Source organism: Pristiophorus japonicus, chromosome 14 (genome assembly GCF_044704955.1).
Source record: "Pristiophorus japonicus isolate sPriJap1 chromosome 14, sPriJap1.hap1, whole genome shotgun sequence".
NCBI lineage: Eukaryota > Metazoa > Chordata > Chondrichthyes > Pristiophoridae > Pristiophorus > Pristiophorus japonicus.
This window is the reverse complement of record NC_091990.1, coordinates 151,571,060-151,643,148: the sequence shown is the minus strand read 5'-3', so window position 1 is coordinate 151,643,148 and position 72,089 is coordinate 151,571,060. Positions and strand designations below refer to the sequence as shown.

The 72,089-nt window shown below is 44.8% G+C and overlaps 1 long non-coding RNA gene across 1 annotated transcript; it reads left to right on the top strand.

The window, feature by feature from the left end:
- Positions 1-25,315: 25,315 nt before the first annotated feature.
- Positions 25,316-64,086, top strand: LOC139279518 (uncharacterized). Its single transcript, XR_011596497.1, has 4 exons — positions 25,316-25,401; positions 44,516-44,612; positions 44,793-44,903; positions 63,901-64,086. It is a non-coding gene; the product is annotated as an uncharacterized lncRNA (long non-coding RNA).
- The last annotated feature ends 8,003 nt before the right edge of the window (positions 64,087-72,089 follow it).

Genomic DNA, 72,089 nt, shown 5'->3' with positions numbered 1-72,089 from the left:
GTAAGTGTATGTTTAATAAACTTAGGTGAAAAAAGCAAACCTATGACCATTGATTTTCCAAACGTATTCAGTTTTGTGAGTATTAAAACCACTCAAACTTCATGTTACAACTTGTTGATCATTTTTTGCACTTATCAACCACTGTAATTACTTCATTCAATTCATATTACAAGGCCTTCAGATATCTATTAAGAAAGCTTGATAAATACGAGACCAATTAGCTCATACTCTGAGCTCAAACTAAGTGACCCAGTCAAATTCTGTCTTCATTCAAGGTTGACAGAGTCCTTTGTGCAAGTGTTTAAACAAACCACCTGTTTTCAATCTAATTATTATTGGCTTGACAAAGGCTATTTACAAAGTTAAGTATATTTGTTTAAACTCTGCAGCTGCGTTAATAAGCATAGACTATTTACAACCAGAGAAATAAGATAAAATATTAATTTCCTGCTCTATGAATAGCCTCTAGATGAAATGTAGCATTATAGCAATGATTGTCATTGATTACATCAAAATAATTACATATTTCTATGCTAAGAAGTTTTTAATGGTAAACTTAATTGAATAAATAGACTATGAGGTACTTATATCTTTTCATGTTTGCAATCTGTTGGCAAAATACTTCTGCTTGGCAAGTAATAAAGGTAAGTCAATGTGAATGCACATCTCTGCATGGTTTTCCATATTTCAGGAGTTTAAGAAGCTACTTGTCAGTTACATTCATTACTTCATTGGCTGAAGTCAAATAAGTTCCAATTTCTGTGTCATCATCATAGGCAGTCCCTCGAAGCGAGGATGACTTGCTTCCATGCAAAAAGGAATGAGTTCACAGGTGTTTCAATGATGGACCTAATATTCCAGATCCCGAACTACATCTTGGAAGATGGAAGATGCCTGTGCTTGGATTTTTTTAACGTGTGGTGGCCGTTGCACACCAGCCACCACACGGGCTTGACAGAGCTAGGTCTTGGTCCAGTGGCAAGGATTACCCAAGACGACTGGCGACCAGCTCTGCTGCACAGACCGAGCGCACACACATATCGCAATGTGGGCTGGCTCGTGCTGCCCCCGAACTCTCGCCTCTTCTGGGCCCCAGACTCACGCCTCTCCTGGGTCCTGGTCACTTCCTTCTACAAACTCTTGCCACTCCTTCGTGCTTCCTGCTGTGCCTGCCCGTACTGCAGCCAGCGACTTGACTTCGCAGCCATCGCCCTCCTGCAGTGGTATGCCGCCACACGCTGCTCCCTCTGCTGGCCCCGGCCTGCTGATGGTCTTGCAGGCCGGGACCACGTCGATTTCCGGGCCGGGCCGCCGCATGCTGCTCCCTCCAATGCAGCCTTTCATCACAGTAAATCCTCTGCGTACGATGACATCAGTAGTACTGTGTTCAAGTGAAAATATTTGTTCCAAGAACATATCTGGCCGTAAATCTATAGAGCTGGAGAGACTAATTGGGTACCAATTGCATCTTCTCAGACATAAGTACCAAAAAACAAGTTCAGCTCCACTGTCGCGTAGTTTGGAGCCCAAAATAAGTTACAGGGATGCACATTAAAAGTTTTAATGCACTCTGTACTTTATTTCTAATCATTGACAGCTATAGCGCAACTTCACTGTTTTAATTAAAAACTTAAAAAGAAAAGCATGAATTGGACTGCATATATTACATTAATGATGCTTTCTCCTTCTGATGCAAGTACACAAATCAAGGCCAGAGTATTAATAATGCAGCCATATTCCATATTCAAAGAAAAAATTTGAACTGGTATAATTTTTCTTGTTGACTGGATGCGGTGACACTGGCCTTTATGGTCCATCCCTTATTTTCTTGGTATGTTAATGGGGGTCTTCTCCTTGAATCGCTGCAGAGCTTGTGATGGTGCTCTTACAATGGTGCGAGGTAGGGAACTTCAGGATTTTGACCCAGCAAAGATGAAGGAACAGTATTATAAATCTAAGTGGGGATGGTGTGTGATTTAGAGGGGAACTTGGAGCTAATGGTTTTCCCATGACATTGCTACTTTTTAAAATTTTGGATGGTCGAGGTCACAGAAGAGGGAGATGCTGTTGAAGAAACCTTGGTTAGTTTCTGCATGGCATCCTGTTGATCAAACTTACTGCAGCCAGAGTATGCCAGTGACAAAGTCAATGGATATTGCATCCAGTGAAAGGTGTGGCAATCAATCGAACTGTCCTGGATGGTGTTGAGCTTCTTGAGTGTTGTTGTGTGGACCCCACCCAGGTGAGTGGTGAGTATTCGATCACATTCCTGACTTGAGTCATGTAGACAATAGATAGGGTCAGGAGGTAAGCCACTCATCACAGAGTACTGCTCTTGCACCAACTGTATTGATATGGCTGGTCCAGTTAAGCCTCTGTCCAATGATACCCAAGATGTTGATAGTGAGGGACTTGCCAATGGTAATGTCAAGAGGAGATGGCTTAGCTTTCTCTTATTCAACATGACTTGGATGAAGAGTCCGAGTGTAATGTAGCCAAGTTTGTTGATGATACAAAGATGGGTGGGAAAGCAAATTGTGAGGACACAAAAAATCTGCAAAGGGATATAGACAGGCTAAGTGAGTGCGCAAACATTTGGCAGATGGAGTACAATGTGGGAAAATGTGAAGTTATCCACTTTGGCAGAAATAATAGAAAAGCAAATTATAATTTAAATGGAGAAAAATTGCAAAGTGCATGAAACACAAAAATTTAATATGCAGGTACAGCAAGTAATCAGGAAGACAAATGGAATGTTGGCCTTTATTGCAAGGGGGATAGAGTATAAAAGCAGAGAAGTCCTGCTACAACTGCACAGGGTATTGGTGAGGTCACACCTGGAGTACTGCATATAGTTTTTAAGGAAGGATATACTTGCGTTGGAGGCAGTTCAGAAAAGGTTCACTAGGTTGATTCCAGAGATAAGAGGATTGACTTATAAGAATAGGTTGAGCAGGTTGGGCCTATACACACTGAAGTTCAGAAGAATGAGAGATGATCTCATTTAACTTATAAGATAATGAGGGGGCTCGACAAGGTGGATGCAGAGAGGATATTTCCACTCATAGGGGAAACTAAAACTAGGGGATATAGTCTTAGAATAAGGGGCCACTCATTTAAAACTGAGATGAGGAGGAATTTCTTCTCTTAGGGTTGTAAATCTATGGAATTCTCTACCCCAGAGCTGTGGAGGATGGATCATTGAATATATTTAAGGCGGAGATAGGCAGATTTTTGAGCGATAAGAGAGTACAGGGTCATGGGGAGCGAGCAGGGAAGTGGAGCTGAGTCCATGACCAGATCAGCCATGATCTTATTGAATGGCAGAGCAAACTCGAGGGGCCAAATGGCCTATTCCTGCTCCTATTCCTTATGTTCTTATGTTCTTATGTTAACTTGGTAACTACCTGACACTTGTGTGGTGTAACTGTTAATTGCCACATGTCAGCCAAACCCGGGATGTTATTCAGGTCATGCTGTAGGCTAACATGAACGGTGACATTATTAGAGTAGTTATGAATGGTGCTGAATGCTGTGGAATTATAATGGAGAGAATGTAATTGATGAAGCAGCTGAAGATAGTTGGGCTGAGCATCCTCCCTGAGGATTTAACTTTTTTTTTAATTAGAATTTTCCCCAAATTGAGAAAAAATTTAATTTGGATGTACTATCCTTTATTAACAAAAGGTTGTTGGTGTGGATAGGAGATTTCCACGTTGCCTGTACTGCAAAATGTTTGGACCACCATTACAGTTGGTGATAGAAAAGCAAAATACTGTGGATGCGGAATCTGAAATAAAAACAGAAAATGCTGGAAATCTCAGTGGGTCAGGCAGCATCTGTGGAGAGAAAAACAGAGTTAACGTTTCAGGTCGATGATCCTTCGTCAGAACTGGCAAATGTTTGAAATGAACAGATTCTTAAGGAGCACTGAAAGGGGGAGGAGAGGAAAGAACAAAAGGGAAGGTCTGTGATAGAGTGGAAGATAGGAGAGATTAGAGAGACAAAAGGGATGATGGGCCAACTTGAGATGGTAATGGCAGAAGTTAGAAAAAGGTTATTCTAGATAGGGTGTGAATGACAGAATAATTACCAGCTGCCATTGGAGACAGCGCGAAGAAACTTGCATAGGATCAGGGGAGGGCGGGGTGGGGGGGCCGAGGGGGGGAGGGGGAGGGTGGCGGTTGAAAAAAAAGGAGGGAAGGGAGCCAAATATGGGCAGAGGTTATCCTTCTTGGGCAGTCCCTCGGAGTCGAGGATGACTTGCTTCCACACTAATATGAGTTTTCAAGTTACTGATGAGTCCGATGCGGGACCTACAGTCTCCGTCACAGGTGGGGCAGACGGTGGTTGGAGGGATGGGTGTGTGGGGTGCTTGGGTTGTTCTGTGCTCCTTCCGCTGTTTGTGCTTGGCTTCCGCGTGCTCCTGGCGAAGAGACTCGATGTTTCTCCTCCATTTTGAGCAGTCTTGGGCCAGGGATTCTCAGGTGTCGGTGGGGATGTGCACTTTTTCAAGGAGGCTTTGAGGGTGTCCTTGAAGTGTTTCCTCTGCCCACCTGGGGCTCGCTTGCCGTGTCGGAGCTCTGAGTAGAGCGCTTGTGATCCAGTGGAGACTCCACTTTACTTCTTAAATGTGAATTTCAAATGTAGACATAGATTAAGAAGCTACTCAGATTCTGGACTCTCAAAATGTACATCAACAATCTGAACTTATACAATTGTTCCTGGATTGTATAGAACCAAGCTGATTTAAGCATTCAAACTGCAAATTGTACTATAATTGAACTCTTCCCCACAGAGAACCTCTAGAGCAGAAATGAATAATGAGATGCCCCTCTCCACCCCAAGAAATAAAGGGTAATTGAGATTCTCATATCAACCATTCTCCCCCACTTTAGAAATCTCATACATTTCGAGAGCTTATCCTTTTCACCCTTGGTGTTATAGAACAATCTTGGGTTGTTTGTCTGGTGTTCTATTTGTTTCACTTTTTTTGTCTTGTCCAGGAGATTACATATTACATGGCTGTGGGGTGGGGGGGATGGGGGAGATGGGAGAGAGGGGAGTAAGAAATGTCTAGTTATGATGCTTCAACCATCATAGTGTGTGGGGTAGGTTTGAAGGATCAGTTAATGTTTTCCTGCCCATCCATGTTGTATGCTCGGACTGAGGTACTACAATGATCTAGCATTTTCGGGAAAATACTCCCCAATTTCAAGTTTAAAAAAAATGAACGTTGACCTCATCACATGGTGGTTGGTCTACTGCTTGGAGTTACCATTTCCTTCAGTTTGTCGATAAAAACATCGTGCCATGTTGCTGGTCTTGTACTCTTAGCATCCTGAGCAGCAGCAGCTGAGAAGAACAAACACTGGGATGAATCTTCCAGGAGTCGATAAATTCTCTGCCCATTTTCCATCGGATAGAAAATTAGATGTTCCTCCCCATCTTCTGAATTACAGTTATATAGGAAGAAAAAAACCTTCCATTTTCTGCCAAATATGAGCATGGATCCAATCAACTGTTGTGTCAAAAAGATCATCCATGACCCCTTTATACGTCAACCACAGATTAAATGTAGACTTGCTCAGATTACAAAAACCACACTGTCTGTAAGATAGGAAAGTAAAGGAAAATGAAGTCAAAATATACAATATTTATTTTATAATAAGCATTACTTTAATATACCTACACTAGAAAACCAATAATAGATACTTTATTGAATACCAAAATTTTGTAATACTTGGATCATGTGGTATACCATACCACAGCATACCATAGCATTCTGTGGTTAAAAACATATTTAAAAAAATGCGCTTGTGAAATTTATGGGTATGGCAAATTATTTTATATGTTTTTGTGTGAACCACTCGCTGCATTAGCAAGTAAATAAAAACAGGTCTGGCATTTTAAGAGAGAGACAAATGATTCCAGAAACATTTCAGAAACCAGATGTTAGCTTGCATTGCCAAGTTGGGGCCAGTGGACTTTCATGTTAAATGTGAATGAAAAACCATTATTTTCATCTGGATAAAGGTATGGGACAACAACATAAGAACATAAGAAATAGGAGAAGGATTAGGCCATACAGCCCCTCGAGCTTGCAGCACCATTTAATACAATCATGGCTGATCCGATCATGGACTCAGGTCCACTTCCCTGCCTGCTCCCCATAACCCCTTATCCCTTTATCGTTTAAGAAACTGTCTATTTCTGTCTTAAATTTATTCAGTGTTCAGCTTCCACAGCTCTCTGAGGCAATTAATTCCACAGATTTACAACCCTCTGAGAGAAGAAATTTCTCCTCATCTCAGTTTTAAATGGGCAGCCCCTTATTCTAAGATTATGCCCCCAAGTTCTAGTCTCCCCTAACAGTGGACACATCCTCTCTGGATCCACCTTGTTAAGCCCCCTCATAATCTTATACATTTTGATAAGATCACCTCTCATTTTTCTGAATTTCAATGAGTAGAGGCCCAACCTACTCAACCTTTCCTCATAAGTCAACCCTCTCATCCCCAGAATCAACCTAGTGAACCTTTTCTGAACTGCCTCCAATGCAAGTATATTCTTTCGTAAATATGACAACCAAAACTGCACGCAGCATTCCAAGTGTGGCCTCACCAATACCCTGTATAACTGTAGCAAGACTTCCCTGCTCCTATATTCTATCCCCTTTGCAATAAAGGCTAAGATTCCATTGGCCTTCCTGATCACTTGCTGTACCTGCATACTATCCTTTTGTATTTCATGCACAAGTACCCCCAGGTCCCACTCTGCAGGAGCACTTTGCAATCTTTCTCCATTTAAATAATAACTTGCTCTTTGATTTTTTTCTGCCAAAGTGCATGACCTCACACTTTCCAACATTATACTCCATCTGCCAATTTTTTTCCCACTCACTTAGCCTGTCTATGTCCTTTTACAGATTTTTTGTGTCCTCCTCAAACACTGCTTTTCCTCCCATCTTTGTATCATCAGCAAACTTGGCTACATTACACTCAGTCCTTTCTTCCAAGTCATTAATATAGATTGTAAATAGTTGGGGTCCCAGCACTGATCCCTGCGGCACCCCACTGGTTACTGATTTCCAAACAGAGAATGAACCATTTGTCCCGAGTCTGTTTTCTGTTAGTTAGCCAATCCTCTATCCGTGCTAATATATTACCCCAAATCCCATGAACTTTTATCTTGTGAAGTAAACTTTTATGTGGTACCTTGTCAAATGCCTTCTGGAAGTCCAAATACACCACATCCACTGGCTCCCCTTTATCCACCCTGTTCATTACATCCTCAAAGAATTCCAGAAAATTTGTCAGATATGACTTCCCCTTCATAAATCCATGCTGACTCTGCCTGACCAAATTTTGTTTTTCCAAATGTTCTGCTGCTGCTTCTTTAATAATGGACTCCAACATTTTCCCAACCACAGATGTTACCACTGATGAAACTTTTATTGCTGAAATCACAGGAACATTTAATAGCTAGTGATAAAGATTGAAAATTAGTTAAAAGTAAAATTTGAAACACATTAATATTAACTTTGAAAGTGTTAATATCAAATATAAATCTTTGTATGCAGTAATATATTTTCAAAAAGATAACATGCTACAACATAAATTAGTGCAAGATCTAATTTGTGTATGAGGGAATTAAATCATATTATAGGTTTCAATTAACCTATTTACATTTTTTTTTGATTTCTGACATTACTTGTTTTTCTTGAGCTTTGAGAATCACCAGATTGGTCACCTTCAAGATGGAGTGGCAGATGAGCCACTGGAAAATGTCCAGACATTCCCCTCAACTGTCTCTAAGAGATTTGAATGGCAGCATCCCAGCACCATAAGAAAGAGAACTCCTGGAGTTTCATATCACTAGAAGCAACATGCTCTGGAAACCAGGCACCATTGTATTGCAGAGAAATTGTTATGTCCTTCTGCACACAGTTGGACTCATTATAATCGGTCTCCACAAATGTATCTAGTCTCTAACATATGCACTCTCTGGATTGTGATGTGGAGGATCAAGAGGCTGTATTTCTCGGCTCTGGTGATGTGACACTTTTATCTGTTGATAAAGTTTGTATACAAGAGATTACTACACACTGTCTGATTGCACACTCGAGGATCTATTCACCACATGGGCTTTGTTGCATAAGTTTGGTTTCTTCCCTTTCCTAATGCATGGGAGGTTCTTCATACTGGATAGGCACACCTTTGTACTCAGACCATGATGACTTGCTGATGTGAGCACCTGAAGTTGAAATTCTGGCAAAATCATCTGCAGAGATATAAAAGTTTTACTTCGTTCATATTTTACTCTGTATAAACTGGAGGACTCTGAACATCAAAGATAATTGCGTTGGACTTATAAAAACGAATGATTATGGACCAAAGACATTAACATTTGCTTTGAAGAATTTGCCTGTATATTGTTGCAATGTTGCAGCTCGGAACAATGTATAATGATAATAGCTGAGGATGTAAGAAAAAGTTATAATTGCCTTTACATAGTACCTTTTATAAGGTTGAAATGTCTCAAAGGACTTCACACAATTAGTTATTTTTGAAGGGCAGTAACTGCTATTTCGGCAAATGTGGTAGCTATTCTGTACCAATAATGCCCCTTGAATAGCAATGAAACTAATCATCGGTTCATCAATTTTTTTGCAGTGTGAGATTGGTAATGTCCACCTGCACAGTCAGGAGGGACCTCGGTTTCATCCAAAAAGTATTTCTGAGACTGGAGAACTCCCTGCGGGTAAGTTTAACTTTTAGCGCTGGGTGATAAATGGGTGATAGTGAATCATCCGCCGATTTGACATCTCTCCACATTTGCTTTTCCACTAAAGTGAATGGAAAAGAAAATCGGGCGAGGTGTAAAACCAGCAGCCTATTGGCTATCACCTGTTTTTTGCCCAGTGATAGATCCCTCCTCAGTACCTCAGATGAGTGTTCGCCATGATTACAAATTCAAACCTTTGGTACCTGCTTAAACCCACAATATTTTGCCCCAGAGGCAGAGCACGGCTTTCTGAGCCAAACGGATACACTACATGAAGTATAGAATACGATTTAATTTTTTTTTTAAATGGCGCTCACCAGAATCATTTGGCAAATTCAGGCTTGGGCTGATAAGAGGCAAGTAACATTCGTGCTGCACAAGTGCAGGGCAATGACTATCTCCAACAAGTGAGAGTCTAACCACTGTCCCTTGATATTCAATGGCATTACTGTTATGTATGTAAACTTGTATATACCTTGTACAGCCACCAGAGGGCTCATCCCCTGGAGTCCCAAGGGATCCCACAATCCCTTTGGTGCACAGGTACTTAAGGAGGCCAACACAGGCTGGAGATGCACTCTGGATACCTGCAATCAAAGATTAAGGTCACACTTTACTTTGAGCTCACAGTATCCAGTCAGACTCCTTATTCATATATAACAACTGGCGACGAGATACAGATGACAAACCCAACGATGCAGAGAACAGTGGGCATCCTGGAGAAATTCTTGGAGGGAGATGATTGGGAAATCTTTGTGGAGCGACTCGACCAATACTTCGTGGCCAATAAGCTGGAAGGAGAAGCGAACGCTGCCAAACGAAGGGCGATTCTCCTCGCCGTCTGTATGGCCTCATGAAAAATTTGCTTGCTCCAGCGAAACCCACAGAGAAATCGGACGATGATTTGTGCACACTGGTCCGGGAGCATCTGAACCCGAAGGAAAGCGTTCTGATGGCGAGGTACCGGTTCTACAATTACAAAAGGTCTGAAGGCCAGGAAGTGGCAAGTTATGTCGCCGAGCTAAGACGCCTTGAGGACATTGCGAATTTGAAGGACATTAGGAGCACATGCTCAGAGATTTTTTTGTACTTGGCATTGGCCATGAAGTGATACTTCGCAAACTTTTGACTGGAGAGACCCCAAACTTGAGTAAGGCCATAGCGATAGCCCAAGCATTCATTGCTACCAATGACAATACTAAGCAAATCTCTCAGCACACGAGTGCTGCTACAAGTATTGTGAACAAGTGCTGTTGTTTTCAAATCGCAACGTACAGGGCAGGCCCCACTTGCCTGCAGCTGCATGTCAGCAGATGTCTCCGAGTCCACCATCAAGGGTGATGAATGCAAGGCCATTAACACCTTGTTGGCACTGCGGGGGTGATCATCATTTTCATTCATGCCGCTTCAAAGAGTACGTTTGCAAGGGCTGTAGAACAATTGGACACCTCCCATCAATGTGCAGGCGAGCTGCAAACCTTGTTAATCCTGCAAATGACCACGTTGCAGAGGAGGACAGATCCACGGCGGATCACGATGAACCAGAGCCCCAGACCGAGGAGGCAGAGGTATATGGGGTGCACACATTTACCACAAAGTATCCCTCGATAATGCGGAAAGTTTGAATTAAATGGACTCCCGGTGTCAATGGAGCTGGACACGGGCGCGAGCCAGTCAATTATGAGCAAAAAGACTTTTGAAAAATTGTGGTGAGCAAGGCCTTAAGGCCAGTCTTGACTCCTATTCGCACGAAACTGACAACTTACACAAAGGAACTGATGCTTGTAATCAGCAGTGCTACTGTAAAGATCTCCTACGATGGAGCAGTGCACAAGCTACCACTCTGGGTGGTACCGGGCGATGGTCCCATGCTGTTCGGCAGGAGCTGGCTTGGAAAGATACACTGGAACTGGGACGACGTCAGAGCTCTCTCGCCCACTGATGAAACTTCGTGTGCCCAGGCCTTAAACAAGTTCACTTCGCTGTTCGAACCAGGCATCGGGAAGTTCCAAGGAGCAAAAGTGCAGATCCACCTAATTCCGGGAGCGTGACCCATCATTCAGAAGACGAGAGCAGTACCGTACATGAAGAGAGAAAGGGTAGAGATCGAGCTGGACCGGTTGCAACGAGAAGGCATCATTTCGCCAATCGAATTCAACGAGTGGGCCAGTCCGATTGTTCCTGTCTTCAAGGGAGACGGCACCGTCAGAATCTGTGGTGATTACAAAGTAACGATCAATTGTTTCTCCCTGCAGGATCAATACCCACTACCAAAGACTGATGACATTTTTGCTACACTGGCAGGAGGAAAGACGTTCACGAAGCTGGATTTGACCTCGGCCTACATGACGCAGGAGCTGGAGGAATCATCGAAGGGCCTTACCTGCATCAACACGCACAAAGATCTCTTCATTTATAACAGATGCCCGTTTGGAATTCAATCAGTCACGGCGATGTTCCAGAGAAACATGGAAAGCTTACTGAAGTCGGTCCCACGCACGGTGGTCTTCCAGGCCGACATCTTGGTTCGAGATCGGGACACAGTCGAGCATCTGCAGAACCTGGAGGAGGTTCTTAGTCGACTCAAGTGTGTGGGGCTCAGGTTGAAACGCTTGAAGTGCATTTTCCTGGTGCCTGAAGTGGAGTTCCTGGGGAGAAAAATTGCGGCGGACGGCATCAGGCCCACCGATTCGAAGACGGAGGCAATCAATAACGCACCGAGACCATAGAACATGACGGAGCTGCGGTCGTTTCTAGGACTCCTGAACTACTTTGGTAACTTCTTACTGGGTCTCAGCACACTGTTAGAACCACTGCACGCCTTACTGCCTAAAGGAGATGAACGGGTATGAGTCAAAAGCCAAGAAAATGCCTTTGTAAAAGCGAGAAAATTATTACGCTCAAACAAATTGCTTGTGTTGTATGATCCATGTAAGCGTTTGGTACTAGTATGTGATGCGTCGTCGTATGGCGTCGGGTGTCTATTGCAGCAAGCTAATGAATCTGCGAAATTGCAACCAGTTGCCTATGCATCCAGGAGTCTGACTAAGGCTGAAAGAGCCTACAGCATGATTGAAAAAGAAGCATTAGTTTGTGTCTATGGGGTAATGAAAATGCATCTATATCTGCTTGGGCAGAAATTTTGAATTGGAAACGGACCATAAGCCACTAATATCCCTGTTTTCCGAGAGTAAGTGGATAAATACTAATGCATCGGCCCGCATCCAGAGATGGGCTCTCACGTTGTCCGCATACAACTACGCCATCCGCCACAGGCCAGGCACAGAAAACTGTGCCGATGCTCTCCGTAGACTGCCATTGCCCACCACGGGGATGGAAATGGCGCAGCCCGCAGATTTAGTCATGGTAATGGAAGCATTCGAGACTGAGCAATCACCCGTCACAGCCCGACTGATTAGAACCTGGACGAGCCAGGACCCCTTACTGTCCCTAGTAAAAAATTGTGTGCTTCACGGGAGCTGGTCCAGTGTCCCAGTGGAAATGCAGGAAGAGATAAAGCCATACCAGCGGCGCAAAGATGAAATGTCTATACAGGCAGACTGTCTTCTGTGAGGCAATCGGGTAGTGACCTCCACAGTACCCACCCAGGCATCGTAATGATTAAAGCGAGAGCCAGATCCCACGTATAGTGGCCCGGTATCGATGTGAACTTAGAGTCCTGCGTGCATAGATGTAACACATGCTCGCAGTAAAACAATGCACCCAGGGAGGCGCCACTTAGTTTATGGTCTTGGCCCTCCAAACCGTGGTCTAGGGTCCATGTTGACTATGCAGGCCTGTTTTTGGGTAAACATGAAACATAGCAACATTGAAACTAGGTGCCGGAGCAGGCCATTCGGCCCTTCGAGCCTGCACCACCATTCAATAAGATCATGGCTGATCATTCCTTCATTACCCCTTTCCTACTTTCTCTCCATACCCCGTGATCCCTTTAGCCATAAGGGCCATATCTAACTCCCTCTTGAATATATCCAATGAACTGGCATCAACAACTCTCTGCGGCAGGGAATTCCACAGGTTAACAACTCTCTGAGTGAAGAAGTTTCTCCTCATCTCAGTCCTAAATGGCCTATCCCTTATCCTAAGACTGTTTTCCCCTGGTTCTGGACTTCCCCAACATCGGGAACATTCTTCCCGCATCTAACCTGCCCAGTCCTGTCAGAATCTTATATGTTTCTATGAGATCCCCTCTCATCCTTCTAAACTCCAGCGTATAAAGGCACAGTTGATCCAGTCCCTCCTCTTATGTCAGTTCAGCCATCCCTGGAATCAGTCTGGTGAATCTTCGCTGCACTCCCTCAATAGCAAGAACGTCCTTCCTCAGATTAGGAGACCAAAATTCAACACAATATTCCAGGTGGGGCCTCACCAAGGCCCTATACAACTGCAGTCAGACTTCCCTGCTCCTATACTCAAATGCCCATGCTATGAAGGCCAACATACCATTTGCCTTCTTCACCGCCTGCTGTACCTGCATGCCAACTTTCAATGACTGATGAACCATGAAACCCAGGTCTCGCTGCACCTCCCCTTTTCCTAATCTGCCACCATTCAGATTATATTCTGCCATCGTGTTTTTGCTCCCACATTATACTGCATCTGCCATGTATTTGCCCACTCGCCTAACCTGTCCAAGTCACCCTGCCGCCTCTTAGCATCCTCCTCACAGCTCACACCGCCACCCAGTTTAGTGTCATCTGCAAACTTGGAGATATTACACTCAATTCCATCATCTAAATCATTAATATATATTGTAAAGAGCTGGGGTTCCAGCACTGAGCCCTGCGGCACTCCACTAGTCACTGCCTGCCATTCTGAAAAGGACCCGTTTATCCTGACTCTCTGCTTCCTTTCTGCCAGCAAGTTCTCTATCCACGTCAGTACATTACCCCCAATACCATGTGCTTTGATTTTGCACATCAATCTCTTGTGTGGGACCTTGTCAAAAGCCTTTTGAAAGTCCAAATACACCACATCCACTGGTTCTCCCTTGTCCACTCTACTCGTTACAACCTCAAAAAATTCCAGAAGACTTGTCAAGCATGATTTTCCTTTCTTAAATCCATGCTGACTTGGACCAATCCAATCACTGCTTTCCAAATGTGCTGCTATTTCATCCTTAATAATTGATTCCAACATTTTTCCTACTACTGATGTCAGGCTAACCGGTCTATAATTACCCGTTTTCTCTCTCCCTCCTTTTTTAAAAAGTGGTGTTACATTAGCAACCCTCCAGTCCCTAGGAACTGATCCAGAGTCGATAAACTGCTGGAAAATGATCACCAATGCATCCACTATTTCTAGGGCTACTTCCTTACGTACTCTGGGATGCAGACTATCAGGCCCTGCGGATTTATCAGCCTTCAATCCCATCAATTTCCCGAACACAATTTCCCGTCTAATAAGGATATCCTTCAGTTCCTCCTTCTGACTAGACCCTCGGTCCCCTAGTACATCCAGAAGGTAATTTGTGTCTTCCTTTGTGAAGACAGAACCAAAGTACTTCTGCCATTTCTTTGTTCCCCATTATAAATTCACCCAAATCCGACTGCAAGGGACCTACATTTGTCTTCACTAATCTTTTTCTCTTCACATATCTATAGAAGCTTTTAAAGTCAGTTTTTATGTTTCCGGCATGCTTCCTCGTACTCTGTTTTCCCCTTCTTAATTAAACCCTTTGTCCTCCTCTGCTGAATTCTAAATTTCTCCCAGTCCTCTGGTTTGCTGCTTTTTCTGGCTAATTTGTATGCCTCTTCCTTGGATTTAACACTATCCTTAATTTCCCTTGTTAGCCACGGTTGAGCCACCTTCCCCGTTTTATTTTTACTCCAGACAGGGATGTACAATTGTTGAAGTTTGTCCATATGATCTTTAAAGGTTTGCCATTGCCTATCCACTGTCAACCAATCATTTGCCAGTCTAATCTAGGAAATTCGCGCCTCATACCGTCAAAGTTACCTTTCCTTAAGTTCAGGACCCTAGTTTCTGAATTCACTTTGTCACTCTCCATCTTAATAAAGAATTCTACCATATTATGGTAACTCTTCCCCAAGGGGCCTCGCACAACAAGATTGCTAATTAGTCCCTTCTCATTACACATCACCCAGTCTAGGATGGCCAGCTCTCTGGTTGGTTCCTCGACATATTGGTCTCGAAAACCATCCCTAATACACGTCAGGAATTCCTCCTGCACAGCATTGCTACCAGTTAGTTTAGCCCAATCAATATGTAGATTAAAGCCGCCCATGATTACTGCTGTACCTTTACTGCACACATCCCTTATTTCTTGTTTGATGCTGTCCCCAACCTCACTACTACTATTTGGTGGCCTGTACACCACTCCCACTAGCGTTTACTGCCCTTTGGTATTCCGTAGCTCCACCCATACCGATTCCACATCATTCAAGCTAATGTCCTTCCTTACAATTGCTTTAATTTCCTCTTTAACCAGCAACGCCACCCCGCCTCCTTTTCCTTTCTGTCTATCCTTCCTAAATGCTGAATACTCTTGGATGTAGAGTTCCCAGCCTTGGTCACCCTGGAGCCATGACTCCGTGATGCCAATCACATCGTATCCGTTAACTGCTATCTGCGCAGTTAATTCATCCACCTTATTCTGCATTGAGGCACAGAGCCTTCAGGCTTGTCTTTTTAACACACTTTGACCCTTTAGAATTTTGCTGTAAAGTGCCCTTTTTTGTTTTTTGCCTTGGGTTTCTCTGCCCTCCGCTTTTATTTTTCTCCTTTCTATCTTTTGCTTCTGTCTCCATTTTGTTTCCCTCTGTCTCCCTGCATAGGTTCCCATTCCCCTGCCATATTAGTTTAACTCCTCTCAAACAGCACTAGCAAACACTCCCCCTAGGACATTGGTTCCGGTTTGTACTGGTCCCACCTCCCCCAGAACCGGTTCCAACGCCCCAGGAATTTGAATCCCTCCCTGTTGCACCACTGCTCAAGCCACGTATTCATCTGAGCTATCCTGCGATTCCTACTCTGACTAGCATGTGGCACTGGTAGCAATCCTGAAATTACTACTTTTGAGGTCCTACTTTTTAATTTAACTCCTAGCTCCCTAAATTCATCTCGTAGGACCTCATCCCGTTTTTTACCTATATCTTTGGTACCTATATGTAGCACGACAACTGGCTGTTCACCCTCCCTTTTTTGAATGTCCTGCACCCACTCCGAGACATCCTTGACCCTGGCATCAGGGAGGCAACGTACCATCCTGGAGTCTCGGTTGCGGCCGCAGAAACATCTATCTATTCCCCTTACAATTGAATCTCCTATCACTATCGCTCTCCCACTCTTTTCCCTGCCCTCCTGTGCAAAGAGCCATCCACGGTGCCATGGACTTGGCTGCTGCTGCTCTCCCCTGATGAGTCATCCCCTTCAACAGTACCCAAAGCGGTGTATCTGTTTTGCAGGGGGATGACCGCAGTGGACCCCTGTACTACCTTCCTTGCACTGCTCTTCCTGTTGATCTTCCATTCCCTATCTGGCTGTGTACCCTTTTCCTGCGGTAAGACCAACTCGCTAAACGTGCTATTCACGTCATTCTCAGCATCATGGATGCTCCAGAGTGAATCCACCCACAGCTCCAGTGCCGCAATGCGGTCTGTTAGGATCTGCAGGCGGATACACTTCCTGCACACGTAGTCGTCAGGGACAACGGAAGCATCCCTGACTTCCCACATAGTACAGGAGGAGCATAACACGTGTCCGAGCTGTCCTGCCATTGACTTAACCCTTAGATAAACTTAATTTGGCAACAACAGTGCTAAAGGTTACTTACTGATAAAGAAAAGAAAAAGAAAAGCTACTTACCAATCACTTACCCCCTTGGCTGTGATGTCACCTTTCGATTTCTTTCTACTTCTTTTTGCCTCCCTGTTGCAGCTGCACCAGCTGGGCCTTTATAGGTCTCTCGACGCTCTGCCGCTGGAACTCCCGCCTCTCCGACTCCCCGAGCTCCTGGTCTCACTGGCCTTTATAGGCCTCTCGACTCACTGCCGCCGGAACTCCCGCCTCTCCGACTCCCCGAGCTCCTGGTCTCACTGGCCTTTATAAGCCTCTCGACGCTCTGCCGCTGGAACTCCCGCCTCTCCGACTCCCTTAGCTCCTGGTCTCACTGGCCTTTATAGGCCTCTCGACTCACTGCCGCCGGAACTCCCGCCTCTCCGACTCCTTGTTCCTTGTGTTTGTAGATGCATACTCCAAATGGATTGAATGTGAGATAATGTCGGCAAGCACGTCCGCTGCACCACTGAAAACCTGCAGGCAATGTTTGCCATGCATGGACTACCTGATGTCCTTGTGAGCAACAAAAGGCCATGTTTTACCAGTGCCAAGTTCAAAGAGTTCATGACCCGTAACGGGATCAAACATGTTACATCTGCCCCGTTCAAACCAGAATCCAATGGTCAGGCTGCGAGAGCAGGGCTTGAAGAGGGTAACTGAAGGCTCACTGCAGACTCGCCTATCCCAAGTTCTGCTTAGCTACCGCATCAGACCCCACTCGCTCACTGGGATCCCACCCGCTGAACTGTTCATGAAAAGGGCACTTAAGACAAGGCTCTCATTCGTTCACCCTAATCTCCATGAACAGGTAGAGAGCAGGTGGCTTCAACAAAGTACATGTCATGGTAGTGCTAATGTGTCACGTGAAATTGAAGTCAATGATTCTGTATTTGTATTGAATAATGGACAAGGTCCCAAGTGGCTTCCCGGCACTATTGTGGCCAAATAAGGGAGCAGGGTGTTTCGGGTCAAACTTTCAAATGGACTCATTCACCGGAAACACTTGGACCAAATCAAACTCCCATTCACGGACTATCCTGAGCAACCAAATTTGGACACTACCTTCTTTGACCCCCCAACATACACACCAGTGGCAACCGACACCGAGGTTGGCCACGAAGCAGAACCCATCACCCGCAGCAGCCCAGCAGGACTCACCACACCAGGCAGCCCAGCAAGGCCAGCTGCACAGCAGCCCAGCGAGGACCCAACAAATGATTCAATAACCAGTGTTTGCACCGAGACGATCAACCAGGGAAAGAAAAGCCCCAGATTTACTCACCTTGTAAATAGTTACACTGTTGACTTTGCGGGGGAGTGTTGTTATGTATGTAAACTTGTATATACCTTGTACAGCCACCAGAGGGCTCATCCCCTGGGGTCCCAAGGGATCCCACAATCACTTGGGAGCACAGGTACTTAAGGAGGCCTCATAGGCTGGAGAGGCACTCTGGAGACCTGCAATAAAACACTAAGGTCACACTTTACATTGAGCTCACAATATTCAGTCAGACTCTTTATTCATATATAACAATTACCATCGCTGAATCCCCCACCGTTAAAGTCCTAGGAGTCACCATTGACTAGAAACAAAACTGGACCAGCTACATAAATTTACTGTGGCAACAAGAGCCGGTCAGAGGCTGGACATTCTGCTGAAAGTGTCTCACCTCCTGACTCCCCAAAGCCATTGCATCATCTACAAGGCCCAAGTCAGGAGTGTGATGGAATACTCTCCACATGCCTGGATGAGTGCTGCTCCAACAACACTCAAGAAGCTCAACACCATCCAGGACAAAGCAGCCCGCTTGATTGGCACCCCATCCACCACCATAAATATTCTCTCCCTCCAACACCGGCCTACCGTGGTTGCAATGTGTACCATCTTTCAGATACACTGCAGCAACTTGCTACGGCAACACCTCCCAAAACAGTGACCTCTACCACCTAGAAGGACAAGGGCAGCAGACGCATCGGAACATCATCACCTATAAGTTCCCCTCCAATTTACACACCATCCTAACTTGGAAATATATCGACATTCCTTCATTGTCACTGGGTCAAAATCCACGAACTCACTCCCTAACGGCACTGTGGCAATATCTTCAGCACAAGGACTGCAGCGGTTCAAGAAGGCGGCTCACCATCACCTTCACAAGGGCAATTAGAGATGGGCAATAAATGTTGGCCTTGCCAGTGAAGCCCACATCCAGGAACAAATTTTGAAAAAGGTTTACAAGGTGGAACATTTGGCTCACTCTTCTGTCATAGTCAAAAAATGTTCACCTTGTTTTGCACTGTAGCTCTTTATCTCTTAAAAGCACTTTATCTAGTTCTACTTCTCTGAGTCATTGATATACTTTTGACAGCCTTCAGGGATTCAAGAAACTTTGGACATGTTGTTGCAAATAGCAATTATTTTTTGGCCATGCACACGGAGCAGGCTCGAGGGGCCGTATGACCTACTCCTGCTCCTATTATTTCTTATCACCCATTTTTTGCCCAAGGAGAAAAGTTAAACATACCCCCGGGCAATGTTCCCTCTAATTTTCCCCCTTCATGGGCTGTAGGGGCAGTTGAAAATTCCTCACATGCACGGATTTTCTATTTAAAAGCTGCCTCACTGGTTGCACGGAATCTCAAGAGCACTGTACGGCTGTGCAGCTGAAAGGGAACATTGCTCCCGGGCAGTGTTCCATTGTCACAAATACCTTTTTGGTTGAAACCGAGATCCCGCCAAAAATAGATTTATTTCATTGCTGTTTGTGGGTCACTACAAGCATAGGGTCGCTTCCACGTTTGCCTAATTAACAGTTATTGTTTGTGTTCGCTACTTTCTGGTCCTCACTATCTAAGCAGCACAGAAAGAATCATTTACACAAATTTCTTACTTCTATTAATCAACGCAATCATTTGATTACATTGACTGAATGCCTTATTTTCACTCTGGCGAATGACTCAGCAGAGAACGTGAGGCAGATCATTTTGATCCAAACCCACTGAATATTTGTTCAAAGTACTTATTCCATTATTAGTCTGCAAGACCCAATCTTCTCTGAACCCAGCCTCAGAAATGCCACACTATTGGCGCACCAACTGAAAAGCCAGTGAACTGTAAAAGAAAAAAAATTGGAACTTACAAGCTATGAGATTTTCCCCAAAAACTAAATAACAGCATTTCTCTTGCGAATGTTTGAGTTACGTCAAATCTCAGGCCTTATCCTGGGAGATATTCCTTTTAAAGGTCAAAATTGATTACACTTCGCCAATCTTACTTGCATTCCCAATGGGCCTAAATCCATACCACAAAGCTAGAGTCAAGGTTTTTTACAACTATGTTGGTGCTAATGTGACTCAGATTCCACAAGAATGAAAACAAGTTGGGGGTTGAGCCACTTGAACCAAACAATGAGAGTTTTATATTTTGGGGGATATATTACAGCAGCATCACAAAGTAGAACAACCAAGTGAAACTTGGTTTAGATTAATCTATGCTGTTTGATCCAAGTTAATTCGAAACTATTGAATCATGAGCAAGAGAGTTGAATATATTAGAATCGTTATCTAGAAATTGTTATTACAGAACACAAGTCTAGCAATGTTTTGACTTGCTGCTTAGCTGAACTGCAGCATAATGTACATTTTCTGTTATTATCGACACAATAGGAGTCAGTCTCTATTACACTAGCCTGCTGCTCCTGTTGCCTTTGTCCTGCTGCTCTTTCCCAGCTTGTCGACAGTAAGTTTGTTTCCTCTCTTTCTATTTTGATTCTCCAAGTTCCACCTAGGATGCTACGACCAAAACTTCAATGAGAAAGAGTAACGAGTTAGTGGAATCAATGGGACCTGATATTTCTAATCGAGACAGACAGTCTTCTGTAACTACTCTAGCCAATTGGGCTTTTGAGAAGCCGCCACCTGTTGGAGTCACGGGGGGAGGAGGGGGGGGAACTGCGGTAGCGCTCCGTTTCTTTTAAAAGTTTGAAAAGTTAGCACCAGGCGCAAACAATTCTGAACTTCAGCTAAACTGGGCTTTAGCACCACTGGAAGGAAGGGGGTGGTAAATGAAGTGCTAGTGACCTCAGTGGAGCACTGCAGGGGCACTAATTACAGAGCGCTACCCAATTTCAGATGAGTTGTGTTCAGCAATCATCCTTCACAATGGTGATGCCAGCTCTTAAAGGTGAGGTAATACCCAGCCTCAGCATCGCTGCACCTGAGTCATAGCTCTGAGCAACCGAGAGAACTTTGAGGGATGGTTAGTGCAACTCCTGCCGCAAGAGAGAGGGCCACGTGGTTCAACAATGTGTAATTGGAGACAGTGGTGGGGGTAGTGGAGAGAAGGAGGGAATTGCTGTTCCCTGCATCTGGAAGGAAGCCATCGCTACAGGTGATCAGGGCAATGTGGCGAGAAGTGGCCAAGGTGACTTCGGCCAGCACTGTTATACACAGAACCATGACACAGTGCCGTAAGAAGTTCAACGACCTCACTCGGTGGTCAAGGTGAGTACATACTCCCACATCTCCTATATACCAGCCTCTGAACGTCTATCTGTACACACTGTGCAAACCACCACTTCCCCACCTCTCAACCACCAAACATGTGCAGCTACTCAGACTCACATCCTCATCTCACACCTTGCCTATATTCACAGCTATTCAACCATAGCAGGCATATCTGACACATACATAGCTGGACTCTTACTCACACACAAGATGGCACATAACAGGAGGGAGCAGCAGATGACTGGAGGGGGTGATCCTCAATTGCAGGAACTTCGTGACCTGGAGGAGCAATTGCTGCAGTTCATTGGAGACATCGACCCCGCTGGGGGCAACATCGCAATCTTTATCCCTTCTCCTTTTCTCATCCCACTTCCCCATCAAAGCAGAAAGCTTTATGACTTTTCATCTACTGAACCTTTCTGCCTTCCTTGCTCCATTCCTGCATCCTGGCCCTCATCTTAACGTGCCATTTGTGCTTTCAGATAATCAGCCAGCAGATGTGAAGCCTGTACCTGAGTCCCCCACCCCAGTACAGTCAGCAGGGAGAGGAGGAGGAGGAGGACCCAAGCACTGCATCAGTGCATCCCTCTCCCGCAGGCACCAGCTCACAGACTGGCACTGTGCGGTCATTAGAGGTTAGGTTAGCAGAGGGGTCTGCACTGGGTGATGCACTGGGGCCTAGCGGGCTGCAGCAAGGTCAAGGGGAAAGGGGACCTTGGGAGCCAGCTCCTCAGAGGGAGAGTTCACATGCGAGTTCTCTTGCACAGAACTCAGATGAGGATCTCGATGGGGAGGGGTTCATGCACTTGAAGATGATAGGTGCAATGGCAATCATGCCCGCTTCCAGCATTGCACAGAGCTCTGTGCCCACCATGGAGCCCACCATTTCCAGTCTGTAGATGATGGTGGACTCCCAAAGAGACCATACGGATCCAGACCTCATGATGCATGTCCTGGGCCACGTGGCAGCTTCCATTGCAGCATAGGTGGAAACAACGCAACATCTTGGTGCTGTGATTCACAGCACGGTTGGTGCCATCGAGTGTCAGACTGCTCTCATGCACTCTCAGCTGGATGTCACACTTGCTCTGACTGCTGCCATCGCCGCTGGGTCCACCACAGTCGACCAGGGATCTCACGGTGTCGCAACAGCCCACCAATCTGTGCTCCAGCAGATTGGTGGGGATGCTGAGATCCTGCCCCAGGGAAGTGGCAATGGGGCAGTGGAACAGGAACCCGCTGTCCTCTCTCAGGATGATAGCATTCCTGATCCCACCAACGCCACTCCGTCATTGCACTTGTTGCTGCCTGTCACACAGCCAGACCAGACTTTCACTGCCTAGCCTGTGGTGGTACAGTATACAGCCGAGCCTTCCAGACCCAGAGCTCGTCAAGGGTGTCCTGCAAGGCCATCTGTAGTCTCTGGCCCTGACACACAGCAGCTTTCCACCAGCAGTGCTGCAGCCAAAGGGGACACACTGCGGAGGAGTTGTAGAATAGTTAAACCAAAGAGGGGATATAAGGAAGGGTGATTCATAAATGTATTTGTTCTTTATGATACCGTTAATTGTTATTACATAAATTTTAATTGGAATGTTTCATCTTTGCTAGTGTCTCTCATTTCAGTTTTGGGACTTTGGTATGGAAGGGCAAATTGAGGTGGTGACGGGGATGACCAGAGTAACCAGGAAGTGGGATGAAATTCACTGGAACCGAAGCCTGATGAGACTGTCGCGAAGCACCCTTTCACAACCCGGATTGTTTGCTTCTTCAGCGCGACACTACCTATTAGTGCCATCGCAAAACCCCAAGCCAATTTTACGGGGGGCGCTATTCTCACTACGCCTGGGCAAAAACCTATTTGTACTCTGTTAGCGTCCCCCTACGGGTGCTAACGGGGTTGCAAAGTACCCGAATTTCACCCCCACTGTGTTTCTGCTTCAAACTTGTGATCAGAGCATTTAATTAATTGGAGAAAATGGATGTTCAGACAGAAATCCATCACTTCTTGAGTTGACAAGCGAAGAATCTGCAACATCATCAACTACCTCAGGAAAGATTTGGATATAATTTTTATCCTGCACTGAAGTGTATTTACATGGGATGTTTTGGCTGGAGGAAACTGAACCGCAGCTCAGCTTGCGTGTCTTTGTGAAATGTCTTTGGTGGATAGGCCATCTCCCTGATGACAATTTACTCAGAGCATGATAAATTGCCATTAATCCTGCAGTTGATTAAAACAGCAGTATTAGAGTGGGTTAACCTAAGAGAATAAAGCATATGCCTACAATTCTTTGATGAATAAAGTGATTCACAGGTGCAGGTGAACTATACATCATGAATTCTTTGATTAAACAAATATTCAGTGTGTGTCAACCTGCTCAGCAAAGTAGACGTTTTGGACTGTTTTTGTCAAAGTTTAGCTTACGTCAGTCTGACTCTGACAAGTTCAGATGTTTCAGCAATGGTGAAAATGTAAATAGTGTGTCAGCCTGAATGTGTAAAGTACATGCCTGGATCATCACCAAAGTGATTCACAGTTAGATAAGTAAGCAAGTGCAGACATGGCTAAGTTTGTATTATTTGCATAAGTTAAATCCACATATTAATTCCTAAACGAGAAGGAATCTCTCTTTGATTGAGGGTAAAATTCAACTTTGACAGTAGTACAAAATGCCTGTTTTTTACACTCTGTCTGATTATCCTTTCCATTGACTTCACGGGAAAAGACCATTGGGCAGGTAAAACAGGTTGCCAATTTGCTATCACCTATTTTGTGCTACCGCCAAAGTTGTGTTTTATTGGCCAATTGATATTTTAAATTACTGTATTCGAGAAATAGCCTATTATTGAAAAAATACATATATTATTAGCACTTTCTCGCCTTTACTTCTCTGTCACCGCTATTGACTGCATGACTCTTGCTGTGTTATCCGACTACTGTCTATCAAGTGATACATGAACCAGACTTTCTTCAGCTCAAAAGCATCAAGACAGAAGCTCCTGTCAGAAACTTCACAATCTGCCCTGACTCTGTTCTACTTCCCAGCAGCTTGCTCAGGCAGAACCAGATGTTGCGTGACCTCAGTGTCCCGCTTTACTGCCCGTGAGCTGAGCCTTTCAGTCCATCACCAAGACAGCCTAAGTTATCATCTGCAATATCACTCACCTCCACTTCTACCTTACCACCACCACCATGCCTTCATCATCTCCAGGCTCAAATCCACTAACATCGTCCTTGCCAGCCTTCTGCTATCCACCCTCCATAAACTCCAGCTCATTCAGGACTCCAATGAACACCTCCTTAAACTTCCTTTCAAATACCTGCTCAGTATCTGGTTCAGTTTTTGTAATGGACTTTGGGACTATACTAATATTGTTGCTGTTCATCCCTGCAAGTAAAGAAAGAAAGCCTTGCATTTATATAGCGCCTTTCATGACCTCAGGATGTCTCAAAGCGCTTTACAGCCAATTAAGTACTTTTGAAGTGTAGTCACTGTTGTATTGCTGGAAACGTGACAGTCAATTGCACACAGCAAGCTCCCACAAACAGCAATGTGATAATGATCAGATAATCTGTTTTTTTTTTAAGTGATGTTTGTTGAGGGATAAATATTGGCCAGGACACCAAGCTCTTCTTTGAAATAGTGCCACAGGATTTTCTACATACACCTGGTTTAACACCTTATCCGAAAGACAACACCTCCGACAGCGCAGCACTCCCTCAGTATTAGATTTTGTGTTAAGTCTCTGGAGTGGATCTTATGATCTTCTGATTCAGAGGAGAGAGTGCTGCCCATTGAGCCACAGCTGGCACAAGCTGGCACAACGCGTGAATCTCCCAATCTCAGAAATAACAGGTGAAGGAAGGCAAGTTGTTCTTGGATTCTAAGAACACTTTTATAGCAAGTAATAATGGGCCTTTTTGTTTCCAAAGGTTTGGCACTTGGATAAAGGCCACACAAAACTAGGAATACGAGGAAAAGGACTGTCAACAGCAGAAATTCCTCCTTCACTGTCAATACGACGAACCATAAATCTGTGACCACTAAGAGAACTGGGGCTAGTCCAGTACAAGATCCAGAATGTTAATCATCATTTCATAGGAAGAAATAGCATTTCATATTTTACACTCGTGCAGACCTTTTTGCTAAAATTATTGACAAAAGAAATTTCACTAGCTTTTTCCTGTAATTGCAGGGGTCCACAGGATTTGTACCTACTGAAGAAATTCTGGGATGGCTGTACCATAAAGCAACAACAGGCAAAATGGTTGGGCTACTGCTGGTATATATTTTTCTCTTCTCTAGAGCTGTTTTCTCATTTTGGACTTATGAAAGCAACTTGCAAATGTTGCAAATCTGAAATAATAATAGAAAATGCAGGAAATAAGTCTCCAAGAGAGAAAAGTAGGTTAATATTGTCGGAACTCACTGGAGTGGAGCATTTTATGCCATGCGCTCTTAGACTTTATCGAGAACCCTTCAGCTTGAAAATTCTTTTGCCCCATAACCTGCTGGAAATGTGAGCTGATAACAGCATGGAGAGGGCAATGGGGCATCTGGGACCTTAGTGAATGATGGGAACAACAGTCTATCTCCTTAACCAATGAGATTTAAGTATTGAGAAATAAACAGAGCAATGACTGAAGAGGATGAATTAGAGTCAAATCAGGTACAGAAAAATAAATAAAGAGAGGGAAAGAAAGATTGAAAGAGAGAAAAATAGTGACAGAAAGGAAAAGTAAGACATTTTTTTTTTATTTGACATTTTTAAAATCTCTAAGAACAATTGGCCACCTGAAGGAATGAGACTCCAGAATTTAAGTTGCTCAATTTCTGGGTCAGAGAGGTTGATTGGCATTGCGTTAACAATTATTGCGTCGTTAAAAAGGTACTCGCACTGTTAATTATCAGCTTTAACTTTCTGTGGTGAGTTTAATAGTCAATCAATGTGCAACCCCAACATTCCTAAAAATAACGGGGAGGCTAAGAGCGAGATGCTGTTGACACAAACAAATGACGGAGCGGTATAAATCGACCTGCAATTTCTGAAGATTCGCAACTCATGGCGTATCTTTTTATCCCCTGAACTTGCTGGCCAACTTGCACATTAATAATGGCATGCATTGTTATCACGCCATTATTTTCCCAGCAAGTTCTCAGTGTCCTGCTGAAGAGTTCTACCCCAAGCATTAACCAATCTTTCTTTACGGATACTGGTTGACCTTATCGTGCATTTCTAGCATTTTCTGCTTTTGTTTCATTATTGGATGTGGTTTCTGATGTGTTGGAATATTATTTACTTCTATTCCCCAAAAAAGAGACTGAGGGAGGTGGTATTGACAGCGAAACTGCCACAATATGAATATTCTTCTTCTCAAAGTGTGGGAGGTGTGTCATTTATGTGAGTAAAGTGAAGACAGTTTTAACCTCTAGAGAAGGACTGGAAGTTTTTACTTAACCAAACATTGTAAAACTTATTGATATTGTCAGACTAACTCGAAGAATTCAAAGTCTGTGGTTCATTCATTCTGAATAACGCAAAATAAGTTACCAAGCATCATGAATCATACACTCGTGACAAGATTCTTTGAATATTTTTAGAGCAATGCTGAAGCCTCTACTCTACACATTCAGATTATCTCATTTTGAATTGGATTTTAAATCCAGCATTGATGTTGGGCGGGCGGTGGGGGGTGACATTTTTAAAATCTCAAACCCCACCCCAAACCACCTCCAACCCGCCAACTTCCAGTTTTAACGGAGGCGGGTCGGGGAGGCCGGGTTATCAACCTGCTCTCAGGAGGCGGGTTGGTCACTGAAATCTTTTAAGGAGGCTGCATGCCTCCATTTTAGCAGCACATTTATTTTTAATTCATGGAGGCCAGCATTTTCGGACTTCCAAAAATCCTGGCAGGTAAAAGGAGGTGAGAAGGGCCTGGTCCATGAGGTAAGTGCCTTTATTACACTGCTTGTGGGCCAGGAAGAGCAGTTGTGTTTTCTCCACGCCCAACAAGCTTTTCTGCACGCAATAGGACCCCACAGTGGCTGACTCTCACCCCCAGCATGTTTTACTCTAGAGATTTACTATAATGGTACCAGTGTTGAGGGACTTCAGCTACGTGGAGAGACTACAGAAGCTGGGCTGTTCTCCTTAGAGCAGAGAAAGTTAAGGGGAGATTTAATAGAGGTGTTCATAATCATGAAGGATTTTGATAGAGTGAACAAGCAGAAACGGTTTACAATAGCATAAGGGTTGGTAACCAGGGGATACAGATTTAAGGTGATTAGCAAAATAACCAGAGGCAAGATGAGGAGAAATTATTTTATACAGCGAGTGGTTATGATCTGGAATGCACTGCCTGAAAGGGTGATGGAAGCAGATTCAATAATAACTTTCAAAAGGGAATTTGATAAATACTATTGAAGGGGAAAAATTTGCAAGACTATGGGGAAAGAGCATAGGAGTGGGACTAATTGGATAGCTCTACCAAGGAGCCAGCACAGGCACGATGAGCCCAATGGCCTCTTTCAGTGATGTATCATGCTATGATTCTAATATGTTTTTTTCTTAAACACTGTAAATGCTACCATTTTAGAGCTGTTTTCCTCTAATTTTGTTTTTTGTTTGTGAATGAAAATTAATTATCCCTCCATATAATTACAATATAAGGTGATATGTTCTCAATTATACTTTGTTCCATCAAATATTTTATGATTGAACATGAAGCAATTTCAAAATGTTTTGGTTAAAAGGTTCTGGAAAAAATAGATTCCAATTATAGAAAACAGAAAACTACTTCAAATGTATGCAAATATAGCACGAAGATCTTAACTATCTCTCTCATTAAAGATGTTGCATTTCGGTTGCATTGTTCCTGCAGTGTTGCTGATTGGTCCATACTAACAATTTTATTTTTCTAATATGAGCAGCCAGGAACAATCAGATTGCTGGAATACATTTTCAACATGTTTTCATCCTACATGATGGGTCTTCATAAGAATAGAAGAAATAGGAGCAGGAGTAGGCTATACGGCCCCTCAAGCCTGATCCACCATTCAATAAGATCATGGCTGATCTTCGACCTCAACTCCACTTTCCCGCCCGATCCCCATATCCCTTGATTCCCTTAGAATCACAATCTCCATTCTGTTACTCCTCCATCCAGGGCATTTTGCTCATTCCGCCCAGATCTGCTCACTCCTGCAAGTGCCTTTAGGGTTTCTGCTGCACTGCCAGATGTAGCCATGGACTCTGTTCCGTGCACTCCCAGGCTCTAGATCTGACGTTGTACCCTTCCTCCACTGAGACTAACTTCAAGTGCTTCATATCTGCTCCATTCCTCTCAGGGTGGTTGCTTAAGCCCAGGTTTTTTTTCCTCATCACTACAAAGACCACCCCCAGTGCTCTAGCTCCACTCGCTCCCTTCATTCCTCACGATAGTTATAGAAGTGGTCCTACACCCCACTGATTTTACTAACTCTATTACCTACCTGCCACTCTCCCCGGTACCACATGCCTGCCCGCCAATCTTCCCAGCTCCATGCCCCACTCTCACTGCTCTCCATAACCCATAGCCTAGTCTCCAGGTCAGTAGCACAGCAGAGTGGTGTTACAGATAAGAAGTTCAAGTTTTGAATGGGTGCAAATGAAGAATCTATTTAATGTATCTGACATTTACTTATCCTATATAACTTATTCTGTAAATTAATTTCCTGTTGTTTACCACACCGTCTACTATTAATGTAGCTGCAACTATCTCTTTCGGTCCCTCTTGGTCCTATTGGTTATTAGTCTTGGTTATTAGGCGGTGCAGGCTAGAAGGGCTGAATGGCCTACTCCTGCACCTATTTTCTATGTTTTTCTATGTTTCATGTTGCACTCACGGCTCTGCTTATACTTACTTACTTTTAATTACCCTTAATTTGTGTGACTGAGTTCTCGTTAATATTATGCTTCCCTGTGCATACCTTTTAAAATATTTCTGTTTGTTCCTTTGGTTAACATGTAGCCATGATAGCCCTGGTCATTTTGTTTCAATTAGTTTTTGGAGGGATATATTTTTGTTTCAGATCCTTTAACTGGGTCTTAAACAGAATTTTACTTCTGCTGTTTTACTTTCCAATTCTTCTTCCCACTTACACCTCCGTAAAACTTTTCTCTTTGCTCCAAAATATGTTCCCTGTGGCGATCTAGGCCTAAAAATAGGATCAGGCCCGAAAACAGATGCGGGAATTGTGATGCACTGTCAACCTAAGCCTGTTCTGAAGACTGCAGGCAGCACGCAAATTTCATACTGCCTGCTGATTAGTATGACCATAGTGTTCAGCCCAGCGCTAAACATGCTGCTGAGTGGGAGAGCAACAGGAGTGAAGAGCGACGTCATCAAGGTCCAGGTCGGTGATTGGAGCATGGGCAGGTACAGCAGGAGCGACGAGGTCGGGGCGAAGGAGCGACGAGGTCAGAGCGAAGGAGCAGCGAGGTCGGGGCGAAGGAGCAGCGAGAGATTGTGGAGGGACGTGACTGGGGCCCAGGAGAGGCATGAGTTCGGGGCCCAGAAGAGACATGGGCCCAAGGGCAGCATGGGCCAGCCCACACTGCGATATGTGTGCATATTAGGTCCATGCAGCAGCTCTGGTCTCCAGTCGTCTTGGTTAATCCTTGCTACTGGACCAAGACCGAGCTCTGTCAAGCCCGTGTGGTGGCTGATGTGCAACGGCCACCACACATTAAAAAAATCCATGCACAGGCATCTTCCACCCTTCAAGATTTTAGGTCCTTCATTGAAACACCTGTGAACTTTGTGACGTGGAAGCAAGTCATCCTCGATTTGTGGGACTGCCTATGATGATGATCATCATCAAGGAGTCTCTTGCGAAGCTAGCTCCAATTAAAGCAAGTCTGCACTCCTCAAAGGTAGTCTGCACCTCTGAAAGGAAAGTGTCTTCTGCCTGCAACAGGTGATTGGCTGGGAAGACAGTGGAGAAGAAAGTTCTAATGATGGCACAACACGGGGAAGAGCATGCAACCAGGTTCTCCGATGCAGCACCACTGCAGGTGTTGGTCCAGGAGATCAACTCCAGGAGAGAGGTTGTCTTTTTACAGGGGGCCAGGAGACCCTCCAGTCAACAACCAAGACTATTTCGAGGAAGAGCAGGAGAGCTATCCCTGGTGTCCTGGCAAATATTTATCCCTCAGTCAACATAACAACACCGGATTATCTGGTCATTATCACATTGCTGTTTGTGGGATCTTGCTGTGTGAAGGTTGGCTGCTGCCTATCCCACATTATAACAGTGACTACACTCCAAAAGTACTTCATTGGCTGTAAAGCGCTTAGACACTTCTGGTGGTCATGAAAGGTGCTATATAAATGCAAGTCTTTGTTTTATTCTTCTGCACCTAAAGATTGTTCCAACACCCTCATCAAGACGGCGTCTGGTGCAGCCCACACCAGACGTCATTTTGGACCCAATTTGGCACCCGTAACGCCCAAACAACGGAGCCAAAATTTTAGCCCTTAATTGCCAGAAATGAGGAAAATGTCAATTTTTAATGCCCTGACCAAAACTCATGCAATCTACAATTTGTTTCTCCCACTGCAAACCAGTTGCCAGCTCATCTGTAACTGCAAACAAAATTCTTTGGAGGTGCGTGGAAAGCAATGCAACTGCATGATGAGGATGTTTTTTGATGTAAAGGGTATTTTATTTCTCTCAATAGTGCAGAGTGAGAGAATAGCAGTCATTGAAATTCCTGAACCACAGGATCTGGCATATGGAGGTTAAAGCACTTTGATTACGATAGTGAGACGTGTGTCAAAGGTGAATGAAGAACTGGTCAATGTGGGAAAAGAGTTACTGTGTCTGTAAGCACTCTAGTATTGCACTTGAACTGTTGCGACCTCAGTCCATTTATTGCAGCTCTTGAGTGAAGGTACAGTAAGGTGAGCTCCCTTTTTTTACTTGTTTATCTGCAGTGTGCAGGTGACCTCTAGGTCTTCACCAGTTGCACTCCCAGGTGGTACAGGCATATTGTATACAGTGTGAAGATACATTCAATGGTCTTATGTAACTTTACATTAAGTGTACAGGGTATATACATACACAACATCACTCCCCCCTAAGTCTTGTGCCACTGGCCTTTGCACTGTATGCTCTGGCCCTCGACTTGAGTGCCCAAAGCCCTGGTACTTTGTCTGTGCTTGGGAATAGCTCTCTCCCTATGGACCCCCAAGTCTTTATTGCCACGACATTGGGAAATGGTCAGCAGTGGACGGTTGGAGGTTGCAGTGGGGTTTGAGTGGGTTCTGGGTGTGATCCATGTGTGTCCATGGCTACATACATCCATTTCTCCGCCCCCCCCCCTATACATAGTCCATGTGTGTGGCTCGACATCTGCATTTGCATATATGTACAGAGAATGAAAAAAAATTAGGATTGGTTACATCACTGTTTGGGTTTTGCAGAAGTGGAACGAGTAAATATGACAGGTAAGGTACATACATGATATTACAGTCTTGCCCCTGGGGTCTAGATGTAGGTGGGTTAGGACGCTAGTTCCAGAGTAACCGGACTGTGTCCAGGATGTCTGATGGTGGCACTGCGTCCCCTGCCAGCTGAGTGGGCTCGGATCGCTCCCCTGGCTGAGCCTCAGGGCCTTTGCTATTGCCTAGTGGTGATCAGTGCCACAGGAATGTGTGACCTCCTTGTCCTACATTGAGGGCTGCAGGGTCTCCCTGCTGCCCTTCAGCGGTAGTGGGAGACTGGCCATCCCAGGTCCCGTCGGGAGAGCTGGAGGGTGCTGGCCTCTTGCTCCCGGTACTGGCCTTGGTAGCCAGAGAGGTAGGGCCAATCTGGGGCAGGGTGTCAGTAGTGGTGATTGTGCCATCCGCTGATCGCTGGCCCTGCAGTGGGTATGCTCCCTCTATGTGTGGCCACACTCCCTGGGGCATCACATTGGTCCCAGAGGCGCAGGCTACATGATCGGGTAGCCCACTGGACCTGGGTGCTGCCCACTGGACCTGGGTGCTTCCCACGGGAGGTTGCCCTTGATTTTGTCGGCGTACATGTTGAACCCGGCATCATACATTATTCCATTACTTACATTCATGATACATTGGCTCTGATCGCAATCATCCGACTCAACATTGTTGGTTGTCTTTACAAATTCACATTTGTCAATTACATCTTTTCCCTCAATTACATCTTTTCCCTGTATACTACCAGCATCGCTGTATAATATTACATTTAGATACTTGTATCCATTAATTACATCGTTTCCACGTATTCTACTGGCATCGCTGTTCGAAGGTACATTTATAAACTTGCATTCATTAATTACATCTTTTACATTAGTATCACCGGCATCGCTGTACAGAGTGGAACTGTCCCTTTAATTGTTCTGGGTTGCCGGTCTCCATTAAGAGGGCCTTGCAAGTTTTACCCTAATCTGGTTCGCTGCTCGGCATCACGTGTTGCTCCCTCAACGCTGCCCCTCGTGGTCTGGTCGTGGCCATCTTGATTTCAGGTGCTTCACCTCGTGGTGCGGGCGCCATCTTTTCTCTCTCCATGAGATAGGCTCCCCAGGTTCTGCCACTGAAGCTGGGAATTTACCTTCTGCATTGATATTCTTCCTTTGGAGTCCTGCCACTGGAGCCTGGAATGTGAGGTCTGGTCATTCAGGTTGGATCATCTCACCGTTGGGTGCGGTCGAGTTAAACGGTAGGATCCTCAGGTGCTGCGATGAATCCAAATTTGGGGCCGCATGGGATGTCAATCGCCGGGGCCTGGAGGCTTTCCCAGCTCCAACAGATTTGGATTTGTTTCATCCATCTTCTTCCGAGCAGCGTTGGACCATCACCAGCAATGATCCACAAATGTAGCTTGTGCATCGCGCCACCGTAGGACACCTGGACATCCACGCTGTCAATAACTGGGATGGTGTCATTTGTGTAAGTGAGCAGCTTCTCCTGCATTGGTAGCATTTTAGGTTATTCAATAGGATTATCCCAGAGTTTCTCGAAGGCCGCCTGGTTCATCAGCGATTGACTCGCCCCTGTGTCGACCTCCATCGAGACTGGAACATCATTGATTTCGACTTCTATTTTCAACGGGGAACTCTCGGTGGAGCAAGTAAACACTCCGTACACCTCTTCCTGTGGCTGAGCTGCCTCCTGGATTCTCTCTTTGTCTTCATCAGCACTGGAGCCTGGGTGATCGGCCAACTCTTACTGACTCACTGAGTAAAATTTATTTTACACATTCACTGGAGATGGCCTTTAGTGTTACTGTTATGTATCTGTAAAGCATGTACTCCCATGTTCCGCCACCAGGGAGCACATCCCCTGAAGTCCAAGGGATCCCAGCATCCCTTGGGAGCACTGTATATAAGCCGGCCCCTAAGGCCTGTTCCTCCCTCTGTTGTTTCTTAATAAAGACTGAGGTCACTGTTACTTTAACCTCCCTGTGTGCAGTCTCATCTGTGTTAGGAACACAATAACTGGCGACGAGTATACGAATCCAACACAAAGATGCAGCAAACTGTGGGCATCCTGGAGAAGTTCTCGGAGGGTGAGGACTGGGAAGCCTATGTCGAACGACTAGACCAGTACTTTGTAGCCAACAAGCTGAACGGAGAAGGAAGCGCTGCAAAAAGGAGAGCGGTCCTCCTCACAGTCTGCGGGGCACTGACCTACAGCCTCATGTAGAATCTTCTGGCTCCGGTGAAACCCACAGATAAGTCATATCAGGAGCTGTGTACACTGGTTCAGGAGCATCTTAACCCAAGGGAGAGGATGCTGATGGCGAGGTATCGGTTCTACATGTGCCAGCGATCTGAAGGTCAGGAAGTGGCGAGCTACGTCGCCGAGCTAAGGCGACTTGCAGGACAATGTGAGTTTGATGGCTACCTGGAGCAGATGCTCAGAGACTTTTTTGTACTGGGCATTGGCCACGAGACCATTCTACGAAAACTTTTGACTGTAGAGACACCGACCCTCAGTAAGGCCATTGCGATAGCACAGGCGTTTATGTCCACCAGTGATAACATCAAACAAATCTCTCAGCACACAAGTGCTAGCAATGTTCATAAATTAATTGGAACTGTGTTTGCGAGCAGAAATGTACAGGGCAGGAACCACAAGTCTGCAACTGCCAGCAGGCCTCAGGTGACCCAGATGACTCAGAATCCGCAACAAAGGATGAATGCAAGGCAATTCACACCTTGTTGGCATTGTGGAGGTTTCCATTCAGCCTATTCATGCCACTTCAAAGGGTATATTTGCAAGAGCTGTGGAACAATGGGGCACCTCCAATGAGCTTGCAGACGAGCTGCAAGCTCTGCAAAACCTGTTAACCACCATGTGGCAGAGGTGGATCAAAGCAATTTTGAGTCTCAGAGAGAGGAGGCAGATGCTGAAGTACACGGGGTGCACACATTTTCGACGAAATGTCCACCTATAATGCTAAATGTAAAATTGAATGGCTTACCCGTAGCCATGGAACTGGACACTGGCACTAGCCAATCCATCATGATTAAAAAGATGTTTTGAGAGACTGTGATACAACAAGGCACTCAGACCAGCCCTGAGCCCCATCCACACTAAACTGAGAACATACACCAAAGAGCTCATCACTGTCCTGGGCAGCGCCATGGTCAAGGTCACCTATGAGGGCACGGTGCATGAACTGCCACTCTGGATTGGCCTGGGCGATGGCCCCACACTGCTTGGAAGGAGCTGGCTGGGCAAAATCCACTGGAACTGGGATGACATCCGAGTGCTATCACATGTTGATGAAGCCTCATGTACCCAGGTTCTTCACAAATTTCCTTCCTTTTTTGAGCCAGGCATTGGAAACTTTTCCGGGATGAAGGTGCAGATCCACTTGGTCCCAGAGGCATGACCCATTCACCACAAGGCACGAGCGGTACCTCATATGATGAGGGAGAGAGTGGAAATTGAGCTGGACAGGCTGCAACGCGAGGGCATCATCTGCCCAGTGGAATTCAGCGAGTGGGCCAGCCCAATTGTTCCAGTACTCAAAAGTGATGACACGGTCTGGATTTGCGGCAATTATGAAGTAACTATTAATCGTTTCTCGCTACAGGACCAATACACGCTACCTAAGGCAGACGACCTATTTGCGACGCTGGCAGGAGGCAAGATGTTCACCAAGCTCGACCTGACTTCGGCCTACATGATGCAGGAGCTGCATCAACACGCACAAGGGACTGTTCATCTACAACAGATGCCCATTTGGAATTCGGTCGGCTGCAGCGATCTTCCAGAGAAACATGGAGAGCCTACTCAAGTTAGTACCATGCATGGTGGTTTTTCAGGACGACATATTGGTCACGGGTCGAGACATTGTCGAGCACCTACAAAACCTGGAGGAAATCCTCCAGCAACTGGATCGCGTAGGGCTGCGGCTGAAGAGGTCGAAATGCATCTTCATGGCAAAAGAAATGGAGTTTTTGGGGAGAAAGATCGCGGCGGACGGCATTCGGCCCACAGACGCCAAAATAAAGGCTATCAGGAACGCGCCCAGGCCACAGAACGTCACGGAGCTGCAGTCATTCCTGGGACTCCTCAACTATTTTGGTAACTTCCTACCAGGGTTAAGCACCCTCTTAGAGCCCCTACATGTGTTATTGCGTAAAAGTGAGAACTGGGTATGGGGAAAAAAAACAAGTAATTTCTTTTGAAAAAGCAAGAAACATTTTATGCTCTAACAAGCTGCTTGTATTGTATAACCGTGTAAAAGACTTGTGCTAGCATGTGATGCATCGTCGTACGGAGTCGTGTGTGTATTACAACAAGCTAACGTTGCGGGGAAGTTGCAACCTGTCGCCTATGCCTCCAGGAGCTTGTCTAAGGCCGAGAGGGCATACAGCATGATTGAGAAAGAGGCATTAGCGTGTGTGTTCAGGGTAAAGAAAATGCATCAGTACCTGTTTGGCCTCAAATTTGAGCTGGAAACCGATCACAAGCCCCTCATATCCCTGTTCGCCGAAAACAAGTGGATACATACTAATGCTTCAGCCCGCATACAAAGGTGGGCACTCAAGCTATCAGCATACTATCCGCCACAGGCCAGGCATCGAGAACTGTGCGGATGCTCTCAGTCGGCTACCATTGCCCATCACGGGGGTGGAAATGGCGCAGCCTGCAAACTTGTTGCAGATGGCGCAGCCCGCAGACTTGTCGATGGTCATGGAAGCATTTGAAAATGATAAATCACCTATCACGGCCCGCCAGATTAGGATTTGGACCAGCCAAGATCCTCTGCTGTCCCGAGTAAAAAAACTGTGTACTGCATGGGAGCTGGGCCAGCATCCCCGTTGAAATGCAAGAGCTAATCAAGCTGTTCCAGTGGCGAAAGGACGATCTGTCCATTCAGGTAGCCTGTTGTGGGGTAACCGCATAGTGGTCCCCAAAAAGGGGAGGGAGACGTTCATCTCGGATCTCCACAGCACACACCCGGGTATAGCAATGATGAAAGCGATAGCCAGATCCCACGTGTGGTGGCCCAGTATCGACCCTGACTGAGAGTCCTGTGTACAGCAGTGCCGCGTGTGTGCGCAGTTGAGCAACGCGCCCAGAGAGGTGCCACTAAGTTTATGGCCCTGGCCCTCCAGACCATGGTCAAGAATCCATGTCGACTATGCGGGCCCGTTTCTCGGTAAAATGTTCCTGGTGGTGGTGGATGCTTTTTCAAAATGGATTGAATGTGAAATAATATCGGGAAGCACTGCCACCATTGAAAGCCTGAGGGCCATGTTTGTCACCCACGGCCTGCCTGACATACTGGTCAGTGACAACGGGCTATGTTTCATCAGTGCCGAACTTATAGAATTCATGACCCACAATAGGATCAAACATGTCACCTCAGCCCCGTTTAAACCATTCACCAATGGACAGGCAGAGCAGGCTATACAAACAATCAAACAGAGCCTTAAAGGAGTCACAGAAGGCTCACTCCAAACCCATCTGTCCTGAGTACTGCTCAGCTACCGCACGAGACCCCACTCACCCACAGGGATGCCCCTGGCTGAGCTACTCATGAAAAGAACACTTAAAATCAGACTCTCACTGGTTCACCCCAACCTGCATGATCAGGTAGAGAGCAGGCGGCAGCAACAAAATGTAAACAATGGTTGCGCTACTGTGTCACGGAAAATTGATCTGAATGATCCTGTTTATGTACTAAACTGTGGACATGGTCCCAAGTAGATCGCGGGCACGGTAATAGCTAAAGAAGGGAGTAGGGTGTTTGTAGTCAAACTAGACAATAGACAAATTTGCAGAAAGCACCTGGACCAAACAAGACTGCGGTTCACAGACTGCCCTGAACAACCCACAGCAGACACCACCTTTTTCGAGCCCACAACACACACCCAAAGGATCAACGACACCACCCCGGACCAGGAAATTGAACCCATCACGCCCAACAGCCCAGCAAGTCCAGGCTCACCCAGCAGCCCTGCAGGGTCAACAACACGCCAGCCCAGTGAGGGCACAGCCAACACACCAGAACCGACATTTTTACCGAGGCGGTCCACCAGGGAAAGAAAGACTCCCGACCGCCTCACCTTGTAAATAGTTTTCTCTTTGACTTTGCAGAGGAGTGATGTTGTGTATCTGTAAAGCATGAACTCCCATGTTCCACCACCAGGGAGCACATCCCCTGAAGTCCCAAGGGATCCCAGCATCCCTTGGGAGCACTGTATATAAGCCGGCCCCTAAGGCCTGTTCCTCACTCTGTAGTGTCTTAATAAAGACTGAGGTCACTGTTACTTTAACCTCCCTGTGTGCAGTCTCATCTGTGTTAGGAACACAATAGTTATAGCCTTTCCAAGTATAGTCTCTGTATCTGCATTGGTGGTCTCTGTGTTTTCTCCACAGCGCCAGCATGGGGCTAGCCGGTTGGCCCTATGTGGCGGACTCAGGGTTGTGGGACTCGGTCGCAGCCTTGCCTCTGAAAGGTGCCATTTGGTTCACGGTACTTGTCGGGTTAGAGTCCTGGGGATGTGTCATCATCCTCTTGGAATCGCAGGCTGAGGTCATGAATGCCTGGCTGATGTTAATTGCCTTCTGCAGGGTGACCGTGGTGTCCGCAGAGAGCAGCCTATGGAGGAGGCCTTTGTGGCCGATTCCAATAAAAAAGATATCCTTCAGTGCTTCGGTGAGATGGTCGCCAAAATCACATGGTGCAGCCAATCGTCTCAGGTCTGCAGCATATTTTGCAATTTCTTGGCCTTCAGGCCGCTGGTGTGTGTAGAACCAGTGTCTGGCTGTGAGGAAGCTCTCTTTAGGCTTGAGCTGTTCCTATATCATCGTTACGAGCTCCGCGAACATTTTGATTATCGTCTTCTCTGGGGCTAGCAAGTCCCTGATAAGGCCATGAATGATGGGCCCACAACTGCTGAGCAGGATAGCCCTTCGCTTATCAGCCAGCGAGGTCAGTGTGTCTCCAACCAGATCGTTCGCGATGAAATAGTGTTCTAGCCTTTCCACAAAGGCATCCCAATCTTCCCCATCAGTGAATTGTTGAAAGTTGCCAAGGTTAGCCATTTTTCGCGTGGAAATTCATATTCGTGTCGCAAGTTATTGTGTCTGTAAGCACTCTAGTAATGACTCTATGAGGTAAGGCATTGCACTTGAACTGTTGTGACTTTAGTCCATTTATTGCAGCTCCTGAGTGAGGGTACAGCATTTTGAGCTCCCTTTTATACCTGGTTACCTGTGGTGTGCAGGTGACCTCTCGGTCTCCACCAGTTGCACCCTCTGGTGATACAGGCATATTGTATACAGTGTGAAGATACATTCAATGGTCTTATGTAACTGTACATTAAGTGTACAGGGTACATACGTACACAACAGGAATCAGCATTTAATATAGTCTTTCTACTAGCTGCAGAGGAGCAAAAGCCGCTAACTATGTCTTTAGACTGCAGTGATGTGCCATGGAAAAAGTTCTGTGGGTTCTCAAAAACTCGAACTTAACTACTCATAACATGTACATGAACATAAATTTGAAACAAATGCCTCCTTCGTGCTTGTGCTTGAAATTGGGACAGAGATGCAAATGGTTGATTCTACGTTCACTGGAGTTGATTATGTGCTGTTCCTGCTCATTTATTGCAAATAAGTATCCAAAAATACTGAGGCTGATACACTGTACAATCCAGTTCCGCTCACTTGAAGGCGAGCTTAACCCTCTGACTGCTGCAAGGTTTACAGAAACCCATGTTTTTGCAACAAACTGAACAGTTCAGATTACTTCAGATTGACATGATTCTATCTCTGGCATGTAAGAATGAGCCCAAAGCCAGAAGGGTTGCTGCTGAGCAGAGTTGCCTTTGTAGCCTGACAGCTTGTAAAAGCAGTTCAGATTTCCTGAAAATGCCTGTTTTGTTTGAAAGATAAAATAGTTTAGAATGATGAAATAGGATTGATTGATTTCCAAGGCATTTGTCTTGCCTTGTGTGCCAAGACAAAATATACTTATCAAGAGCCATGCATAACATAGCTCAATGTGAAATTGAAACATCAAGAGGCCAAAATTGCCCCTTTCCTTAAGGCCTGTTAAGATCGGAAAGTGGGGGCTATGCTACGGAGTGCAATGGCCGCCGACCTTTCATATAATGGTTTCCATTATCAAAATTCTGAACCCGTGTTAACCCGGCGGTGACCTTCTCCACCCCCCACCCATGCCTCCGCTGCAGCCGATCCGTCTTAAGTGCATCATCACTGTTATGTATGAATAAGGAGTCTGACTGGATACTGTGAGCACAAAGTAAAGCGTGACCTTAGTCTTTTATTGCAGGTCTCCAGAGTGCCTCTCCAACCTGTGAGGCCTCCTTAAGTACAGGTGCTCCCAAGGGATTGTGGGATCCCTTGGGACTCCAGGAGATGAGCCCTCTGGTGGTTACACAAAGTATATATAGGTTTACATATATAACAACACTCCCCCCCCCCAAAGTCAATAGTGTAACTATTTACAAGGTGAGTCGATCTGGGGCCTTTCTTTCCCTGGTTGATCGTCTCGGTGCAATGGCTGGTCTTGGTGAATCGTTGGTTGAGCTCTCGCTGGGCTGCTGTGCAGCTGGCCTTGCTGGGCTACCTGGTGTGGTGAGCCCTGCTGGGCTGCTGCGGGTGATGGGTTCTGATTCGTGGTCAATTGCGGTGTCGGTTGCCACTGGTGTGTATGTTGGAGGGTCAAAGAAGGTAGGGTCCAATGTGGGTTGCTCAGGATAGTCTGTGAATCTGAGTTTGATTTGGTCCAAGTGTTTCCGGTGGATGAGTCCATTTGAAAGTTTGACCCGAAACAGCCTACTTCCCTCTTTGGCCACAACAGTGCCGGGACCAACATGGGACCTTGTCCATAGTTCAACACAAATACAGGATCATTGATTTCAATTTCGCGTGACACATTTGCGCTATCATGATATGTACTTTGTTGAAGCCGCCTGCTCTCTATCTGTTCATGTAGATCAGAGTGCAATAATGAGAACCTTGTCTTAAGTGCCATTTTCATGAGCAGTTCAGCGGGTGGAATCCCAGTGAGCGAGTGGGGTCTCATGCGGTAGCTAAGCAGGAGTCTGCAGTGAGCCTTCAGTTACCCTCTTCAAGCTCTGCTTGATGGTTTACACTGCTCTCTCTGCCTGTCCATTGGATGCTGGTTTGAACGGGGCAGATGTAACATGTTTGATTCCATTAAGGGTCATGAACTCTTTGAACTCGGCACTGGTGAAACATGGCCCGTTGTCGCTCACAAGGATATCAGACAGGCCGTGCATGGCAAACATGGCTCGTAGGCTTTCAGGGGTGGCAGCGGACGGCTTGCCGACATCATCTCACATTTAATCCATTTGGAGTACGCATCTACATCCATTAGGAACATTTTACCCAAAAACGGGCCTGCATAGTTGACATGGACCCGAGACCATGGTTTGGAGGGCCAAGATTATAAACTTAGTGGCGCCTCCCTGAGTGCGTTGCTTATCTGCGAGCATGTATTACATTTGTGCACGCAGGACTCAAAGTCCGCATCGAAACCAGGCCACCACATGTGAGATCTGACTATCGCTTTCATCATTACAATGTGGAGATCACTGATGAAAGTGTCCCTGCCCTTCTTGGGGTCCACTACCCGATTACCCCACAGAAGGCAGTCTGCTTGTATAGACATTTCATCTTTATGCCGCTGGTACGGCTTTATCTCTTCCTGCATTTCCACAGGGACACTGGACCAGCTCCCGTGAAGCACACAATTTATTACTAGGGATGGTAAGGGGTCCTGGCACGTCCAGGTTCTAATCTGTCGGACTGTGACGGGTGATTGCTCAGTCTCAGATGCTTCCATTACCATGACTAATTCTGCGGGCTGTGCCATTTCCACCCCCGTGGTGGGCAATGGCAGCCTACTGAGAGCATCGGCACAGTTTTCTGTGCCTGGCCTGTGGCGAATGGCGTAGTTGTATACGGACAACGTGAGCGCCCATCTCTGGATGCTGGCCGATGCATTCGTATTTATCCCTTAACTTTCGGAAAAAAGGGATATCAGTGGCTTATGGTCAGTTTCCAATTCAAATTTGAGTCCAAACAGATATTGATGCATTTTCTTTACCCCATAAACACACGCGTGTTCCGCCGTGGATCTGTCCTCCTCTGCAACATGGTGGTTTGCAGGATTAGCAGGGTTTGCAGCTCGCCTGCACATACATTGGAGGTGTCCCATTGTTCCACAGCCCTTGCAGATGTACCCTTTGAAGCGGCATGAATGGAAATGATGATCACCCCCGCAGGGTCAACAAGGTATTAATGGCCTTGCATTCATCACCCTTGATGGTGGACTCTGAGATATTTGCAGACGTGCAGCTGCAGGCATGTGGGGCCTGCACTATACGTTGTGATTTGAAAACAACATCACTTTGTTCACAGTACTTGTAGCAGCAATCGTGTGCTGAGAGATTTGCTTAGTATTGTCACTGGTGGCAATGAATGCCTGGGCTATCGCTATGGCTTTACTCAAGGTTGGGGTCTCTACAGTCAAAAGTTTGCGAAGTATCACTTCATGGCCAATGCCAAGTACGAAAAAGTCTCTGAGCATGTGCTCCAAATGTCCTTCAAATTCGCAATGTTCTGCAAGGCGTCTCAGCTCGGTGACATAGCTCGCCACTTCCTGGCCTTCAGACCTTTTGTAGGTGTAGAACCGGTACCTTGCCATCAGAACTCTTTCCTTCGGGTTCAGATGTTCCCGGACCAGTGTGCACAAATCATCGTACGATTTGTCTGTGGGTTTCGCTGGAGTAAGAAGATTTTTCATGAGGCCATACATTGGTGCCCCGCAGACAGTGAGGAGAATCGCTCTTCATTTGGCAGCGTTCGCTTCTCCTTCCATCTCGTTGGCCACGATGTATTGGTCGAGTCGCTCCACGAAGGTTTCCCAATCATCTCCCTCCAAAAATGTCTCCAGGATGCCCACTGTTCTCTGCATCATTGGATATCTCATCGCCTGTTGTTATGTATGAATAAGGAGTCTGACTGGATACTGTGAGCTCAAAGTAAAGTATGACCTTAGTCTTTTATTGCAGGTCTCCAGAGTGCCTTTCCAGCCTGTGAGGCCCCCTTAGTACAGGTGCTCCCAAGGGATTGTGGGATCCCTTGGGACTCCAGGGGATGAGCCCTCTGGTGGCTACACAAGGTACATGCAGGTTTACATATAACAATCACCATGCACACTGCCGATCTACCCCTCCGACGGCGAAATTCTGCCATGAAAATCTTCAGCCCGCCCGGCGGTGCAAAAACAAGCTTTTTCCCGGTGGTCTAGTGAGGCTGTAGCCTTCTGCAGTGGTGGTACGGCTTCCCTTAAAGAGGAGGATGCACTGCCGTTGCTGCCATGTTTTTTTTTTGTCGGCCATTTACCATGTCGGCCCGGCAGTTATGCCCATGGGTTCAGCCGGGCCACCAACAAGCAGCCTGACACCCACTCTTGGGTATTAGACCACTGGCCTGGCTGAAACCATCCCTGGTGGCCCAGTGGGCCAAAGTTTTAAACACACAAAGGTTCTTTCCTTTAAGTGAAGGGGAGAGCCGTGTTGATGCGGTGCCGTGATGAAGTCATCGCGGCGGTCATTCCGCACCGTCCACAACTTCCACCCCTCAGGTGTTGCCATCGCCGCCTTTCTGCCCCTCTCATGCAGTCACTGCCCCCATTAAGAGTGACTTCTGGATCGGAGAGAAAAAAAACAAGGAGCGAAATTTCGCCCAAGAGGCGACCTCAACCACCGCTGCGGTGAAAACAGTAAAATCCGGATTGCATGCGCCCCATTTTGGGCAGGTTGCAATTGTGGCCCCCAAGTATCTCCCCAAACCCCTTCCCTTCCCCTGACCCCTGCAAGCACTCAACTCATAAACAATTAATTCTAGGCACAAAAAAATAACTCAGAATAAGCCATTTGAGGAGGGAAGAACAAAGTTATGTGCATCTTAAGCAAGCTCTGTAATAATGGAAGGTGAACCCAGGAACCATCACCATAACATTAAGATCTTCGGGAGAAAGGGATGTTTGACTTAGAAATTTTCATCAACACTATCAATGTTTTGATTAACTGAGAAGAGGTTATGATTGGATAATCCTGGAAGATGTATTTACTCTCTCCTAGATACCTCTGTAAGATCCCCTCTGAGATGTCTCCTTTCCATGTTGAAGAGTCCTTATTTAACTAGTTATTCCTGAAAGCTTGTCCTGGTAACAGCAAAGTCCAGCCCCATTGCTCTCATGTGCAATAGGGCAGTCCGGATGGTCTCTTATATCCCAGTTGCCAATACTGTGTGCAGTATTCCAGGTTTATCGTGATCAGAGCACTGTACAGCTTCAGCAAGACTTCAGAGTGATCTGGTAATCTTGCTACCTAGGGAAGTTTCAATGGGCTTGAATTTCCTAACTGCTCGCCAGTGCCCAATTGCCGCCCAAAATACTGCTAAGATTCCCAAGATTATCGCCGGCGAAAACATCCCCCCAAAAATTTAAAAATCTGCCAAGCGAAAACCATGGGCATTGCACCCCCAATCTGGGCGAAAAAGTGCAATTTAGGGTCGATTGGGCGGTTCCTAAAGAAAATGGCCGATAAATTTAAAAAATCACTGAAAATTTATCCGAGGCTGCAAGTTGGGCCTAGCAGCAAAAAAACATTAAAAATAATTTTTAAAAATAACATCACATAAAAAATCAAAAAAACATCTCAAGACCCTTTTCAATTAAATCACCACAACAGAATTTTTAAGAAATGAGTAAAAAAACAATTACTAACCTTTTTCTTGAGCTATTCACCGACCGCTCAGCTGCGCTGATTCTCGTGGGTGTTTTTTTTTCATACTTACCTACAGGTCACTGCTGAGCCAAATATCGCCAGGGCGATCTCAGGATGGTGCACACCGACTGTCCGTTCCCCAGTGGCACCTCGAAACCGCCGGCGTAACTCAGGTAGGGAATTTTTTGCTCACCTGATTATCGGCCACAATGGCCAATACCGCCCAGAAACCGGGCGGTAAGCCATTGGAAACTCTAGCCCAATATAACTTAGATTTACTGATGTAAAGCAATATCCAAATATTGTCAAAACTTATCAAGGCATGGCTAAATGTTTTTTTTTTCAAAAAGCAGCGTCTCAGAGACAAACAAGATACTTAACAAGATTGTGAAAGTAAATGCAGAACAATATTTTCTGATACACCAAGGCATCAGGACAAGAGGACACAGATTCACAGTTGACAAGTAAGTTTAGGACAGACGGCAGGAAGAATGTTCTTTCCACAGAAGATGATGAACTGGTTGAACAGGTTGTTAAAAAGGCCTCGACGCTGACTCCAATGTCCCAAAGCCCCACCACCCACTCCCACTGTTCCAATCACACCCCCGGAAACTCCTCCATCCAGTCAGCCGACTGACCATGTCCCAGTTGCCCTCTCCTGGTCCAATGCGCCCCCACCTGAACGTCCCATCCAAATTGTATCATAAGAACATAAGAAATAGGAGCAGGAGAAGGCCATACGACCCTTCGAGCCTGCTCCGCCACTCAATACGATCATGGCTGATGCGATCATGGACTCAGGTCCACTTCCCTGCCTGCTCCCCATAACCCCTTAATCCCTTATCGGTTAAGAAACTGTCTAGCTCTGTCTTAAATTTATTCAATGATCCAGCTTCCACAGCTCTCTGAGGCAGCGAATTCCACAGATTTACAACCCTCTGAGAGAAGAAATTCCTCTTCATCTCAGTTTTAAATGGGCGACCCCTTATTCTAGAATTATGGCCCCTAGTTCTAGTCTCCCCGATCAGTGGAAACATCTTCTCTGCATCCACCTTGTCAAGCCCCCTCATAATCTTAGATCACCTCTCATTCTTCTCAATACCAATGAGTAGAGGCCCAAACTTCTCAACCTTTCCTCATAAGTCAACCCCCTCATCTCCGGAGTCAACCTAGTGAACCTTCTCTGAACTGCCTCCAAAGCAAGTATATCCTTTCTTAAATATGGAAACCAAAACTGGATGCAATATTCCAGGTGTGGCCTCACCAATACCTTGTATAATTGTAGCAAGACTTCCCTGCTTTTACACTCCATCCCCTTTGCAATAAAGGTCAAGATTCCATTGGCCTTCCTGATCACTTGCTGTACCTGGATACTATCCCCGTTCTCTTTTAACAGCCTACCTGAGAGCCACAGCTGGCGACGGTGTGGGCTAAAGTTCAAAGCCTCTTCGCCGGCGAGCTGCCTGGGGAATGCAGAGCAGGTGTCCACAGCTCACTTGTCTCAATTAAATGAGGCACGAGGCCCAATATCGGCTGTGCAACAGGCCTACCGGTTCAGTCGTTGTCCAGTTCTAGGCCAGTGTGATTGATATTATAGGTCAGAAATTCGTTTGAATGCTCAGGGCACTGAGAAAGATTCTGTAAGTGGTTTGATAATGGAAACACCAGATAGTTTTCAAAAGCAACTTTTCTCATCGGACAACTGTAATCAGCAAATTCTTTCATTCCTCAGCCTCTGCTCTTAAAAACACAATAAATGATCCCAATTGTACGTAATATGTTTAATTGTGTAGGAAATCAGCACACCCTGAAGAGAGAAAGGTGAGAACAAAATCTACATTGAATTATCAGCTAAGCAGATGAATGGCTGTTAACATCTTAACTAATAGAAAATACGAACAGAATGAAGGGTATGCTCTTAATTAAGTATTTAGACAAATTTAGACAAGATATAAGGTATAGAAAGGATTTAAGCGAAAGCTACAAAGATAATTCTGGGTCCAAGGTCATTATGCAATTAAATGAAGTTAAGGAAACAAAATTTAGCATTGAGCAGAATGGATCTATACTCTGGAGTTTAGAAGAATGAGATGTGATCTCATTGAAACATATAAGATTCTGAGGGGGATTAACAGATATGGGGATTGGGCAAGAAAGTGGAAGATCAGCCATGATCTTATTAAATGGCGGAGCAGTCAAGTGGGGCCTACTCCTACTCCTAATTCTTATGTTCTTATGCTCTGAAGGTGTTTGGAGAAAATATTTGGTTTCAATAGTTGAGGGAAAATTGAAAGCATCATCAAACTGGCATTAATTACAAAACCAAAACAGAATACAGAAGTGAAATCTAGATAATTTAAGACAAAGAAAGATGGTAGCATTGGTGGGACTGGACCTGAAACTTTGGTCAGCAAATTTTGACAAGATAAAAGGTATGGAAAAGATTTAAGAGAAAGCAACAAAGAAAATTCTGGATCTAAGGTCATTTTGCAATGAAATGAGGCTAAGGAAACTAAATTTAGCATTTAGAAAAAATATGGTATTGGGAGGGGGCAGTGCGTTAATGTTTTATATTATGAAAGCGATTAATATTGTGGCTCTAAAAAGTCATTTTTCTGAAATAAGGTAAAGAAACCATAATGATAAGCTCAAGAAACCATGAGCTAAATATAACTTTACAAATAAGTTATTTGTACTTAAGTTGAAGCAGAGTAAAGGCAAAATTGCCCCTTTTTGTAGCCCCATTAGTGCCTCCGGGAAAGGGGAGCATTATGGCCTCCCAGGAAATTGCCCCGGTGGTTTGGAGGGGTGCTGTCCCGGCAGTGCACGTGGGGCAATTTACCCCGCAGTTAGCGCTCCGAGCCGGCGCGCAACCGCCGATGATTTCATCGTTGTGCATGTCGATCCCTCACCGTCCGGCGGGGGAAATTGCCCCACGGGCCGTGAGGTTGGTGTGTGAGGATGGCGGCCACCAAAAAGCCTGTAGAGTGTGCAGCAGCATTCCCCTTTAATCGAAGGGGAGGGGCATTGTAGAGCATTAGCGTTATGCGGAGCATCCACTTAGCGCTGGCTAGCGCCGTGCTACCTCTCCGGGAGCGGTCCTCAAAGGAAGCGGAGCATCGTAGACAGCGTTCCGCTGCATTTGAGAGACATACAGCCCAAATTCCGTGTGGGGGGGGGCGGGACGTCTGGGCCAGACACAGGAAATCTCGGCCCCGGAAGGTTTACCGCCCCGGATTGGGATGAAGGGCAATTTCTAGCCCAAAGAATTATGCAGCTTCCAATTCAGTAATGAGCACAGGGATACAGACCCCAGCAAGGTGAAAATGCATATGGCCTGTGTGGGTGAAGAAGGACTTAAATGATGGAGGCATTTGGTTGAGCTAAATGGTCTTTTCTCATTCAAACTATCTACGACTCCCATAATTTACATCACGATGCCCTTACTAAATTAACACCATGAAAGCATGTCAGATGAAATATTAACACAGAAGGCAGACTCATGTTGCGTGCAGGTACTAGAGTTGTCCTGACCAGGCGAGATCTCATTTACCTTTCTTGTAGTAAACCCATAAATTGATCTGAGTAGTAATGTGTGCGAGACCAAGTAGATATTGAGAAAATGACCTTAGACATTATTTCTTACACATTTGCGAGCCTCGAGGGGGAAAATCTGCTCAGTAAGGCCACTGGAAACCTCTGTGCCATTGGAGTCAGCAGTGTACGAGCCAGTGGGTTCTGTATTACCATTTTAATAATTTTAATAATTTCACACAGACTCTAAGATCAGTTCGTAATGCAAGGCTAAATCAGGGAACCATTGGAAAATGTTTTAAATTCAATTGGTTGTGCTTCCCACGTCTCATTAATAATGATTTCCCAATCATTAACCTTGCCCCTGCAGTGGTTCTTCACAAATATCCTCCGACGTCATTCAAAGGAGAAAATAAAAAGAGGCCACAGGGCTATGCAATACTAAATCTACTTAGCACTGCAAACTGACACTAATGCTATTAAGAACTGTTATAAAAACTATCCTTTATATTTCATTCTGAGCAATTCTGACAAAATTTCTGCCCAGTGATTCCTTTAATCTATTCAAATAACTACACCCAATGATATCCTAAATGTTCTAATTTTGCATCAGATACATTGTTCATTTAGATAGCTAAAATAATAGAAGTCACTGTACTGCCTTACTTATATATTTAAAAAAAAATGTTTGACTACATCTACAACTGTTGTTGCCTTATGTTAAATAAATCATCTCAATCACACATCTATAATTTTATTTTGCTGTTTCTACAAATAATTCCCTTTATGCTTTCTGCATTTGGAGACAATCAAAAAAGCAGATGAAACTTTTTAAAACATGTTGCTCCAGCTACAGTGATATAGTGAGAGTAAAAATACATTGGGTTTGATTTGTAATGATAACCTCATAATATAAAACATGATTGTCAGCTGTGGTGCAGTGGGTAGTGTTCTCGCCTCTGAGTCAGATTGTTGTGGGCTCAAGTCCCATTCCAGAGACTTGTGCACGGAAATCTAGGTTGGCACTCTAGTGCAGTACCGAGGGAGTGCTGTAATTACAGAGTTGCCATCTTTTGGATGAGACGCTAAACCAAGACCCCATCTAGACTCTCAGATGGGTGCAAAAGATCCCATGGCACTATTTCGAAGAAGAGCAGGAGTTATCCCAAATGCCCTGGGCAATATTTATCCCTCAATCAACATAACAGAAACAGATTATCTGGTCATTATCACATTGCTGTTTGTGGGAGTTTGCTGAGCACAAATTGGCTGCCGCATTTCCTACATGACAACAGTGACTTCACTCCAAAAGTACGTCATTGGCTGTAAAGAGCTTTGAGACGTCTGGTGGTTGTGAAAGGTGCTATATAAATGCAAATCTTTTTTTCTTTATGATTTAAGTAATTTTTCATATGCATTTGTAACAGATGACGAAATCCAATTTTATAATGGAATTTGGCCTATAAAGATATTTCGAGTAATGGTTCCCCAGATGCACTCCCTGGGTTATGATGTTTTCCCCAGCATGTCACTATGCAGGTAGTGTTCACTGTGTAACATATTCCTCAAGTCAGATGAGCGTGCTTCGACTAGTTTACTAAACATATCCACAAGTCGATAATTGAGTAGGAGGTAGAAGACAAAGAATAGGGAAAAAGGGAATGTTTTCTGATTGGCAGGATATGACACATGGTATTCCCCAGAGATCTGTACTGGGGCCTCAACTATTCACCAGATATATTAATGACTTGGATGAACAGATAGGGAGCTACATATCCAAGTTTACAGATGATACTAAATTAGGAGACACAATAAGTTGTGCAGATGGGCGTAGGGAGTCACGAAGGGACGTAGATAGATTAAATATGTTCTTGACATTGAGAGATTATAAGCTGTGAAGGAGCAAAGGGATGTAGGTGAGCATGTACATGTATCACTAACAGCTAGTGTACAAGGGAAAAAATTGGCCTTTATCTCAGGGGGACAGGCTGGAATTCAAAAGTGAAGAAGTATCTTGGTCAGTCCCTATCCGGAGTACTTTGTTCAGTTTTGAGCACCGAATCTCAGGAAAGATATACATCAGGAAAGAAGACATACAATGCAGATTCATCAGAATGATACCAGGATTTAGCTAAATTATGAGGACAGATTGTAAAAACTTGGTTTGTATTCTCTTGAGTTTAGAAGGTTAACGGGTGATCTAATTGAGGTGTTTAAAATGATAAACGTATTCAATAGGGTAGATGGTGGGGAAACCCAGAACAAGAGAGTATAATTTGAAGGTTGAAGTTATTTAGGAGTGAAATCAGGAAGCATTTTTTACAGAAAGGGTAATGGAAATCTGGAACTTTCTCTCCCAAAAGGCTGTGGATGTTGACTCAATTGATATATTCAAGACCCAGATCAATAGATTTTTGTTGGATAAGGATATCAAAAACATCAAATGGAGTTGAGGTACAGATCAACCATGAGCCATTAGAATGGAAGAACAGCCTCGAGGGGCTGAATGGCCTACTCCTGTTCCTATGTAAGAGCACTTAGATGGGAAAGATTGCAGTTGACTGAGTCGAGACTTGATTGGTCCAAGCCTAGCCACACTCACAATGCTAATTTTAATTTCTGTATCTACAGATCTATGACAACTGTAAAAGTTAGCTGGCAGAAATCTGCTGGTATTTACTTAATTATGTTATGCAAATAGACTTAACAATCTGATATAATTTTAAGGGATGTCAAAAATGAAATGAAACAAGTGAAGAGAACTAATACATTTTATTTAAAGCTTACGTAGCATGTAAAGGATGCTTGACAATTAGTCGCTTAATGTGGGATTCCATTCTACCATTCATATCACAGATGTGGATCAAAGTACTGTATTAAAGATTAAGAGTAATTTTTTTGAAGTTTAATTTCCATTGTCAAGCCTTGCTGGAGGGAAGAATGGGTCTGAAATAGAGTTATAACACCAGAGGGCTGATTCTGTAAACCATACCCCTGTTTCCATGCTAGGAGAGGAACCATGCAAGATTTATGTGAGGTTGTCTTCACATCTCTCCATTAGACTTTAAAACTGTCATAGTGAAAATGCAAGATCTTCAGTTGAGATTTGAAGTGGGAACTGGGAATTGTGCCTGTAATGATTTAGATACTGCCTTTTACCTCTGGAACCTGGGTTCAAATCCAGCCAACCCTGACAGGATTTTATGGGAAAAGAGCTTTGGCAGTCTTAATGCAGTTCTTAGTCATCAGGAGCTTACAACACAAAATTATCCCTAATTTGGCATTTAAGTTAATGTCACTCCAATAGGCTTAAGGATGGTTGGAATGGGAAAAAATGGGGCGTGCTCTGCTGAAGCTAGGGTAGAGTAAAGGGAATTTTACTCTCCATTGATGATTACACTGATATTCTGATAGGGTTAGATGAAGAAGGGTGGGAGGAGGCTTCTGTGGAGCATAAGCAGCAGCATGGACCAGTTGGATCAAATGGCCTGGCTCTGTGCTGTAAATTCTATGTAATTCTATATAACACTAGGTGGCTGAAATGTAAAGTATTTCATTCCCACATAGTAATGAGCACAATTTGTTATAGACATGGTTTAAGATTTCATAGATCCACGATTGTATTTAAACAATAACGATGTTTAACATTGCAATTGTAAGTATGAGTAAAAGAGATACAATTATTCCATGTGCTCAGTAATTGCTATCCTTCCTAGTGCACAAAGTGGGAAGTTCATCCTTGTTCCTTCTGTTTACAGGGAAGGCTACATTTCCAGATATGATTAAATATATTTCATGATTGCAGCACCAATGAGTCATAGAAATAGAAATTTAAACTTAGCTATGTGGAAGATTAAAATATAAAAAGTTCAGAGCAGTAACTGAGAGGCAAGCTGTGACTGAGATGAATGGTCAATGAAAAAATAATCCCAGTCCCCATAGTTGAATAAATTACTCATAATACTGGAAAGGAATAACAAATGTATCCTAAAGGTCAACTATCTACATTCCTGGTGTAATAATGGCTATAGTTGCACACAGCAAACTAATAAATAATTTTATAACCATTTCACACTCTCCGTACATTATAATCTTTAGTTGTTATTTTGAATGTACAAAATATTACCCTAAGATACAAGCAGAACGCCGGGATTTCTCTGACGTCTGTGCTTACACTGATTAGCTATCAGAATATGACACCCTTTATCAACAACAACAACAACTTGTATTTATATAGCACCTTTAACATAGTGAAACGTCCCAAGGCACTTCACAGGCGTATTATGAGATAAAAAATTTGACACTGAGCCACATAAGAAATTAGGGCAGGTGACCTAAAGCTGGGTCAAAGAGGTATGTTTTAAGGAGAGTCTTGAAGGAGGAAAGAGATGTAGAGAAGCGGAGAGGTTGAGGTAGGGAATTCCAGAGCTTAGGGCTTAGGCAACAGAAGGCACAGCCACCAATGGTTGAGCAATTAGATTCAGGGATGCTCAAGACTGCAGAATTAGAGGAACGCAGGCATCTCGGGGGGTTGTGGTGCTGGAGGAGATTACAGAGATAGGGAGGGGCGAGGCCATGGAAGGATTTGAAAACAAAGATGAGAATTTTGAAATTAAGGCACTGCTTAACCGGGAGTCAATGTAGGTCAGCGAGCATAGGGGTGATGGTGAGTGAGACTTGGTGTGAGTTTGACATGGGCAGCCAAGTTTTGGATCACCTCTAGTTTACGTAGGGTAGAATCTGGGATGCCAGCCAGGAGTGCGTTGGAATAGTCAAGTCTAGAGGTTATCCAGTGTTCAGTGAATGTAATGTTACTGTACATAAATCCCTGTTGCATCCAAATTTTCCTATGCACTCATTTCATTATTTACAACAAATAATCAACTTTTAAATGTAGATCTGGTTCTTTACAAATTTTTACCCGATCCATTTTATTGCATAAAATTTAGCAGTTGCAACCACTTTCCACTATGCTAAACCTAAATACTGAGTTAAGGATCACACACAGCAACCAACAAATGCTACAGTGCAATCAACTCAAAGATGGATGATTTATCAGCAAGGAAATAAATTGAGGAGTCTGTATCAGACTGAACGAGTTCTGAGCACAAAAATAATGGGGGAGAAATTCGGTCGCGCCTCATTTGGGTCAGTAACCCAGGCGAAGTGGTAATTTTAGCACCTTAAAAAAGTTTGCTCCCTCCACCCAGAAATTTGTCAGAATCAGTCGAAGAGCTGATAGGGATGCTAAATCAGCCATTGCACACCAGATCTGAGGCGGCGCTAACGAAAATGCAGGTGCTAAATTTAACTGAGTCATTGTGCATGCGCCGAACTCTGATTCAGATCCAGGGAAAAGCTGAGTCTTAAAGGCGCGGCATTGTAATGCACCCATTAAAGTTTTAACAATCACTTTTTCTCAAGCTGGCCTCTTATTTGTGTCTGCCGCTGCAAACTCAGAGGCTCACCACCATGCTGTGTGTAAACGTTGCACTGACTGTGACCTCGGACGGAAGTGCTTCCTCATCCCTTTAAGTAGCCACCAGTTAACGACTCTGCAAGCCTGTACCGACTGTTTTTCCAGACGTTGTTCTTGGCGGCTGTTATATGAGAAGGCCGCACTTCATTTTCCGACCAGGGCGCAAGCGTGGGCGTTGCACCAGGAATGCGTCATGATCAGAGTGATCAGCAGCAGCCAGGCGCGACTGGTTTGCGCCCCCGGTGAGCCTCTAATGAATTTTCGGTCGAGGCGCTAACTGCTCCGCTCCCAGTTGGTAACCTCTTACACTCCCCTTAACACCCCCGCTGGCCGCTAACTCAGGCGTTAGACAACCGAAAATCCAGCCCTAAGAATTTTTTAAAAATCGTTGTGATGCCTATGTTATTTCTAGATTGGAAAATAATTTATTTTTTAAATTAAAGAGTGTTTCAATATCAACCTCTCAATATAACATGATCAATCTGGGATATCAGAACCATCTGAAGATTCTGATGTCCATTAAACACAGATCACTGCGTGCAATTTCCTCATATTTTCTGTAATTGGTGCTAGAAAATTCAATTCCTTATCTACATTTTCCGTCTTTACACTTTTTCTGTATTAAACGTGTACATTTTTTTTTAAATGTCTTCCGTATTCTATGTTCTACAAAAGGTATTTGTCAATATGAGATAGAGAAGACATTATTTTTAATATTTGAAGGATGCATTCATCTTTAGATAGTGACCTCTGGCTTTTCTGAGTTGGAAGTCACAGTGGAACATTAAAAGTTATGTGGTTGGACAGGGGAGTAGTTTCAAGATTAGCAAAACCATCAAAGCGATGTTCATTCTTGATAAAGCCACTGGATCAGTACATCTGGCCATGGAAAAGGGGCTTAGGTGCATTCTGAAGATGTGAAAGCCCTCAAAGATAGCTATAATTGGCATGTAATTAGTATAAAAGATCTACACTTAATTCTCTTTGGAGATTAAGGAAACAAAAATAAACAACAAAAGAAGTTCTGACAGAATACTTTTTCTTTAAAAAAATGTGTAAACACAAGAGTCAAGGTTAAAGAATGGCTCAGTCCAAATATCTCTGTAGATAATACAGTGACCATTAGAGACAGGGTATTATGCCTTTCGGCAAAAAAAGGTCAAAAAGTTGTAAGATCTTTTTCAAAACATTCAGCTCTAATTCATTGTTAAATCGAAATGGATGAAAGAGAAATGATTTGATTTTTAGACTAAAGAGCATTAGATCTAAATTGAGTCCAAGGACTTAGTTGTAAAAGAAAAAGCTGGTTGCAGTAACTAAAATTATGGTCTTATCAGGTTCATAGGTAGAACTTTGTTTTGTCATATCAGTACAATGGATGCAACTTAGTTTGTTCAATAAACCTACATTGAGATCCTAGGCACATTCCTTTCCTCCCCCATTGTATTCAATCCTATTAACTGGATAATTTGATCTCCTTATTCTGCTAAGTGAATACGTTTTAGTCCAAGTTACAAATTCTGACATTTTATAGTCTGAATTGCGTGCTTTCTGTAAAATGCTGTATGACAAAGAAGGTGTTTGAATTTATATAGTGACGCTCACACCTTTATGACAACCCAAGGCACCTCAGCCAATAAATTACTTTTCTGAACTATTGTTTTGTCAGCAAAGATTACTGAAAATTTGCACACAGCAATGCTCGCGAATTGCAATGAGATAAGTAACCAGAGAGGTAAATGTTGACCGAGACATACAGAGAACTAGCTTTTCTTTTAGGCTGTGATCTTTTGCATCCACCTGAACAAGCAGGCTGGTTTAACATTGCATCCAAAATCATAAGAACATAAGAAATAGGAGCAGGAGTAGGCAACCTGGCCCCTCGAGCCTGCTCCACCATTGAATAAGATCATGGCTGATCTGATCATGGACTCAGTTCCATTTCCCTGCCCGCTCCCCATAACCCTTTATTCCCTTATCACTCAAAAATCTGTCTATCTCCGCCTTAAATATATTCAATGACCAAGCCTGCACAGTTCTCTGGGGCAGAGAATTCCATAGACTTACAACCCTCTGAGAGAAGAAATTTCTCCTCATCTCAGTTTTAAATGGGCGGCCCCTTATTCTGAAACTATGTCCTCGAGCTTTAGTTCCCCCGTATGAGTGGAAATATCCTCTCTGCATCCACCTTGTCGAGCCCCCTCATTATGTTATATGTTTCGATAAGATCACCTCTCATTCTTCTTAAATCCAATGAGTATAGGTCCAACCTACTCAACCTACCTTCATAATTCAGCCCCCTCATAGAAACATAGAAACATAGAAAATAGGTGCAGGAGCAGGCCATTCAGCCCTTCCAGCCTGCACCGCCATTCAATGAGTTCATGGCTGAACATGAAACTTCAGTACCCCCTTCCTGCTTTCTCGCCATACCCCTTGATCCCCCGAGTAGTAAGGACTTCATCTAACTCCCTTTTGAATATATTAAGTGAATTGGCCCCAACCACTTTCTGTGGCAGAGAATTCCACAGGTTCACCACTCCCTGAGTGAAGAAGTTTCTCCTCATCTCGGTCCTAAATGGCTTACCCCTTATCCTTAGACTATGACCTCTGGTTCTGGACTTCCCCAACATTGGGAACATTCTTCCTGCATCTAACCTGTCTAAACCCGTCAGAATTTTAAACGTTTCTATGAGGTCCCCTCTCATTCTTCTGAACTCCAGTGAATACAAGCCCAGTTGATCCAGTCTTTCTTGATAGGTCAGTCCCACCATCCCGGGAATCAGTCTGGTGAATCTTCGCTGCACTCCCTCAATAGCAAGAATGTCCTTCCTCAAGTTAGGAGACCAAAATTGTACACAATACTCCAGGTGTGGCCTCACCAAGGCCTTGTACAACTGTAGCAACACCTCCCTGCCCCTGTACTCAAATCCCCTTGCTATGAAGGCCAACATGCCATTTGCTTTCTTAACCGCCTGCTATACCTGCATGCCAACCTTCAATGACTGATGTACCATGACACCCAGGTCTCGTTGCACCTTCCCTTTTCCTAATCTGTCACCATTCAGATAATAGTCTGTCTCTCTGTTTTTACCACCAAAGTGGATAACCTCACATGTATCCACATTATACTTCATCTGCCATGCATTTGCCCACTCACCTAACCTATCCAAGTCACTCTGCAGCCTCATAGCATCCTCCTCGCAGCTCACACTGCCACCCAACTTAGTGTCATCTGCAAATTTGGAGTTACTACATTTAATCCCCTCGTCGAAATCATTAATGTACAATGTAAACAGCTGGGGCCCCAGCACAGAACCTTGCGATACCCCACTCGTCACTGCCTGCCATTCTGAAAAGTACCCAATTACTCCTACTCTTTGCTTCCTGTCTGACAACCAGTTCTCAATTCACGTCAGCACACTACCCCCAATCCCATGTGCTTTAACTTTGCACATTAATCTCTTGTGTGGGACCTTGTCGAAAGCCTTCTGAAAGTCCAAATATACCACATCAACTGGTTCTCCTTTGTCCACTTTACTGGAAACAACCTCAAAAAATTCCAGAAGATTTGTTAAGCATGATTTCCCCTTCACAAATCCATGCTGACTTGGACCTATCATGGCACCATTTTCCAAATGCGCTGCTATGACATCCTTAATAATTGATTCCATCATTTTACCCACTCCTGAGGTCAGGCTGACCGGTCTATAATTCCCTGTTTTCTCTCTCCCTCCTTTTTTAAAAAGTGGGGTTACATTGGCTACCCTCCACTCGATAGGAACTGATCCAGAGTCAATGGAATGTTGGAAAATGACTGTCAATGCATCTGCTATTTCCAAGGCTACCTCCTTAAGTACTCTGGGATGCAGTCCATCAGGCCCTGGGGATTTATTAGCCTTCAATCCCATCAATTTCCCCAACACAATTTCCCGACTAATAAAGATTTCCCTCAGTTCCTCCTCCCTAGTAGACCCTCTGACCCCTTTTATATCCAGAAGGTTGTTTGTGTCCTCCTTAGTGAATACTGAACCAAAGTACTTGTTCAATTGGTCTGCCATTTCTTTGTTCCCCGTTATGACTTCCCCTGATTCTGACTGCAGGGGACCTACGCTGGTCTTTACTAACCTTTTCTCTTTACATACCTATAGAAACGTTTGCAATCCGCCTTAATGTTCCCTACAAGCTTCTTCTCGTACTCCATTTTCCCTGCCCTAATCAAACCCTTTGTCCTCCTCTGCTGAGTTCTAAATTTCTCCCAGTCCCCAGGTTCACTGCTATTTCTGGCCAATTTGTATGCCACTTCCTTGGCTTTAATACTATCCCTGATTTCCCTAGATAGCCACGGTTGAGCCACCTTCCCTTTTTTATTTTTACGCCAGACAGGAATGTACCATTGTTGTAATTCATCCATGCGGTCTCTAAATGTCTGCCATTGCCCATCCACAGTCAACCCCTTAAGTATCATTTGCCAATCTATCCTAGCCAATTCACGCCTCATACCTTCAAAGTTACCCTTCTTTAAGTTCTGGACCATGGTCTCTGAATTAACTGTAGCATTCTCCATCCTAATGCAGAATTCCACCATATTATGGTCACTCTTCCCCAAGGGGCCTCGCACAATGAGATTGCTAATTAGTCCTCTCTCATTACACAACACCCAGTCTAAGATGGCCTCCCCCCTAGTTGGTTCCTCGACATATTGGTCTAGAAAACCATCCCTTATGCATTCCAGGAAATCCTCCTCCACCGTATTGCTTCCAGTTTGGCTAGCCCAATCTATGTGCATATTAAAGTCACCCATTATAACTGCTGCACCTTTATTGCATGCACCCCTAATTTCCTGTTTGATGCCCTCCCCAACATCACTACTACTGTTTGGAGGTCTGTACACAACTCCCACTAACGTTTTTTGCCCTTTGGTGTTCTGCAGCTCTACCCATATAGATTCCACATCATCCAAGCTAATGTCTTTCCTAACTATTGCATTAATCTCCTCTTTAACCAGCAATGCTACCCCACCTCCTTTTCCTTTTATTCTATCCTTCCTGAATGTTGAATACCCCTGGATGTTGAGTTCCCAGCCCTGATCATCCTGGAGCCACGTCTCCGTAATCCCAATCACATCATATTTGTTAACATCTATTTGCACAGTTAATTCATCCGCCTTATTGCGGATACTCCTTGCATTAAGACACAAAGCCTTCAGGCTTGTTTTTTTAACACCCTTTGTCCTTTTAGAATTCTGCCGCACAGTGGCCCTTCCTGTTCCCCGCCCCGGGCCTCTCCGCCCTCCACCCCCCCCATCTCTCCTCCGTCTCCTGCCTCTGCCTCCCTTTTGTCTCCCTCTGTCTCCCTGCATTGGTTCCCATCCCCCTGCCATATTAGTTTAACTCCTCCCCAACAGCACTAGCAAACACTCACCCTAGGACATTGGTTCCGGTCCTGCCCAGGTGCAGACCGTCCGGTTTGTACTGGTCCCACCTCCCCCAGAACCGGTTCCAATGCCCCAGGAATTTGAATCCCTCCCTGCTACACCACTGCTCAAGCCACGTATTCATCTGCGCTATCCTGCGATTCCTACTCTGACTTGCACGTGGCACTGGTAGCAATCCCGAGATTACTACTTTTGAGGTCCCACTTTTTAATTTAGCTCCTACCTCCTTAAATTCGTTTCGTAGGACCTCATCCCTTTTTTTACCTATGTCGTTGGTACCAATGTGCTCCACGACAACTGGCTGTTCTCCCTCCCATTTCAGAATGTCCTGCACCCGCTCCGAGACATCCTTGACCCTTGCACCAGGGAGGCAACATACCATCCTGGAGTCTCGGTTGCGGCCGCAGAAACGCCTATCTATTCCCCTCACCATTGAATCCCCTATCACTATCGCGCTCCCACTCTTTTTCTTGCCCTCCTGTGCAGTAGAGCCAGCCACAGTGCCATGAACTTGGCTGCTGCTGCCCTCCCCTGATGAGTCATCCCCCCCAACAGTACTCAAAACGGTGTATCTGTTCTGCAGGGGGATGACCACAGGGGACCCCTGCACTACCTTCCTTGCACTGCTCTTGCTGCTGGTCTTCCATTCCCTATCTGGCTGTGGACCCTTCTCCTGCGGTAAGACCAACTCACTACACGTGATACTCACGTCATTCTCAGCATTGTGGATGCTCCAGAGTGAATCCACCCTCAGCTCCAATTCCGCAACGCGGACCGTCAGGGGCTCGAGGCGGATACACTTCTCACACACGTAGTCGTCAGGGATACCGGAAGTGTCCCTGAGTTCCCACATGGTACAGGAGGAGCATATCACGTGACCAAGCTCTCCTGCCATGCCTTAACCCTTAGATACCCTTAAATTGGTAATAACAAAATGTTGCAGTTCACTTACTGATATAAAAAAGAAAAAGAAAAGCTACTCATCAATCACCAGCCAATCACTTACCCCATTCGCTGTGACGTCACCTTTTGATTCCTTTATACTTCTATTTTGCTTTCTCTCCCGCTGTAGTTGCACCGGTACGCCTTTTATAGGCTGCTCCGACGCTGCTCCCACCTCTCCCCAACTGCCGCTGGTACTCGAGCTCCCGCTGGGCCTTTTATAGGCCGCTCCGACGCTGCTCCCGCCTCTCCCCAACTGCCGCTGGTACTCGAGCTCCCGCTGGGCCTTTTATAGGCCGCTCCGACGCTGCTCCCGCCTCTCCCCAACTGCCGCTGGTACTCGAGCTCCCGCTGGGCCTTTTATAGGCCGCTCCGACGCTGCTCCCGCCTCTCCCCAACTGCCGTTGGTACTCGAGCTCCCGCTGGACCTTTTATAGGCCGCTCCGACGCTGCTCCTGCCTCTCCCCAACTGCCGCTGGTACTCGAGCTCCCACTGGGCCTTTTATAGGCCGCTCCGACGCTGCTCCCGCCTCTCCCCAACTGCCGCTGGTACTCGAGCTCCCGCTGGGCCTTTTATAGGCCGCTCTGACGCTGCTCCCGCCTCTCCCCAACTGCTGCTCATCTCCAGAATCAACCTAGTGAACCTTCTCTAAACTGCCTCCAATGCAAGTATATCCTTTTGTTATCTCTTTTTATCAAATATCGTGGAGGAGGTGCAGCGAATGAGGGTACAGGGCCCAGAAGAGCCGAGGGCCCAGGGGCAGCACAGATCTGCCCACACTGTGATATGTGTGCGCACTAGGTCCGTGCAGCAGAGCGGGTCCCCAGTCATCCTGGTTAACCCTTGCCACTGGATAAAGGCCTAGCTCTGTCAAGCCCATGTGGTGGCTGATGTGCACACCTTAAAAAAAATCCACGCACAGGCATCTTCCACCCCTTCAATTGGAGTTCAGGACTGGAATATCGGGTCCTTCATTGAAACACCTGTGAACTCTCGTGGAAGCAAGTCATCCTCGTTCGAGGGACCACCTATGATGATGATGATCCTTCCTTAAATATGAAGACCAAATATGTACGCAGTATTCTATGCTTTTATACTCTATCCCCCTTGCAATAAAAGCTAACATTTCATTTGCTTTCCTGATTACTTGCTGTACCTGCATACTAACATTTTGTGTTTCATGCACAAGGACCCCCAGGTCCCTCTGCACTGCAGCACTTTGCAATTTTTCTCCATTTAAATTATAATTTGCTTTTCTATTTTTTCTGCCAAAGTGGATAACCTCACATTTTCCCACATTATACTCCATCTGCCAAATTTTTGCCCACTCACTTAGCCTGTCTATATCCTTTTGCAGATTTTTTGAGTCCTCCTCACAACTTGCTTTCCCACCCAACTTTATATCGTCAGCAAACTTGGCTTCATTACACTCGGTCCCTTCATCCAAGTCATTAATATAGATTGTACATAGTTGAGGACCCAGCACCAATCCCTGCGGCACCCCACTAGTCACTGTTTGCCAACCAGAAAATGACCCATTTATCCCGACTCTCTGCTTTCTGTTAGTTAGCCAATCCTCTATCCATGCTAATATATCACCCCCGGCTCCGTGAACTTTTATCTTGTGCAGTAACCTTTTTTGTGGCACTTATCGAATGCCTTCTGGAAATCCAAATACACCACATCCACTGGTCCCCCCTTATCCACCCTGCTTGTTACATCCTCAAAGAACTCCAGCAAATTTGTCAGACATGATTTCCCTTTCATAAAACCATGCTGACTCTGCTTGATTGAATTATGCTTTTCCAAATGTCCCACTACTGCTTCCTTAATAATGGACTCCAGCATTTTCCCAAGGACAGATTTTAGGCTAACTGGTCTATAGTTTCCGGCTTTTTGTTTGCCTCCTTTTTCCTTCTGCGTTACATTTGTGGTTTTCCAATCAGCTGGGACCACCCCAGAATCCAGGGAACTTTGGTAGATTACAATCAATGTATTCACTTTCTCTGCAGCCACTTATTTTAAGACCCTAGGATATAAACCATCAGGTCCAGGGGACTTGTCTACCTTTAGTCCCATTATTTTACCAAGTACTACTTCATTAGTGATAGTGATTGTATTAAGTTCCTCCCTCCCTATAGTCCCTTGATTATCCACTATTGGGATGTTTTTAGTGTCTTCTACCGTGAAGACCGATACAAAATATTTGTTCAATGTCTCTGCCATTTTCCTGTTCTCCATTATTAATTATCCAGTCTCATCCTCTTGGGGACCAACATTTACTTTAGCCACTCTTTTCCTTTTTATGTACCAGTAGAAATTCTTACTATCTGTTTTTATATTTCATGCTAGTTTACTTTCATAACCTATCTTCCCTCTCTTTATCATTTTTTTAGTCGTTCTTTGCTGGCTTTTAAAAGTTTCCCAATCCTCTGGCCTCCCACTAGTCTTGGCCACTTTGTATGCCCTTGTTTTCATTTTGATACCATCCCTTATTTCCTTAGTTAGCCATGGATGGGTATCCCTTCTGTTAGTCTTTCCTTCTCATTAAGATATATTTTTGTCTCAAGTTATGAAATATCACCTTAAATTTCTGCCACTGCTCATCAACTGTCCCATACTTGAATCTATTTTTGCAGTATACTTTAGTCAACTCTGCACTCATGCCTATGTAGTCTTCCCTAATTTAAGCTTAGGACACTGGTTTGAGAACCAAATTTCTCACCCTCCAACTGAATTTGAAATTCAACCATGTTATGGTTACTCATTCTTCGAGGATCCTTTACTAGGAGATCGTTTACTAATCCTGTCTCATTACACAGTACCAGATCTATGATAGCCTGCTCCCTGGTTGGTTCCGCAATGTACTGTTCAAGGAAACTATCCAGGATACACTCTATGAACTCTTCCTCAAGGCTACCCTGGCCAATTTGCTTTGTCCAATCAATATGAAGGTTAAAATCACCCTCTCCTACCTTGCAGCATTTCTGCAGTGCTGTGCTGAAGTGCCAGCCTGAATTATGTGCTCAAATCCGAGAGCAGCGTTTGAACGCATAACCTTTTGATCCAGAGGCAAGAATGCTGCCAACTGAGCCAAACTGACCAGTGTTATTCCTCTTGCCTACCTAACCTCAACAAACAATTAAAGTATCAAACGATTTATATTTTAGAAAATTGTACATTACAACTCAGACTGTGCAAGAATGGTATAACTTAATATTCAGACTTCCGCAAAGTTTTATCATAAAGAGATTGCTCTTAGCCTGAGAGAGTCCATTTCTAAGGAGGCAGCCTGATGATCTACCTTTCTGTTACACAAACAACATTAGCATGCTATGTCTATTAATGATATTAATCAATTTCTTGACCCAGAGTGGTTAGAATGTGGAATTTGCTTCCACATGGAGTGATTGAGGCAAATAGTATAAATGCATTTAGGGGGAAGGTAAATTAGTACATGAAGGAGAAAGAAATAAAAGGATATGTTGGTAGGGTGAGATGAAGTAGGGTGGGAGGAGGCTCGTGTGGAGCATAAACACTGGCATAGACCAGTTGGGTTGAATGGACTGTTTCTGTGCAGTAAAGTCTTTGGGCTGGATTTCTGGCTCACTTACGCCTCAGTTAGTGCCCTGGAGAGGCGGTTAAGGGTGTTTCTCGGCGTTACGGTGGCCGTCCAGCTTTCACCGCCTGGCAGGCAAATTCAGTTACCACCCTGCCCTCTAGTTTCACTGAGATCATGATGTCAATTGTCGTGTAATGTTCTGCCAGCGCCTCGGATGCAAAATTCATCTCTAACACCTCATTAAACGCCCGTTCCAGGAAATGTCTGAAAAAACAGGTGTTCCCAGGATGCAGCAGGTAGAATTGGTGGCATATTTAAATGGAGGGGGGAGGATCCTACATCGCAGGTCACATTGACTGCAATGGGTGTGCATGTCACGCTGCGTGAAGCTCCGACTTGAAAGCAGCAGTTTTATTTGCCATTACAGTGTCCTTACAAGGTCAGTGAGAGAATTTATTGGGGGCATTATTAGTTCGCCAGCGTATCATGTTGCATGCTATTTCCAGGTGGCGTCAAGCTAGAAGAAGGGCTCTTGGCCATGTCAGCCCACAGATGAGGAGAAGCCAAAGACATCTGGGGAGAAGGGCTTACCCCCACGGGTTTACAGGTACCAACGCTCAGACCTCCTGCTCTTTGAGGAGCAGTGTGTGCGAAGGCTGCACTTCCAAAAGGAAGTGCTGACAGAGATATACCATCCCTACATGCAGTTCATGTTTCCAAATTCATTGTGGTGTGCTACATGTTGCACAGCTTGGCCATCATGAAGGGCCAGGCATTGCCAGTGGGGATTGCAGGCCCGCCTCGGGAGGAGGAGGACAACAAAGAGGCCCCCATTGGATAGCCACACCATCCACGGGGGAGGCAGCGTGGATATACTGCCAGACCAAGACTCGCAGCTCATACTGGACCAGTTCTCCTAAATAGAGGAAATTGAGGGATGGAGCTAATACTGGACACGCTATGTGTCCTCATAAAGGCACAACACCGATGAACGTTGAAGCAAAGGATCATTTGTAAGCTGTACCTTCAGCACAAAGCAGCAGGTAATGTGGCAATTCCTTTTGCTACTGTTCTGGACAACTTCTCTTAACTGTCAACTGTCAACTCATCACCTTTAATTAACTCTGCAAGATCTAATCTTCTCAAACTTTCTTGTGATTGAGCCTCAATATTATAAATCCTTTACTTCCGTTAGTTGCTGCCCTATGGAGTTTCTTCTGCTGTACAGAGCAATTGATTTGTTAAGTATTACATAAATGCTACATTGATATTGATGTGTCAGAGATTCACATCAGATGGAATAATACAAAAATGTCTATTATAAAATTATTTAATGTTTTTGTTAATTCTTCACTGTGAACAAAATAGTCAACATCATCATCATCATAGGCGGTCCCTCAAAACGAGGATGACTTGCTTCCACAACAAAAAAAGGTGTTTCGAAAGAAGAACCCGAACTACATCCTCAAGAGTGGAAGATGCCTGTGCGTGGATTTTTTTAACGTGTGGTGACCATCGCACACCAGCCACCATACGGGCTTGACAGAGCTAGGTCTTGGTCTAGTGGTAAGGGTTAACCAAGACGATTGGAGACCAGCTCTGTTGGAATAAAATAGTAACTGCAGTTTAGCAGCAACCTTGAGACAAGTATATCACAATAAAATACATCCAGATATTGACCCAGATCTTGCAATGGTAATGACAATGAAACTGTCAACGTTCTCCACCATTACCCCTCTGAAACTGACCGTAACTTCAAGATTTAGTGCATTTGCAGATAAATGCGGAACTCCTGAAATTGCGGTTAGCCATTTCCTGCCTCGTCACAGGCTGCGCTGTGGAACTCCCCATAGCTGGCAATCAGTAAAGTCATTTGAACTAACGTAAATTTCCCTTCTTCCGCTCTAATATCGCTGTGAAACACCCCATAAAAAGTTATGCCTTCGAGGATCTGTAACTGGGTTTTTAACACTGTTCTAAGTAATAATTAATGCTGACAACCATTCTGGCCCTGAAAAACCAATTTTATATTTCTGGAATGTCAAATTTCTGCGTTATAAAAAATGACCAGATTTTTAAAATAATAAAAAAAATGTTTATTTTAAGGTTTGTTTGTTTCAGCTTCTGCCTTAAACCTATATATATGTCGCAATCTTTATTTTGCTCTCTGCAAAAATGTTTAAACATGAATGATAAAAGCGGCTTATTATTTCCTGGTTTGCTGTCTGTGTTTCAATATGTTTCACTGCTGCTGGACACTGGAGATCCCCTATAGACAGGACTACAATCAAGTTATCGTCGAGAAAGCTAAAGTTTTCACCACAGAGATCGTGAGATCTTTATGGGCAACTTTCTTCGAGGCCAGTGGCAACCACCGTTGCTGCGTCGCTGACCACAAATTGCGGGCCATTAAAAATAGTAAGACAAACCATTGGATTCTTTTTCTCAGAAGCAGAGGTGACTGCACATCAGCCATCTACCTCCATCTCTGTAACAGTTTTCTAATGACTATAAAGCCATGCTTACCATTAGTAAGGAAAGATTGGATAGGCTGGGTTTTTTTCTTTGGAACAAAGGAGGCTAAGGGGAGACTTGATTGAGGTGTATAAAATTATGAGGGGCCTAGATAGTGTGGACAGCAAGGACCTATTTTTCTTAGCAGATAGCTCAATAACCAGGGGGCATAGATTTAAAGTAATTGGTAGAAGGATTAGAGGGGAGTTGGGGAGAACTTTTTTCACCCAGAAGATGGTGGGGGTCTGGAACTCATTGCCAGAAATGGTGGTAGAGGCAGAAACACTAATCACATTTAGAAAGTACTTGGATATGCACAAAGTGCTGTAACCTACAAGGCTACAGAACAAGAGCTGGAAAGTGGGATTAGGCTGGATAGGGTACAGACATGATGGGTCCAATTGCCTCCTTCTGTGCCGTAAATTTCTATGATTCAGAGGGCTGGACTTTCCGGTCCTGTCTTTTTCTGTTTTCGCCCTGGAGGGGCGGCATTCATGGCGGTGAGGTATTCTAGGCGGGTGACCAGCTTCCAGCTCCCCGCCAGGATTTTCGGGGCCAGTCTCAGCGGGGCACGGAGCATTACCACCCGGAAGAGACGAGCCGGTATGCAACACCTCTGGTAGCAGCATCGGCTGGATTTTTGAGTCCCGCCCAACCCGTAGCACCGCGTATCGTGCCCTGTGAAAACGGGTGGTCCGACCTATAGCAACTGCAGTGAAGTAAGTAATAGCCATCTCAGGTAAGTGTGATTGTTTTTTCATTTCTTTTTTTTTGCGATTTATGTTGCGGTGTATTGGGAATGTTTTTGGTGGGTTTTTTTCTGGTTTCTTTTTTCTACCCAGGCCTCTCTCAGAGCGCTCCAAGGCCAGCTGTTTAGCTCGGGACTTTTGCATGCTCAGCTGGCCTAGAGCCCTAAGAGAGATGTGCAATGCCTCCCTTAGTGCTCTGCCTTACACTCAAACTGTTCCCTGGTGCAAATTTTACCGCCCCACCGCTATTACCGTCCCATAATGAGTAAAGCCGAAAATCCACCCAATGACTCTATGAGGACAATAGCCTCTACCTTTTACATTCTTCAACAATTAACCTTATCTCTGATCCTTTACTCAGCTAGTTCATTCAAAAAAAGAATCTTATCTGAGGACTAAAGTCCATGTCCGCTTTAGCTCATTAGCAAGAACAGCATCAGTACCTTACCTCAGTGCTTTCATCACAATCATTCAAACAACTGGAACCAAATCACTAATTGAATATTGACTGTAAAGCTACTGTCTCCATCTAAAAAATAATGGGGTGGAAATTCGGTCTGTGGCCACCTCTGTTTGCACCCCAGAGGAGCCATAATTTCCGGACGGGCGGCCAGCCTCCAGCGCCCCGCCGGGACATTTGGTGCCGGTTTTGCTGGGGCGTGGAGCTGTACCACCCGGGAGAGTCGAGCTGGTGTGCAATGCCCCCGGTTGCGACAACGTTCTGAAATTTGGCTGCAACGAGACCTGTAGCGTCTCGTAGCATGCCCTGGTGGGACTGCCTGGGAAAGCGGGTGGTCCGAGCTGTTCCGGCCGTGGCGAGGGAAGGATTGAACACCTGCGTATGATCGCTTTTTTTTTAGATTTCTGTTTATGTGGGGTGAGCAAAGTATTGGAAATGTTTTTTTTGGTTTTTTTGTCACTTTTTTTCACAGGGAAGCCTCTCTTAGAGCGCTCCGAAGCTGGCTCTTTAGCTCGGGATTTTCAGTTGTTCAGCTGGCCTAGTGCCCTAAGAGAGGTGTGGAATGCCTCCCTTAGTGCTCCGCTCCACACTCAGGGCTCAGCTGATTAATTTTGTGGCTGCAGACGCAAACCATTTCCCGGCGCAAAATTTACCGTCCCGCTGCCATTAGAGCCCTAATTAGCCTCCAACCGAATTTCCACCAATAAATTATTAATATTTGATTGTTAGTAACTAAATAAATCACTGTAGTTGAATGTTAATACATATTTATTGAGTCTTATAAAGATAAACAGCAATTGAGCAAACAAATAAATATGACTAGAGTTAACTAAGTTTGACTAGAGCACACTGGCTCTGGTGTGCAACTTTTGAAATTCGTATATCTAACAGCAATAATTTTCCATTATTTTGACAGCATTACACGGCATTGAGTGACAAGAACTCTTAAGGTGTAGTTATACTGTCACTTATGCTTTGCTGTGAAATACTTTCTGCTTTCCATGGACCCAAATGGGAAGTATAACCCTGGAGAGGAACTGTGTGAGACCTCTTGGAGGAGATTGTCTTAAACTGCTCAGTGCATGCTCTATAATTCCAAAGTAATGTTTAAAAAGTTTAAAAGTTTGCAGGTTTATTGGACCTCTCAGACACTTTGACCTCTCCCCCTCCCGATTGCTAGGAACTGTCCCCATGGATCCCCGGATGGGACCACCTGCTTCTGGTGTTCCCTCCTGCCCACCGGCCAGGCTGTCAATTTGACCGGCTGCCAGGCAAGAGACGGACTGACAAAATGTTAATGATAATGTTAATGTTAAGATGGGCAGGACCTCCCCGTGCTCAGCCTTGCCGGGTTCTTCGGTCATTTTCGGTCTCACCCACACCCTCTCCATAAATATCAGGGCCATTATGTCAGAACGTATTTAAATTTGCGAAGTATGCACATTCCCATCTGCACTCTCACAACATTTCAAATTTACCAGACCAGAGTGAAGTTCTGTACATGTGTTGAAGACCCCATGCAACAAGGCTCTCTCCTGTTAGGAGAATTGGATGCACAGCTCATCACTATAAACTAGATGCTGCTGGCTGCTAGTGAATACTGTAACTAGCAACCTGAGATTAGTAACAATGGCATAGTTGCATTGCAGAGAACATGTCTTGCGTCAGTGCTATTTTCAAGGCCTTGTAGAAATGGAGAGAAAGATCAACTGGTCAAGAAGATGACATCAGGTAGTTAAAAACAGTAACTGTTAATGAGTATAATCTTTGGTTGGATACCTGAAGTTATACTGAACTATACAACAGAGAATGTACCTATAAGTAATCTAACTTCAGCAATCAATGTTAATGCATGTGAAGTAGCAATGAAAATCAGAAATTATTTTCTCCTGCAGATCAAAATTGAATTTTTGAATGTCTCATTTTTGATCATAATTCAATTTGTGTTGCTCCTGTTTGGCACATTTATGGCCAAGTATTATTGCAGTTTTGTGTTGAAATGCCATGAAAACCACAACACTGCTAGGTCAGTGAAGTTGCAGGACTAATATGGCATCAAAGTTTGGTAAATAGCATAACAAGGAGGAAATTTCACATTGCTTCAGTTTTCATGGGCTGCCATTGAAATGCCACTGGTGCAAGAAAACTTGCAAAACTTTCCTGGCGGTCTAACATCAGATGTTTTTTCTAGTGTTAACAAAGAATGAATGTCCTGTTGGCTCGTTGCTATAGCTAGAAAGTATGTCATTTCTTATGCAATTCAATAATGATAAAATAACATTATTTTAATAAGAACATTTGGATTCTGCTGAATGAAGCTCTGAGTACATATATACGACTGAGAGTAATCCAGAGCTGACAGAATAACTTAGGCCTAGAAATTTGGGTCATTTGCTCGGCAGTGGGGGTGCTCACGGGGCACAAATGATTTTGTGCCTGTGAATAGTGCCGCTAAATTTCACAGAGGTTTAGCGGCGGCGATAACTCGTAGCGCCCTGCTCCGCTGCACCGGCGATGACAAGATCATCAGCTTGCGCAGATCCCCATTATTGCCCCACACCCTAAATTGGGTCTCGCCCCCTGAAGCTGCACGGGGCGATGCTCGTGACAACTTCAGGGGATATGAACTCGGCGGCAGGCTGCTTGCGGGGCAAAACTTAAAGGGGAGGTGTCGGACATTGAAAATAAAAATCTGCCGACTTTCTTGGTGCCCCATTGGCAATCTGCTTGAGTGCTAGGCTAGTGGCATGGCTCCCCCACTCCTCAGTGGTCCAGCGAGGCCTGTTTCATCCCTGCAGAGTTTGCAGCTTGGTCTCTTCCCTGCAATGAAGAGAAGAGCCCCTCCTATGTGGCCGCGCCACGCAGCCCAGTATATAGCGCTGCATCCCGCTCTCGACCCATCCGCCCCAATTTTGCGCTCCACTTCCTTTCGGGGGCGGTAACCCGAATTTAGCTAGTGGGGCGGGACTTCCGCGTCTGCTGCAAATTGTCCCGCCTCCCAGATATTACCGCCCCTAAACGGAGTGCAATGGAATTTCACCCCCTTAGTGCTTAGCTCTGTTAAGGTTCTACAAATATGTTTCTCTCATCTGTCATCCTCCTCCTCCACAATTGAACAGCCTGTTGGTATCTATTGACTATTGTAGAGTGACTACTGTATCCCAGGTTGATGCGTCCAAGAAGGGAGGGGATACAATTGGCAGGAAAAAGAGGGGAAGTCTGACAGTTATTCCCATTGCTAAACCTTTCTCAAATATTTTCAATTGATGTTGTTAAAATTGCAGTGACATGATGGCAGCAGGAATCTGTCAACTCAAAACATGTTTCTTTGAAATGAAAGGTTGGTTTAAAAATCAACGCTAGAAGATGCCATAGCACACTGACTGTACCACTGTTGCAATGCCAATGTACAGTTGCTTTATGTCAAAATTGTTGGTGGGCTGCCTGATTCATTTATCCGTTTGCATTTGGCCCAGCATGCTTCATTCTGCAATGCTAGATTCCATACAACAGTATGGTCTGCACCTGGGCAGGACCGGAACCAATGTCCTAGGGGGAGTGTTTGCTAGTGCTGTTGGGGAGGATTTAAACTGATATGGCAGGGGGATGGGAACCAATGCAGGGAGACAGAGGGAAACAAAAAGGAGGCAAAAGCAAAAGACAGAAAGGAGATGAGGAAAAGTGGAGGGCAGAGAAACCCAAGGCAAAGAACAAAAAGGGCCACTGTACAGCAAAATTCTAAAAGGACAAAGGGTGTTAAAAGAACAAGCCTGAAGGCTTTGTGTCTTAATGCAAGGAATATCCACAATAAAGTGGATGAATTAACTGTGCAAATAGATGTTAACAAATATGATGTGATTGGGATTACGGAGACGTGGCTCCAGGATGATCAGGGCTGGGAACTCAACATCCAGGGGTATTCAACATTCAGGAAAGATAGAATAAAAGGAAAAGAAGGTGGGGTAGCATTGCTGGTTAAGGAGCAAATTAAGGCAATAGTTCGGAAGGACATTAGCTTGGATGATGTGGAATCTATATGGGTAGAGCTGCAGAATACCAAAGGACAAAAAACGTTAGTGGGAGTTGTGTACAGACCTCCAAACAGTAGTAGTGATGTTGGGGAGGGCATCAAACATGAAATTAGGGGTGCGTGCAATAAAGGTGCAGCAGTTATAATGGGTGACTTTAATATGCACATAGATTGGGTTAACCAAACTGGAAGCAATACGGTAGAGGAGGATTTCCTGGAGTGCATAAGGGATGGCTTTTTAGACCAATATGTCGAGGAACCAACTAGGGGGGAGGCCATCTTAGACTGGGTGTTGTGTAATGAGAGAGGATTAATTAGCAATCTCGTTATGCGAGGCCCCTTGGGGAAGAGTGACCATAATATGGTGGAATTCTGCATTAGGATGAAGAATGAAACAGTTAATTCAGAGACCATGGTCCAGAACTTAAAGAAGGGTAACTTTGAAGGTATGAGGCGTGAATTGGCTAGGATAGATTGGCGAATGATACTGAAGGGGTTGACTGTGGATGGGCAATGGCAGACATTTAGAGACCGCATGGATGAACTACAACAATTGTGCATTCGTGTCTGTCGTAAAAATAAAAAATGGAAGGTGGCTCAACCGTGGCTATCAAGGGAAATCAGGGATAGCATTAAAGCCAAGGAAGTGGCATACAAATTGGCCAGAAATAGCAGAGAACCCGGGGACTGGGAGAAATTTAGAACTCAGCAGAGGAGGACAAAGGGTTTGATTAGGGCAGGGAAAATGGAGTACGAGAAGAAGCTTGCAGGGAACATTAAGACGGATTGCAAAAGTTTCGATAGATATGTAAAGAGAAAAAGGTTAGTAAAGACAAACGTAGGTCCCCTGCAGTCAGAATCAGGGCAAGTCATAACGGGGAACAAAGAAATGGCGGACCAATTGAACAAGTACTTTGGTTCGGTATTCACTGAGGAGAACAT